The sequence below is a fragment of the Neopsephotus bourkii genome, unplaced genomic scaffold, assembly GCF_033783945.1.
Source record: "Neopsephotus bourkii isolate Nb327-2 ecotype Australia unplaced genomic scaffold, CSIRO-AGI_Nbou_v1 NB_479, whole genome shotgun sequence".
In the NCBI taxonomy this organism is placed as follows: domain Eukaryota; kingdom Metazoa; phylum Chordata; class Aves; order Psittaciformes; family Psittacidae; genus Neopsephotus; species Neopsephotus bourkii.
Genome location: NW_026900980.1, coordinates 74280 through 146368, shown reverse-complemented (window position 1 = coordinate 146368; position 72089 = coordinate 74280). Strand labels below are relative to the sequence as shown.

The following is a 72089-nucleotide window of genomic DNA, read 5'->3' as shown; positions in this document are numbered from 1 at the left end:
ATCAATTCCAGCTTGCACTGAAAGCCAATGGTTATAATTTAATTGTAGTTTTCCACTGTTCATGACAGTCCATGACATCAGCAGATTATTTAATTATAGCTTTCTTTCTCAAGCCAGGATTATAAGTTATTGCTCTCCGGAAAACTAGATGAAATTAATTAAGAAATAAGGTGTTAGACATTATCTCTAGATTAATAGGCCCATCTGAGAAAGTACTGAAATATTGATGAACATAAAAAATCTGATTAAAGCAAGAGGCACTGAGATGTTGAATAAGTTATGGTTTGTCCAGAGTGGAAGACTGTTTGAATAGTCCCCTATTTATTTTCAGTCTACTCCTATGGCTCACTTTCTCATGAAAGACCTTAGGATCCAGCTGATTTCTAATGAGTTTGTTCAGCCAGCTGCAAATCTATGATTTTGCTAAGACATTGAACTTTAGTGAATATTCACATCTCTGGCTGATCAGTAACAGACCCATGAAAAGCCTTAAAGATGTTGGTGTTTCAAAGCAAGAAGCAATAGCCACACTTTTTTGTTTGCTTTTAATACCCCCTTGTGATAGCCCCAGCAGTGATATAGTGGTTACCCTACTTAAAGAGCAGCACTGCAATTCTGGAGCAATTCTTCCAAGCAAATCATTTTCTTTTCTCCAGACTGAAGTTAATGTCAGTCTCCCACCACCCTGGCAAGTACATCCCTGCCATTTATAGAGCACAGACAAAACCTTTAAAAGCTGCTAGCTGAATAAAAGCCTCTCTGCACACTGGAGATAAAGGATTCATTAAAGAAAACATCCCTTCATGCAGTTTTTAATAGGAAGAAAACAAGGCATTTTTTAGCACTATTTTGTTCTTTCACTTACAGGTGAACAGTTGTCTTGCAGGTTTGTTCCCATTTTCAGGCTTCAGAGAACAGAACATTTCTGCTTTCATGTCTTCCAGCAGATGTTTAACAAGTGCAGTCAAGCTAAAGACTGTACTCTACCCTGAGCACAATGCTGGTTGTGATCAGAGACTGCTGGCAAGTGGGACATTACCTGATGCTGCAGGATCCTTCTAGCAAAGATCACAACAAGCTACCTGAGTGAAGGAGAGGGAAAGGGGTGGCAACTGGTGAAGAACCCATCAACCTTTGAAAATCTTGTCTGAACGAAGCATTTTCATCTGGGCTGGGGCCTTTGCAAATTCCAAACTGCCTGCTTTGGTAACCTGTCATCCTACCTCATTGTACACCATCTGTGTGTTTTACCCAAGCTGTGGTGGGGTCTGTACTGAGGCAGCAGGGGATTCTTGCATTTTAAGTAATTTCTAAATGATTCTTTTTTCCTGTATCAGGGCTGTATGCCTGGTATATGTAAAGAATCCAATAAAAGGATCCTGAAAAAGAATGTGGTAGGTTGACACTGGCCACCTGCCAGATGACCACCAGCTGCTCTCACTCCCCATCCCCTTAACCAGACAGGGGAAGAAAACAGGATAAAAAAAGCTTATGGCTGAGGTGAAGACAGGGAAATGACTTTTCATTTACCATCATGGGCAAACAGACTCAGCTCTGTGAGTGGTGCAGGGGGATGGGGATGGATGGTGGTGGCAAGTTCATAACACCACCTGTTTGCTACTCCTTCCCATAGTCTCCATGGACTGCAGTTCTTCAGAATAAATCTGCTCCATTCCCCTTCATGGGCTACATGGGAATCTGTTCTGGTGCCTGGAGCACCACCCTCTTTTCCCTCCCTTCTCTCACTTTGGTGTTCTCAGGGCTGTTTCTCACAGTTTTCTTTCTTCACTCCTCTCTCTGCAATGTGGTGTTTTTCCCTTTCTCAGATGTTTACCCAGAGATGCCACCAGCTGTGCCAATGATCTCAGGTGTGTCCTGCAGCGGGTGCATTGGAGCCATGAGGAGCATCAGCATGGGACAATCACCCTGCTACAAAAGGCTTGCTACCCATATCCAATATTAAGAGAAAGAGCAGGCACCTAGTAGGTGCTGGACCTAGGAATCACATTTTACCCATCTTCAGAAGCTGGGAGGAAGCCTCTGGAGCAACTTGTAAAGCAGCAGGAAGCACTGCCCCAGGCCAACAGATTGATGCTTCGACACATCCCCGTTAAGTCTGACACATCTGTGCAGTGCTGGCCTCTTCCACAGTGCTGGTTTGTCAGGAAATTTGGGCAATTACTGGTAGAAGCAACAGAGAAGTTGATCTGGCAGGTCTGAAATAGTAAACCGTTGCTGTATTGACCTTGCTGTATTATTGGTAAGGACAGAGATATCATGGTGTTCCTCTGATCCTTTCTTCCTTTCAGTCCAACTCTTTGAGCATTCAAAAATTCCCAACAGATATTCGAGGTTTAAAAGCACCACAGGAAGGGACTTGGGCTGCACCTGCACACAACAGAAAATCTCCCATCCCCAACAAGTGGCTGATGCTGATGATTGCTTCAGCAGGCACTCCAGGGATAGAGGAGCAAAAACTAACGTCACTAAATTCAGGGTATTTGTTTTCATGCCTTTCTGCACATAGCAGGGTTTCCAAGCCCTGTGGTGTTCCCAGAGATGTATTATCCTATCCAAATAAGAGAATTAAGGGTTCCAAAAAGCTAAACGTGGTCCTGGAAAAAAATCTTTTCCCTGTGACAAAAAGACTACCTTCTGGGCAGAGCCATAGTGTGGCTGGCACCAGAAATCTAGCCTGAGGAGAAACTTTACCAAAGTCAGAATTGCTGTGTTTGATATGCTGGAAAGAGGTAAGCAGATAGGCAAATACATGTCAATTATTTTTCTTTTCTAGACCTTTCTTTTTCCCAGTCCTGTTTTGAAGAGGAGCTTCCACAGACCTATCAATTCCTCTCCAGTCTGACAGACTCCCCGTCACCACAGTTTCCTAAAATAGCATTAAAAGTGGAAAAATTTTGAACCTTTTTTAGCAAAACTATACCACTGATGGGATTCCAAATGGTCTTTCCTACTTTCTTTCTCCCTTTTCCCTTGCATACATCTATCTCGTGGGCATCTTTTGGCATGCTAGAGCATCATACTTGTTTCTACTATTTGTTTTGGGCTCTGAGGTTCTTTTGTATGAGGCTGTTGACAGACACTCTCAGCTTTGTGGATATTCTGCTGTAATGTACCACTTCTCAATCTGAAGCTGACGCTTAGCTATGAAAAGTGCAGTGGTAACTGCACGTATAGGGATGTACTGGTTTAGGGGCTGAATGCAGAACCACCACCACCAGACTGGATTCAGGAGTGTCACTAACATCTCAAAAGAAGCCTGTCAACTTGAAGAGATGCAAGTTTAATTAAAGGCACTTTATCACCCAAAATTCTTCAAATAAAATTTGGTCTTCTTGAGGACAAAAGCTGTAATTGTTGGATTGTCCCTTAGCTTTTGTTAAAGGAAAAAAATCTGTTTGTTCCTTTAATACCTAACTAGAAGCCATGAGGCAGTCAGCGTCATTCTCTGATTCACATAACAGGAAATTGCTGAAGATAGGACTGTTCTGCTGGTACTGAAAATGGAATAGACTTGTGCTCAAAGACCTGTTCATAAAGCACATTCTGCAAATTAAGTAATTGTTGATAAAACAAACCTAATGAATATATACTCGCATACAACTACATGGGTTGTACTTTATGTGCCAGACACAGACCCCCACCCAGGTCTACTTCGGAACGCTGGCTGGGATCCTATCTAAGGCTCCAACTCTTTGTGAAAATATTTTCTGATAGTAATTCTGCATCTTCATGGGGCAAAACAAGCTCATATCTCATTGCTGTTTGATTCAGTTTTTTAAGTGGATGTGCTACACATGAAAAGCGCTCACAGACTGGTTTATTTCAGGGCCAGAAGGACTTGTTCAGGTAAGATGTTGTGATACTGCATTAGGAGCCTTGTGGAATGCATTGTACTCAAGGAGGGAGTGATATTGGGCAAGCCATATCAGCTGTACTGGGTCCTGTACTTAGGGCTTTAGAAACACGCATCTTAGTTAGCATAAGCAGCTGCTTTAAGGGAATATGCTGGAACATCTCATGATGGCCTGTGCTACACACTGGAGGGCATTATCAAAAACACTTGCTAGGAGAAGCCATGTGGTTTTGTGTCTTACAAACAATAAAAAGTACCTTCGTATGGGAGGGAGGAGGGATGTCTCCATGGATGGGATCTGCACAGCATCCCATGGGAAATTGCAACCAGGATGCTGCATAAAAATGAGATCCTCAGCATCTGAAGGAACATAAGTTTAGCTCATTATCTATATTCTTATCTATATTAGCTCATTATCTTTACTCTTTTTATTCTACTTAATTAAAACAGCTATTTTATTATGTCTGTAGATGTGTCTTTCTTACCAAAATCCAGAAAGAATCCTGCACCACCAGTCCCCGTCACCCTGATGCAGAACAGATACATGCAGGTATTCCTGCACAGTATTACATCATAATTTATTGAGACTCCTATCTATCTCAGTTATTCTCATCTTAAAATTCTCAAAAATGCTGTTATGTTTTGAAGACAAGTTCTAAGTCATCATTAGAGAGAAGTGCTATCTCCATTTAGGTTAATTTTACACGTAGAAACTCTGCAGGGATGAAAAAAGAATATATGCTTTTTTGGGACTGTGGTACTCTTCAAATGAGTGTGTGAAGCTCTGTAAACCACTCTGCATGCCCAGGGAGACTTAATCCTGCCTTCCTTTCTGCAGCCAGGGTTACTGATAGCCACATCTGCAGTGACTATCTGCTGCCCTGGAACATTTCTACCCCCTGGGATTCCCATAGGATTGCTTCCCTTGAGCCACAGGGTAGACACCTCATTGCCCTGCCCTGGGCAGCCTCTTGCCCAAATATCACGATGTTCCCTGAGAGTGATCCATTCTTTGCGGCATCCAGGAAATGGTCTGTGCATTCAGACCTGTTAGAAACAAATCATTTTTGTGAATGAGATTTCACAAAGTCCTTCAGAATAAGTCTAGAAATTAGAATTGTGAATGGCTTTTCCTATTGAAGTAGGTTTTATTTTGCTTATGGTCTGTAACTGTGCAGCCTTGTGCTCAACATACACACCCTTTCTGCAACATACCAACAAGCCACTCTAAACTCCCGGCATCAGTCAGCATTTTCTCTCTCAGTACAAGATACGCTTTTCCATCTAAAAGGTTTTCCCACATTATATCCATATACTCCCACATTTAATACATTTTATAATAATTATTAAACGATTCCTTAATACTAATAACGTACAAATATAATCTGAAATAGTAATTGTTCAACACAATAATACCTGGCATTATGAATGAAGCAGAGAGATTCCTACTGTTTCCTAGCATGTAATACACTCTGCATTTTAGAAGACTTTCATGGCATGTATTGGAAAGGCCAGTGGTCATTATGTTTGTAAGTGTATATGGGGGAAATAAATTGCACATTATACAAAAATAGCATACTTAATATAAACTAAAAATAAATACTTCTCTGCAGAGACTGACTTCTGTCTCTAAATAACATCTGTGCAATGAAGTTCTGTAGATTAAAAAACCCCTCTATACAGGATGTTGCTTCTGGGACACAAGTAATAAGTTGTGACAATTAAAATTATATTGGAAAATTATTCTAGACAAAGGACTAGATCTGACACAGAACTCTTCAGATATATAGGACCCAGCCTCTGTCTTCCTAGAGAGGTCATGGCCATGACTGAAGCACTTTGTACTCTTCTTGTTCTCTACATTAAACACAGGCTTATGACAATGAGAAAACAGGACATTGGGCTGGGAATCAGCTGAGCTAACTCATGATAAATATCCAGGAGAATGCCTGTGAGGCCCAGCTCTTTCCAAAACAAAGGTAGTAGAGAGGTATCACATGCCCCTGGGCAGCCAGTGCTCACAAAAGAGGTGCCAAACACTCTGTCTTACTCCACATCAACACTTCTCTGGTGCTCCTTCTTCTTTAGTGATCCCTTGGCTGTTGAAAGTCAAGTTTGTTCCCTCAGGGGCATCCAGATTCCCACATCTCTGCTGGTGATGAGAGGATACTCTGACCTAGGCTTAGCAGAATGCATGCTTATATTCTCACTGAGGCACCTAAATCAAATCAACAGTGAAGTTTCTTTGAGGGTCTAGACTCACATATCAACTAGCAAAAATTTAACACAGGGTGATTCTCTAGTCAAGAGAAAACCACAGACAGTGACCCATTGGACAGCTGATGCAAGCAATAATTGCAGATCTCACAGCCAAATTGCACCTTCTTATTGCTCCAGGTGGATTCAACCAACTAGTTTTTTAAATTCCTTCCATCTGCTTTTTCTTTGCACAAGGCCTGTAAGTGTACCACCAAAGACGGGTCAGTTACTTATATATTACAACATCTGTGTTTGCCACAGTGAAAATGCCCATATTATTAAAGGTTTCACAACTATTTAACTGCTGGGGAGCATGTTCAACATTTTGCAATAAGGCAGACTTCTGTCTTTTAAACTGAATAAACACTTTTGCTCTAAGCTTTTTACATAAGTTGAGCAAAAGAAGCTTTCCAGTCCTCTACCATTTAACAAACTACTGCACTTCATTGCACGGTATGGAAGTCATGCTATTTGGGGCATTGTCATTCCGTTAAGAATAGAGATATAATGCCAAAAAAAATGTCTCCAAAAGCCCTTAAAATGATTCTTATAAGGAAGCATTCAGAGTTTTCAAGCCTATTTGTCTTGAACAATTTCTTTTTAATTCTCTGTATTGAGTACAGCTGTAATCCATATATTCTCCATTCAATTGACTGTTTAACAGAACTAGTTGATTGAATTTGTAAATTTAGAGTAAATTCAAAGGTCTGTTTCTATCTTTTGGCAGCTGAAGTAAATGTTCCACTCAAGTTAAGGTTGTGCAAATGTGAATTGACATAAATTAGAGCCAGTACGTGTTTTCCTTTGTACAGATTAGTTTAACCAATTTTATTACACGGGTACATTCTAGCACTGACGTGTTAAAAGAGGTTTTGCTAATATAAAATCTGTGCCATTTAAATTATAAAACTAAAACCTCTGAGAATTTCAGCTAACAAACCTGCATTCATTTTCCAAAAACTCATTTCATCTGTTTTACATAATGAGCTCACAAAATTAAAATGAAAACACTTTTCCATCAATCTTGGCTTTCCTGGTTTCTTTGTCAAGTAACTCAGTAGCAGCTTTCCCTTCAAGGTGCTATCTCACTTGGTACCATAATGTTTTGATGACAACAGTGCAAAAAATTGCTTTTCAAAGGATGAAAACCAAGATATTTTCTGCCTCAATTTAGTAATATCGCCTCCAGAATGAGTAAGCAAAGCTCTCAGCTACCATGGTATGGCAAGAGTCTACTCTGACCTCCCCCATCATGAAACCATTTTTCATAGAAGAAAAAATGCTTTTAAAAAGTTCTTTGAGTTAAAGTTGCTGCAATCCTCCAAGCACTACTTCTTCTTCCCCAGTGGACAAGTGAAGAGTGAAGGCTTCATTATGCCTATGTTTACTGAATGTATCTTCTTTCCAGAAGAATGTATACTGCATGGAATATAGTAATTACAGAAATACTGAGCACTGTGTATCCTTAAAAAGGGGTGTGAAGACACCCAAGTGGAATGGAAAGCACACAGTGAAGATAAGCTGCTTCTTGTAAACAAAAGCTCGTAAGTCAGCCATGTGAGTTTTCTTCCCATGTCTTTGGGGTCCCAAGTTATCTGTAACAGAATTAGTCCAGGCCTCCATGATGAACATTGCCAGAAAGGGACTACAATCTTCTAGAGTGCTTAACACTCACCTACCACTAACTAGACCACTAAGATGGCACTATTATGGTCTGTAATGGTAGCCTCCATATCATGGGTGAAGATGTCCTCATGCCCACAGTCAGTGCTTTTCAGCTGCACTGCGTCCCTGGGTCTCAGAGCAGCACTGAGCAATACCCTGGGGAAGATACACCAAAGCTTTCTGTGATCCCAGAAGATTGTGAGGAAAGGGGCAAAACTCCTCTGGCCTCCAGTTTTGTAAACAAGACTTGGTTGAATACTTACCATTTATGTCATCAGAAAGACAAACTTCTGCTGGTCCAGAAAATTGATTGACAGGCATCCAGTGACAACCATGGTCCTAAAAGGTATGCCGCCAATAACTCTGGGGAACAAGACACTGGGACCATGTTTCCCTGGGGAAGAATAGCTCCACAGAGATTCAGCTGGATCTCTCAAAGTTGATGGGAGCTCTCCTTGCAGGAGTGAAAAAAGAAACAGAAAAACCAGTATAGGTAAGAGTTTCTGGCCTGAACCAGCTGGGAACAGTTGCTGTGGTATACAGATGCTTGTGTTACCCTCTTCTGATCAGGATGGACTCAGACCAAAAGTAAAGCAAGCTTTTGTCAGATATCTTGGCTCTGGATAACTGAATAAAACAAACATTTAATAGTAATACCTTAGCTGATATCCACTCCTTTTCCTGACATGGGTGTAATCACAGCAATCATGGTTTTATCTCCAGCCACAGCCCCAGTTTTCCCCCTCTGGAGAGACTGGTTTTGGCAGGATTTCTGTCCCAGTTTGTGTTTTGTCACTCTCCTCCATATCCTACCATGGTAATCTTTTCCCCTTCAGCAGGAAACAAGATACAAAGCAGATAACTTTTTCTCACCTAATGCTGAGATTTCTTGACAGCAGCTCTAAATTGCACAGTTAACAATGAATGGTGAGTCAAGGAGTCCAGGAGAAAGACCACTTTAGGGAAGAGATTTTAGTTGTGAGGGTTTCTCCATTTGCAACACATGCTGAGTGCACACCCTGTCTATTTTCTTGTTTTGGTTCCTAAAACCTTCCTAGGGCCAGCTTCGTTCCTTGCCAGCTGTTTCTGAAATGCAACAATTGTTCCCATCACTGCAGGTCTGCTTCTCTCTCCGCTGGAAAGAAAAAGCCAAATTAGGTCTGAAGACAATTTCTTCACAAATGGGCACAACTTCATGTACTGGTGAGTCATTTTAGGGCACATCCATGGATTTTAACCAATGAGGATCTGCCTTTCAGTCCTTGTCTCTCATCTTGAGAAGGAGACTCATGCTGAGCCGGTTCTTTTATGCTTGCCAATTTGCAAATATTTGCCAAATTTTGCTTTAAGTAGCATATCATGACATCATTTGATGTTAGTCCCTAGAAGGTCTGTACCAGTCTTAGTGTCAGGGACTGGGGTGGTACTATGAAAACTGAAGGACAATTTCGAGCCCATGCTATAAATCTACTCTCAGAGCTACAATAGATTTATACATGCAACTGCAGCATTCTATGCAAAAAGTATTTCTGACTCCTTGCTCTTTTCCCTTATTTCTACAGTGGGCAAAACTTCCTTTTTAATTTATGAAGCTACAGGAAGGAAGGAAATTCTCTGTGCAAGCCTCTGAGACTGTCTCTGTCAGCAGCAGAAGACCCCAAGCTATGGTAAGTGTACTGCTGGTAGAACAGAGAGCATCTTAGGAAGGGTAAGTGACAGCTGTAGTGGGGGGACTTCCCTGGCAGATACACACAGGCAGTACAAGATGCTACTGATGCTCGCTAAATCCTTCTGTGCAGAAGTTGCCCCCTGCATGGCTTATGCCAGAGGAGTGGTGGTGTCCCAGTACAATATGCATTGCAAGGGTCCTGCCAATACTGGGACCTGTGTTTCCAGCTCAGGACATGGGGCCAGGCCCATAGGACATGGAGGCAGAGTATGGACCTGTGGGCTTGCTTGAGGTGTCTTTAAGGACAGTTTGGAGGCTGCAAGTGTGGGCCAGTGGGGTACAGCTGGTGGACACACATTAGTCTGAGGCTGTAAGACTGTGATTTTTCTTCATTGAGATGGGTCTACAGAAGGGGCTGGGGTTGTGCACCAGTTTGGAAGGTGACATTGGAGAATCAGACCAAAATTATTGAACCTTCTGGGCAAAGAAGGTTTTTTTTTCACTTTATGTCTATACTATACTAGCTACACAGGATTTGGAGAAGGCTGAGGTTCTGAATGACTTCTCTGCCTCGGTCTTCTCTAGCAAAGGCTCTGAAAGCATCACCCAAGTCTTGGAAGGCAGACACAGGGACTGTGAGAATGAAGACCTTGGGCCCAGTGTAGGAGAGGATCCAGTTCAAGACCATCTTCAAAATCTGAACATGCACAAGTCCACGGGTCCTGATGAAATACAGCCACGGGTCCTGAAGGAGCTGGCAAATGAAGTTGCTAAGCCACTAGCCATCATATTTGAAAAATCATGGCAATCAGGTGAAATTCCTGACGACTGGAAAAAGGGAAATATAACCCCCATTTTCAAGAAACGGTAAAATGGATGACCCGGGGAATTACAGACCAGTCAGTCTCACCTCTGTGCCTGGCAAAATCTTGGAGCAGATTCTCAACATATAGTTGTGGTCAATGGCTCAGTGTTCAGCTGAAGACCTGTAACGAGTGGTGTCCCTCAGTGATCCATGTTGGCACCGGTCTTGTTCAACATCTTTGTCGCTGACATGGACAGTGGGATTGGGTGCGCCCTCAGCAAGTTTTCCAATGACACCAAGCTGTGTGGTTCGGTTGATACGCAGGAGGGAAGGAATGGCATCCAGAGGGACCTTGACATGCTTGTGAGGTGGGCTGATGCCAACCTCATGAAGTTTAACCATGCCAAGTGCAAGGTCCTACACCTGGGCCGGAGCAATCCCAGGCACAGCTACAGGCTGGGCAGAGAAGAGATTCAGCGCAGCCCTGTGGAGGACTTGGGGGTGTTGGCTGATGAGAAAATTAACATGAGCCGGCTTCAGTGTGCGCAAGCCCAGAAAGCCAACCGTATCCTGGGCTGCATCAAAAGGAGTGTGACCAGCAGGTCGAAGGAGGTGATCCTGCCCCTTTACTCTGCTCTTGTGAGACCTCACTTGAGTATTGTGCACAGTTCTGGTGTCCTCAGCATAAAAAGGACATGGAACTGTTGGAACAAGTCCAGAGGAGGGCCACGAGGATGATCAGGGGGCTGGAGCACCTCCCATATGACGATCGGCTGAGAAAGTTGGGGCTGTTCAGCCTGGAGAAGGCTGCATGGAGACATCATAGCAGCCTTCCAGTATCTGAAGGGGGCCTATAGGGATGCTGGAGAGGGACTCTTCATTAGGGACTGTAGTGATAGGACAAGGTGTAATGGGTTAAAATTTAAACAGGGGAAGTTTAGATTGGATATAAGGAGAAAATTCTTTGATGTTAGGGTGGCGAGGCACTGGAATGAGTTGCCCAAGGAGGTTGTGAATGCTCCATCCCTGGCAGTGTTCAAGGCCAGGTTGGACGAGGCCTTGGGTGACATGGTTTAGAGCAAGGTGTCCCTGCCCATGGCAGGGGGGTTGGAACTTGATGATCTTAAGGTTCTTTCCAACCTTAACTATTACATGATTCTATTCTATGATTCTGCTTCTTACACATCCTTAAGCTTTTATTGATGCCTTCATGCTATCTTTTAGTAAGAGTAAGGAGCAATAATAACAGTACATGTTTCAGCGTAATGATATATTTTGTTCTATTTTATTTATTTTCCCAGTTGATCAGCTGACTGTTTAATCAGATGAACCACAAGCCATTTTCCATAAACCATAACAATTTTATCTGCTCTGGAGCAATACAACCATCCAAAGGTTCTTTCTAATATATCACAACAGGAAACTGACTAAAATCATAGCTCACAATTAAACACAGAGAACAGAGCTAAATAAATGCATAAAGTTGCAGAACAGGATAATTCACAGGATTCTGCAAACTGGGGAATTATATGACTTTAAAAAAAATATGGTAACTAATGTTGCAATTTGGGCATTATTCTCTAAGAAGGGGTGTGTAGACTACCCAGCCACTGAAAGAGGTTTATTGTATTACCAGTATCATAGGTTGGGATGATAAATCAGCTCTTAGGCTGGAAATCTTTTTAAGAAACTTCCTTTTTTTATTTTTTGTCAAACTTTTTTTTTTTTTTTTCTGTCAAAGCACATTGCTGGCAACAGAATATTTTTTTAAACGTCAGGGCATCTGATCCCTGATTTTCTAAACTGTTCTTTCTGGAACAACTTTTTTAAAGGCAAACCTAGAGGTGGGCATGACTGTAGTCACAGTTCTGGAGGATAGGGAGATATGCATGTCAATATTTGTGAAACACCCAGGAGTTGCAGCTCTTTCCATGAATAAAGCAGCAAGTCATTAAGCCACTTACAAAAGAGAATAATATGTTACCAATAGTAGCTACATGGCTTTACCATTAATATTCATAAAACTATTAGTGCTTTATTTTTTATACTATTCCATTAATGCCAAATGAAACTATTCTGCAAACATGCAGCTTAGTAATCACATAAATATATCCTGGAAACATTGAGATGCGTTAAGCAACTAGTAAGATCAATATGTAAAATGTATTTTACAGGATCAGGACTAGGACTGTACTTGATTGGCTGGTCAAATGGTGAATACACCAAAGAATTTGAAAATGAAAGACAATGATTTTCATCTTGTGGCTGAAAACAAAGAACTGCCTCTACCTTCAGTAGTGTGACTCTCTTGGTCTCTCTTGATCATTTTGTATGAGATGTCTCTATGTCTCATATTATGAGATGCTATTGATAATTTTGAATGAGAGAGTAAGGAAATTGTCTTTAATTTCCACAGAATTCAAATCTTCTCATTCACTCTTCTTCCAGCTGTGTACGGTCTTGGGATTTCAGTATTATCAGCAGCTCATTAATAAGGAGTTGGCTGTCTACATAGACATGTGAACACGATCTTATTATTCAGTACTTACCTGGTCTCCCAGGAGGTTGCTGTCCGCTTCTGTGTGGTGATCAACCAGGTATTGAAGGATGTAGTGCCCCTAGAGACTGACTGATTAGCAGTGCTTCCACACAGCAAAACTGTTAGGTACCGCACTCCAAGCCACTGAAACACATTCCTTCCTATTCAGGTAATGAGAAGCAGCCCCACTTAGTGATGCAGAAAGACTTGGGATAGGGTGTGGTTTCAGCACAGAAAAACCCAAGAAGAAATTGCGCTGGGGTAGTCGTCTCACAGTGGTGGGCCAGGATCTACCTCTGGGAAACCCAAAATCTAGTATTCTCTGTAGGATGATATTTTAAGTATAACCAGAAAATAGGTGCAAGCCCATGGGACTGTCTGTGTCAGCAGGAGAAGACCCCAAGCTAGGCATCACATTCACCTTTGCCTACTCACAGATCAGTGATATGGCTAACAGCTACAGAGGGCTGCTTGAAAAAATCACAGCAAATAAATGATTCAGACCTATGAGGAAGTGAATATATCGCATCTGCTTAAAAGCCGAGCTAATGAGTGTGTTGCCTTTTTTTCTACACTGTTGGTTTTTCAGTGAGCATATATATTGCATGTTTGTCTCACTTTGCCATTCAGGAGTTGTATGTACATCTGCTGCACAGAACCAAGGGGACATCTGTGGAAAAGAGACTGGGAAAGTCGTAGACCTGTGAGGAACTGTAGAAAATACTGCTTATGTTAAAATCCCATAAATTATGGTTGCAGGTATTGATTTATCCTGTAGAAAAATACTGTCAGCAGAAGAGAGCCAACTTTAATATACCTGCATTGCCAAAACTGGCAGAAGTTGGGGCACCTGATCCCTGAAAATCATTTTATGCAGTCAATGATTTAAGACACACTGGCTTCATTAGAAGAGAGAAAACAAAGCAAATATTCAAATTAATTTTGTCTGGAGCAAACAAATTTCATTTACCTGCTCCCAAGAAACAGTATGGATGGACAGAATTTTCAGTGCAACAAGCTTAGAGAAGGCAAAAATTGCCAGATCATTAATTAAAAAGTAAATAAGGAAAATTAAGTGATGTACTGCAAATGAAGGCAAAAGTGAAGGGAGGCTTTAATTGAGGGACAAGTAGGAGGAAAGCAATTAAGACACCATTTGGAAGTAAACAGCAGAGGCGACAGAGGATAAATCATCCTCCAAGAAAACCACCCCAGCTCATTAAATATTTCAAAATTATTTATTAAAAGCAGTTCCCCTTTGTCTTCCCACGCTTTGTGCCATGTGCTCACAGCACTTAGAGTAGTAGGAGTTGGCCAAGCAACTGACGGGTTGCCCAGTTTTCCCCTGGCCGCAGCAAATGGTGACATGCCGAAGCACTAATCCGTGACTGCACTTTTCTAGTTGATGATATGCTCACAGTCCCTCTCATCTCCAGGCCCAAGCCAAATAGACACTTACTCTCTGAGATGCAAGGCAAAACAGAGGAACTGGAGGGGGGAGGGGAGGAACTCTGGCCTCGCTAGGAGTCTGGTGTTCATGTTAGCCGAGCCAATATGCCATTATACAGCTATCAAACTTCTGCTCTCCTGCTGCAACCTTCCCTGAGCGTGTAGTGTTGCATAATGGACAGACACAAGGCAATGTTAAGCTCAAGCAGAAGGTAAAGCCATTCAGAAGGGTTTTTTGAAGCATAGGCATCCCATTTGGAGATACCCTTCACAGCTGCAGCACAACACCAGTGCTTTGCTCCCAATCCTGACTCTTCACCTCATACCCAGTGGGGACAATCCAAGGAAGAGACCACAGTGCCAGCACTGTGTGGTGATGTGAGATGGCCCCTAAGTGCATGAGATATTCCTGATGCTTCATTTAATGGATGTAATTCCCCCAGCACTTAGAAGAGTTATAATTAATCATTAAATCCAAAAGCCTTCCTCTTGTGATATCAAGGGATGCGTTCTGCATTGTGCAACTTGTTTGCTCTTAGATTGAAGAATAATTCTTCCCTCTTGTCTCTAGTGCTTTCTGCTGCCTCTGAGCAGAGCCATTTAGCAGGTGTTACCAGAAATGTTAATTGTTCTCCCCTACTCCCTCCACACATTTTATACCTTTATTGACACTTGTAGCTGATGGTACTCGCTTTGGGAGAGTCTTCAAACAGTTCTCTCAGGAAAAAAATCTCCTTTCTCCCCATTTTTACTCCACTCTCATATATGTTCTATGCCCCTTCAAGTTCTTGCCTGTATAAAAGAGAAAGGCTAAATCAAACAAAACAGAGTTTGGGATAGATCCTCAGGCCAAGCAACACCTCCAAGAGAGACTAAAGTTGACTGAGCAGATAGATAGAGCTTCTTTTAGTGTAAATGTTAATTTATGGGACAGAACCATATAATTCTGAACATTCACTTGAGGTTTACATATGTGGTGTACACGTCTCTGTATCTAAGGCTGGGTAGGGATGCAGTACTGGATACCATAGTACTCCCTCCATGCTAAGATGATGGTGAGCCCCTACTGGCCAAGTGAGTAGAGAGGAGTCCTGAGCTGAGAAACCCAGTTTATGTCTCACATTTAAATCTTTACAGTTATTTGTCTACTCTCTCTATCCTAGTACCTTCTGTTTTCCCAGGTAAGCACTTGCAACAATACTTGTTCTACTATACGATTAGCTCATGCCCCAAAAATACCGTTTTTGAAAAGGAAATTGCTTTCTACACCCAGGGAGAAGGGTAGGTGGGAGTGAATTCTGTTACATTATCAGTTTGAAAGCAAAAGGGTCGAAAAAGTTGAACACTACTAGATTCTGCATCATTAGCTAATTTTATGCATACATAATATATCAGCAACATAAAATGCCTGGTAGTTTAAACATCATTATGCTAATGCAGGTTTTGATTATGCAATTTGTATCACATACCACAGAGAGCACTTGGCCAGATTCTGGGGATAAACACCACTGTAAGCATAGAGGACCATGCTGCAAATCTTTGTTTCTTGCAAGAACAGGGACATCATAGGTCTACCAGATGCCTTTTATGCCTTTACCAGCATCTCCAACCCCTTTTGAGCTTGTGCCAGCACACTTCAGCTCTAATTTGGAAAAGGCAAACTGTCCAGGCAGACTATCCATAAAAGGCTGCAGGTCTCTGTGTCATGTTATGAGAATTAAGACACTTGAACTGATTCTGAAATATGGCAACATTGATGCTGTGTCTTTACACATACTATAGGGCAATCAGTATCACTATAAAGGCTTTTTACATTCAGTTAATAGCTAAAACTTAAAAGCTTAACTCTTAGTTGGTTGTTCCTTGCAAAGAAAGATGGGTGAAATTGCTGAAGTGAAAAACCAGCAGGCACAGTACTACACTGGAGCCAAAATAGAATCATATTTTCTAAAAAATGCAAAGAGGAGATACCTCTTTCCACTCCTGAAAATTAAAAGATATTGGTGATATTAAAATGCAAGAGAAAAATCTGATGCTTAGAGCAAGAGAGACTGCACCAGCATGTTTTTTTTTCTGCTAGGTTTGTTCTGTGATCTGTGGCTTGCTTTAAAGTATCGAAAATAGATAAAATTTTTTGGGGTTTCTGTCTGTGTCTTTCAAAAGATTAAAAGGTGGGAACTGGAATCCTTTACACCAAGTTATACGATTTCAGGGTCTGAAAAATATTTTAAAATCATTTGAAATTGCTGGGGATCATGACTGAAGTCTGCCTGCATGCAGACCAAAGAGCAACTTTTTGGATGAAACGTAGAGACTGTGAATATGAAATGGAGCTCCACTGCTCACTTTGTTAGACAGAAATAATTAAGAACACATCTGCTTATTACCACATTGGTCTGCATGTAAGAGAATTGTAAACCACTTTTAGGAGACCAAGAATACATGTAGGCAAATATATAGCAGATATATATCACTTGGCCCTCCCATGAATCATGGCTGTTCTCAAATTCTCATGCCACATCCCACGCTGTCATTCTTACAGCTCATTCACACATTTGAGAAATAGAACTTTTAGTTTTTGACAAGAGAATTTGTGTTTGGAACTCTGGAAACTAGTTTAGACTAAATACCTGACTGTAAATAAAGATAAATCAGGTGACCTCACTAAATTTTGTATTAAATATTAACTAATCATAAGAAAAATTTATTACTGTATTATAACAACCCTGTCCTGTCTGTAGCATCTCCTAATTATGCCTGGACTCATAATGAAAGTGCTGATGATTTCTGGAAAAAGTCTTGCTACCATAGTTGGCCAGGGACTTTGCTTCAATTTTACTTTGCAAAGAATCTTTATGCTGCAGATGAAAAATCTTTATTCAATACAAGCTGAATTACAAGGCTGAATACTATGAGAATGGAAGTTATTACAGATAGTCACATTAATGCATATCAGAGCTTTTATTTTATGATCCTACTTAGCCTAAAAAGCCACAGTGTAAGTTAACCTTAATACCATGATTTACCACCAGGAACTTACTATATAAGTTAACTAAATCACCTATAGAGCTGTGAACATTAGTGAAGTATTGGGAATGGACACCAGCTATGAGTTCTGTTACTTGGCTTGCAACTATGAATACTAATGATGTCTGGTGAGCAGTTGCTTTGATTGTGAGTGGTGTTACTAAGTGTAAAACTATAAATATTAACAATGTGGAAAAGACAGTCTATTTGGTTGTGGCTTGTGCTCTTGTCTGAGCAAGTATACATATTTCATCCTTCAGTGTTTTGATACAATAGCCTCAGCTTCCACTCTTCCACAATAAAACAGTATTTTGACAAACATGTCCATCCAAAATGCACAAGGTGGTTCTATTTCTGACTTTTGAACACAGCTCTCCTTGCCAAAGGCTGTCTCAGTCCCACTGTCAGAGCTGCATTTCAGGGCTTTCAGAGGAGGATGTATCTGCTGAACCTTTGGCAGCCCCAGACATACATCTTGTACTTTATACTACAAGCAGTACATATGGCAGCACTTATGTTTAACTCTTCTTGCTACTTCCCACTGTAAACCTTTGTTTTCAGTTGCTTTAAAATTTCCCAGAGTTTTCTGGTGTGTCTGCCCCCAGGTCAGGTTTTCTGTTTATCTCTTTCTACTCAGTGCTGCAGGGGAAGGTGAGGACATGGGGCCTCCAGCAGCATCTTCTTCACCCTCATTCTCCTCTGAAGCCTGAAATATGCCTGGCCAGCCCTGATGCTGCTCCATCAGATCTGCCCTGGCAGTTCTATGCAATTACTGATGTATATCAGAGCAGAGCTCTTTCTGTGTAATTCGTGTGAAGGGCAGGTACAGTGCTAGAGTAGAGTGCAGCCTGGAAATCTACCTAACTGTGAGACAGATAGTGCTTTTGTGACCTGTCTGATTATTTAGTGTGTGTTAACATTTGCAAGAGAAAGATCCTTAGGCCAACTCATGCTATTGCTGTGTTAATGTGCTATCCAATGCTCTGCCTTTATACACAGACGTGATGACTTTCAGAAAAAAAGTCATGCCAGGGTCACTGGGGTAAGGAAGCTGAAGATGCTAAAAAGATTCAAAAGAAGGCTACTATCGTGAGCAATTAATGAGGACTAACTAATACTTCAAGGAAACTGAATTTCCTTTTTCTTGCTCACTGCCCATTGAGTTTCTACAACCAGATGAGGCACAGGGGCTTGCAAAATTTCTGGAAGAGGGCACAAAATGCTCACTATTGGACTTGATGTGTTTGAAGGGGGGTTTTAAGCAGGAACAAGTATTTCAGAATGAAGGTCCACCAGAAGAAATCATTTTGGGGAAGAGAACTGAAGTAGGGGAGAATGGATTGTAGGGCATTAAAAGGAGTACAGGAGCTGCAAACACTCACCTTTGTCAGAAATGAGAAACCAGTTCTTCAAGATTTCATTTCCCTCTTTAGACTTAAATGGGAAGTTGCATCAACACAATTGTTTCCAGATCTCCAGTAATGAATATGAGATGGAACTACATTTTCTTATAATTGTCCATGGCTTCTTGACATAGCTTTTGTCTTTACTTCAGTCCCAGTGAAGCCTACATTTTCTACAGCAGAAAATTACAGAATTAAAAATTACAAGACTAAAAATGTCTTTTCCCTGCCTTCCTTTCCCTTTTTGGTTTATGAAAAATTCTAGGAGTGTTTCTATTGAAAAAGAAATGGATTTGGACAATGACTGTAACCCAAACTGAGTTTTTAACAATAATACTTCCAACAACTTTAGATATATATATAGATAAAGCTCTTCCAACAGAAGAAAAGGAGCATGAAAAAAATGCAAGAGAAAGTCCTTAATGGACTTTCTTCCATAATGGTAATAGATTCATCAGTTTCCCAGAGCCTGTTAACAAAATCTGTGTTACTGAGGGTTTGTCTTTAAAGTAGAAGTATGAAATTGTGAGTGTCTTGTTTCAAGACTCTATGAAAACAGTCTGTATTAGTATCTTGATGTTGCTCAAGAACTGCTGATTTACCCAGACTAAACTGTCTGAAAAAGATTTTGAATTCTAGGAAGAATGTTTTTTAGGTTAGCTGATGTTGTATGAACTGGAGTTTCTAAACGAGATAAAGCCTGCTGGTTTGTAAATGACTTTCTGTCTCATTAGAGTAAAGCATGGGGTGTATCCTGATTAGCATCCAAATGGTCATTAGTGTTATGGCTCCCCATGCCTGCCAAAGATAATACTGTCTAGACCTTAGCTTCAATATATAGGATATAGATTAAATAGTTGCATGATATTAATACGATTAAAGTACTTTTTAGGCAGATGGAATTGTCTATCTTGTATCAACATGTATTAGTGCATTTAATTTGTCATATTCATCCATAGTATCACTATTATTCACATGTGTGTGTATCTATGTGTATGGGAGGGAAAAACTGACAATCTAGACATTGCTCTTTGATAGTCTCATGATTACTTTAATACCTTAAACTGAAAAAAGCTTCAACTGTGTATCTTTACATATTGCTAATATAAGGATCTCATTCCTAAAGCACTGTGTAATTCTCATTTACTTTTCCATCCAGGTTCAGTTGCTATTCAACCTTTTGGCTTATGACACTTTTCCACTCCAAATATTAATAGTCTTGTTTGTCTTGTCCTTTTGCTCATTTGTGATGATCTCCACACCAGGAAGTTCCTCCTCACAGTGAGGTCTCACAAATATATCTGCTTGTTCCACTCCCTACTGCTCAGCAACAGCTTTCAGGCTGTCTATCATCAAATTTATTGTGACACTGCATTGGATAAAATCAAGTCCAACAGGTATTAATGTTCTTTGGACAGTTTCACTTTCAGGATTCAAAAAAAATGCTTCTACACTTCATTTAACCTTTATTTTACTGCCTAATACAATTATGACTAACACAGCTCTCTGTATTATGACCATTAATCATTATTTGCACATGGCTCATTTCTGTGGAGGCACAATTTTCTGTATGAGAGAAATAAAGGACAAAAGTAGTCGTATTTTTTTAACGTCTATTTGCCAAAAGAAGAGATGATTTTTCTCTGCCTAACTAGCCCAGTAATCCACCTAGATAATATGCTTAAGAGTTTCCTACTGCTAACGTAAGTAGGCTAATTTAATTAGGATGAAACCTGATTTAGGGGATGTTATAATTTTATCTGGATGACTGAAATATTTTAGGATGGAAAACATGAATGGTAAATGATCAATATTTTTATTCTTGTGGAAGTACGAGCTTTTCAGATATTTAAGTACGCACATGCTTGCATATCTGTATGTATGCTCTGAAGTGCAAGTTTTTGAAGCTAGATGCAGAAGACACACAATAATTGCCAAAGACTACTTTCACAAATATAGACTACCTTGTTATTTACTCTTTTCTAACTGTCAGGACAACTACAATACCTCATAGTGGGACATTCACTAAGGGATTGCTTAAATGATCAGGTTCAAGCTTTGAGATATACTATGACACTCTACTTTAAATAGCATCAGTGAAAACTGCATTGTTTCCTTCTGATGGTTTGGTATTTTCTTGCGTCTTGATGCATGGATAATAGCTGTATTCCCAGTTGCAACTGGGCTACCAATGCTGTGATGAATTATCAGAAGAGCCCCTGAATTTCTCACATAATCCAAAGCTGTCACTCATATGCATCAATGGGGATGGCTCCCCAAATTAGTACTATGTATCCAGACCACAAAATCTGAAGGGCACCCACATAGGGTTAGATCATGAATTTGTTTTCCCTGGGTGAGGCTCATCCCTTGCACTCCTAGAGAGTTTATCTTTACTTTTCCCAAATGCCAGAAATCCAGCTACACCATTTGTGGTTAACTGGGCAGTTTTCACTCTCTTTCCATAAAGACTAGTACTAAAAATAAAGGTTAAAAAGGTAGGCCAGTATCCACCCACCAGCGGAAGGTGCTAAAGCTCCACAAGAAGTCACTGTAAAACCTCAGGTCCTGGCATGTCCTCAAAGAGACGCATCAGTTCCCTGTCTGCATCTGATGCCAGTCTGAGGAACATGGGAATGAGCAGTGCATGGTGAAAGCCGTGTAAATGCTCAAATCAGCAGACAAAGAGATAATCCATGTTTTCAGGTTTCCATCACCTTCTTTTCTCCTGGTGGCAGGTCTTACAAGAGGTACAAGTGGTATAGGCTCCCTGGATGATGCTTGGACCAAAGGCATCCTTCTGGGAAGGCAGCATACCCTGATTACCTACCCAGAATTGTGCCATGGACCATGTGTCACTTTGAAAAAAAGGAAAAGAGTTTGAGCAATTAGAAGAAGCTCATGGTACAAAAATAGATGTCGTGCCTCTAGCTTGTGAGGAATGTCAGCTGTGTTCTCTGGTGTGACACCCAGACCTCTCAGATGCCTTACGCAAAGTCACGAATTTGAGTGTAAACACATTAGTCTAAAGAGGTTTGTGGTTTGAAATCAGTAAAATTATCAGTAAACATATGCTACTGGAACTAATATAGAACAAGTCTAAATAACATAAATGGAAGGTATTTTTGTGGAAAATAATACCAATCCCCAAAACATAGAAGCATATAGCAAAGAGCACACAAATGGGGGCAACTGGTAGTAACACTTCTGAACACTTGCTCTCCCCCTAAACTTTAATCTCAAGGACTTCCTGAGCCAGGAACTTCCCAGTGGATTTTTAATCCCTTTTGAGTGTGGAGCATGGCTCATTGTCAATGAACTAAAAAGAATGTTTTTAGCCTCTGCAGCACCCCAGGGAAGAACCTCCACAACTTGTCCCAGTGTTATACACCTCCTTGTGAACCTTCTTCTTGATGGCTGCCCCATAATGCCTCCTGCTTCTTATACTGGAACAGGTTGTGAAAAAACACTCCATATCCATCTGTCTACAGAAGACCACTGTCATCTCCCTTTTGGTTAGCTCTTACATCCTGAAAATTTACTGCATCCTCTGCCTGCCACCCACCTGAGTTCCCCAAGCACCACATTTCATTATCAGCTCTGTGGCTTCAAAGCAGATGGCAAAGGCTCCCTGTATGTTTCTGTTGTATGTATAAATTAAGGGGAAGTCCGGGGCTCCAAAACCAAATATGGACAACTTCAAGTAGGCAAGCTGCCCAGTGAGCAGGCAAATACACAAATTTGGTTTTCTTAGGCTTTATCCTATTTTAGTTTTCCACAGCCATGTCCTGTGGCCTTCTCTTGAATGGAGAGCAATAGCTTCAGCCCTGTTGTTATAAGAGGCACTCTGTTTTCCTGAACTTTAAGAAAATCTTTTAGAGGTTAATATTTTAACCAGATATGGTTGGAATTGTGACTATCAGGTTGAAAAATGTTTATAGTGGGCTGAAGGACCACTGAAGAAACACAGAGATATCATGATGATATAAGCCTTAACTTCCTAGGAAGCTGAGCTAAAGCCTACATTGAACTAATAAATTATTGCTCATCCCAAATCACATTTTTCATATGATCTATTCTTTTATGAGCAGAAAGGAATATTAAGCATGTAAATCCTTCATCCACTGACAAGATAACAGACCTCTAACATAAAAGCATTTTTAATTTACATATGAAAAGTAGGCCTTTTAACCAATTTAATAAGAAGGCATTTATCTTCTTTTTGTTATTGTTTTAGTGATTCAAAAGCTGAGAAATCCTGAATTAATTACAGTGAGTAAGTTAATAATTTAATTATCCTGCATATTATTTTACTCTGAAATATCAATGCTGATCCAAAACTGGCAAAGAGAATGAAATTCTATAGATAAAATGTTAATATGGAGGGATATTTTAGTCAAAGCAGAAGACTGATTATTCGGTAGTGGTAGAGGTGGAGGAAGGTGGGGGGAAATACCTGACCACAAATTTAAATCCTCTTTAAATGAAACTGGGTCCACCATTGATGAAGCATCCTCATGGCACATTTCGCACATTGTAAATTATCACAGCAGTGTAACATCACTCTTACTCCCATTTCCGAATACTATTTGGTGTCTTCAATGCAAAATTACTTGCTTAATGTCTTTCAGCATCTTCTTTATGATGCAGATACTTTCCACACATTTGCTATGAGTTCCCATATCCTTCCTATTATTTCAGACACAGCGAAGCAGCTCCGGTGGTTTGGGGCCAATACAGAAGCTGCCAGTTTCTCTTGTCTTATGGCATCATTTCTGTTGAGCAGCTCCTGATCTTGGCTGCAGTATATGGTCTTGCAAGATTTGTTTGAGAGTCATGTTTCTACTTCTTTGCTCTAAAATGTTGAACAGTGATTGCACTTAGTTGAGACACGCTGATGACACCGACTACTTAGAAACTGAATACAGCTCATCACTGAGAGGAAGAAACTGCAACATGTTTTAGGAATAACAAATTACAGCTTTGAAGATCAGTTAACTTTCTTCACCAAGACAGACTGTTTAAGTGAAAAACTCCCTTGAACATATTTTTTGCTTCTATTTGTATTGGTTTACAATGCCCTACCAGAGCACATAAAACTGTGCAGTTTACCTAACATGGCAAGCTGCTTAAAATGTCAAGAGTTTCTTTTCTTTTTTTCTCTGTGTCTTACCTACTCTACTGAAATAAAACCTTTGCAGTGAGAATATCCATCACAACCTGCTTGCATCAATGATCAAGAGGGTGATCCATGTGTGCACTTTAGAGTAATGAATAAAAGCATCTCTAGTGAGAGTGTCACAGGTAAGGTTATTTTACAAGACACACTCTTCTTAGATCAAAACCAAGAACTCTGGCAGAATGATGTAAAATATGAATGTGCCGGAAAGCACTACTTTCTACCAGACCCAAATGGAATATATAATAATAGAATCATAGAGTAGTTCGGGTTGGACAAAAGTCATCTAATCCAACCCCACTTCTATGAGCAGGAACATCTTCAGCTAGATCAGGTTGCCCAGAACCACATACAGCCTGGCCTTGAATGGCCTTGGATGATGGAATTCATGAATAAAAAATGAATGGCCTTCTGATCATGGAATTCAATGGCCTTGAATATCTTGAAGGGATGGTGCATCCACCACTTCTCTGGGCAACGTGTTTCAATATTTTACCACCTTCACTGTAAAAGAGTTTTCACTCATGTCCAGCCTGAATCTCCCCTTGTTTAGCTTAAAACCATCACCCCTTCTCCTGTTGCAAGAGGCCCTGCTGAAAAGTCTCTCCCCATCTTTCTTATAGGCCCCTTTTAAGAACTATGATGGATAAAGATTTCAGAACAGGGTCAAATCCTCACTATTCCTGTTTACTCTGATTTAAATATAATTCTGAGCTTGCTTCTCCTTCCAGAAACCTGAAAATACCATTTTTCAGCCCTAAAGGCAAATTGGCCAAGCACTGGAGCATTCAGCAAAAATGGGAATTTGTAATTTTCTTATACTGAAAACTGAAGATGCAGTTACTCTCCAGTGTTTAAATGCCATAGGCAACATGATCTTGATTAAGATCACTATAGGATGCCTAAAGCACTTTTAGGGTTGGTTTAAAGCTGTATAACTGTATCCATATAATATTTAATTATGGCAAAATACCTTCACACATGCAATGTCTGTATTACATATAAGGGCTGGGAAGCAGGCAGATTCCTGAATTCAGGTGCAGAACATAGCCACAAACCAACTCTGTCTCACAGCAAAACGCAGATGCTCACCACCAGGATGTGGGAGAAGAATCAGAGAATGATGCAAACAGGTGCCCATTGTGGGTAACTGGTGATAGTCCTGTGGCACGTCACAGTGTGCATCAGAAGGTGACTCAAGACAGAAACTCTGGGCTCCTGTGGAAGGCAGCTCAACCCTACTGTCATAGGACAAATCACACCCTGGAGTGTCTCCTAAGCAAAAAGAGCCCTAAATGCTCAGCTGCAAAATACAGCCACTCAGAAAAGGATGAGAACAGAACAGGAAATTTGTATAATGGATCTTAAAGAAACAGGAAAAGTACTATTGCTCTATGCAATTATAAATATAATAGCTCCTTTTTGGAAAGGAATTTAAAAGAATCATGTGTCTGTTATTTTTATATTACCCCACTGCTATATTATGTTATATTCAGACCATCTACAACTTGAATGTAATTACCATATACTAGACAGTGATGAACTATCCAAATCATCTGTTTCCCCTTGTGAGTAGAAAGAGTCACCATAACTGCTTCTTTCTCTTGATTGTACTAGCAGCCCTGGACAAGCAACAGTTCTTTACTATTGAATAAATATACTACAGCAACCCTAATCACTAGTGACACAGTGGTGTGGCCTAAGTCATGAATCCAAATTGCAAAAATACTCACTGCCCTCCATCTCTCCCTCTGCCCAGAAAGTGGAGCACTTATTGAGTTCTTGTTTTATTCAAGCGTCATCTTTCTGTTTATCCCAAACAAAAATATCTTAATTTAAGGGGAAATTCTTGTTTCTGGAAATTTTAAAAACACTGATGCTCTGCTGATGTGCTAGAGTGTTAAGCCAAAATTAGCAGCAGATCTTTGCCACATTAGCAACCACAGCACCAGTTCTGCCCTGGGCTTGCAGCAAACAGGTCCTCGGTTAGACTGTGGCACTGGTGTCCAGGCTGAAAAGAGCATGAGCTTCACTCAGCAGCTACCATGCTGACAGGGACATGTGGGAAAATGATTGCAGGTAGGTAGTAGAAAAGAGGGATTAGAGACATGTTTCCCAAACCAGCTCCACCTTCTACTTACTGATTGAGAAATGGAATGTCCAAGTGCATCCCTCTCCACCAGAGAAGAACTTAGGCCGGAAGGCACGCCTGGAGGTCATCCAGTCCAGCCTCAGTGCTAGGATAACTTTACAGTCACATCAGGGGACAGCAAGCATGCTCTGCACTTCTGAGCCACGGATAGCCTGAGAATACATACTCTCATGCTTTTCAAGCAGTTATTTACATATCATTGCATGGAGGGGGATCATCTTCTACAGCAAAGATTCTTCCCAGCAGGCTGACTGGGACATGTAGCTTCTGATCATGGAATCAAAGCTGAAGCACCTCTCAAAACTTTTCTCCAAGTCCCAGACTTTTTTTCCTCCAAAAAAGTATCACCTTCTGCATGCAATCCTGAGTTACAGTTCTGCCATTAGCTTTTAACCTGCCTTGCTCTACTTGTTTACTCCTCCAATGCCTTTCAGATTCTCAGAAGGTGGGATTCTCTCTCCTACAGAGGCAGCTACAGAAACAATTACAAACTCACCTCTGTTTAAGAGAAGGCACCAAATAACTTAATGCATGTTTTCTTTTCAAGAGGATTAAAGTGGTGCTTATGCGTGCTCTGGACTGGGGATGCCCTCCTAATCACTGCTTTACTTCCTTGAAAAGTCACGCCAAAATTATTTTGTTCTCTAAAAAGACATAGAAGAGACAAAATGGCTTTAAAGTAGAAGTAACGATGATAGAAATGGCAAAATTAGTCTAAACCTTAGCTAATATGTTTATTGATGTTTTAAAGAAAAAAGGCTTTTATTCACCTGATGTTTGTTTTGCATGCTGTACTCTTGACTGTACGTTTAGACCTTGCCTGTATGTTAATAAAAAAGTTGCAATAAAATCACAGTCCGTCAGAGACAAAAATTTGTTTTCAGAAGTTAGTAAAAAAAATACAGTACAGACTTTGGCTCAGAAAGCAAATGCTGTCATGTTCCATTTTTCTTCAGCAAAATATCAAGGGAAAAGTACAAAAAGTGGAGAAAACCACTAATGTTTAATGAAATACTCGAGAACATATGAGAAACAGAATACGTAATGTGTCCTGAGGTAATAGACCTCAGATCTAAGAGTAATGTATATATCTTTGATGTGTCCAAACATATTTAACATGTTTCTCTTCATCTGCTGCACAAAAAGTGGGGTAAATTACACAGACTTTGAAATATCATAACTAGTATTTTTATGAATTATATATCAGCACATTCATAATGTGAACATTTTATGAGCTCAAACTATCTTCGTCCTAAGATAAGGAGGAAACTGTCCACCTCTCAGGTTTTCCTCTGGAGCATGTTTATTCAACATACTTCCTTACTGTAGACATCTTTAGTTTGGCATAAATCTTACATTATCCTAATATTATGAATGATTTTACTTGAAAATGGATTAGAAGTGCTGCAATAGGAGATATATCAGAGGTACCGATATATCTGCAAAGCTTACCAGCACATGTTAAGAGCATCGTCTTTCAGTCTAGTTTCACTAACTAGAGCTTTGCCTGAAGATTGGTGCCTTCATCCTTCCTTTCTAAACATAAGAATAAATTACTCAGCAATAGGCATAGCAGTTTATGCATTGCCCAGTGAATGCACACCAATTATGGCTGATCCAAACGTAACCAACCCCTCAAATTAGTCAAAGTGAGTGTCACCAATCCTGTTATTTTAAAAGATGACAGCTATTCCTATCAGCCCTCTGGCAGAGTGGTTGTGGATCTCTGCTTTCAGAGAAAAACAAACAGCTGATGAGATGCCTAACTTGAAAATGGGCAGTATAAGAGGTCCACGCTTTTTTACTGACTAACCCCAGATGGTCTCACTCTTTGAGTGCTGGATGTTTGAACTGCATTTTCAAACATCTGATTCTTCCTGGTGTTTGTCAGAAGTAGGAACCTGGATTTCATTCCTTTAGGTGCTCTACTGAGCAGCTAAAACTTAAATATTGGCATCCTTAGTTTTTATGTACCTAAATCCTCTCAAATATTAATAGAATTTAGTAATTGCATATGAAAATACAGGAAGACTTCTCTTCCGCAATTTAGAATACATCCAGTGTGTGTGATACGGTTCCATCCCTTGGAGGTAAGCACCATGCCACCTGAGTTGTGTTTAACTGAATAGCCATTCCTTCCTCACATTCCTAGCTGTGGACAAGCAGTGTTGCCTGCGCACTGCACAGCCAATGCACCCAGTTATGCGTGCAGCTGTGAGTGCAGAAAGCCAAGTGGACTTGCAGGTTGGCAGGTTCTGTGGGAGTTAGCACAGCTGGAGGTTTGCTCATCATTTCTGTCAGAATTCGTTACTCTAGATGTCCTGGGAAAATCAGCTGGCTGGGTAACCATTCAGGGTGCTCTTCATTAATCAACACAAACTACCAAGAATATTTGCATGCACATACTACAGTGCATCTGTGAGGGCACTAGCAAAGAAGCAGAGCACAGACCTTAATGGCTAGTGTGAGATAAGTCCTGATGTCTTCTGATCAGCTAAAATATGACAATTTTGCCTTGACCGGATAATGCTATGAACCTAGATGAGACCCATCTCTATTGCTGAAAGTGAGAAGAAGGGTGAGGACTTCAGCAGAAAGTGAGATGCCCGCTTGAGGGCTTGTGCCCTCTGTAAGCGTGGCTTGGCTGTGGTCCAAAACAGGTTTTAGACTTGGGAATGACCCAGTCCTCTGCTATGTGAAGCCTTGAAGTGATGAAAGCTTTTGTTTCTAGCCAAGTGATGAACCAGTGATGTTTTCTTACAGGTATACCTAGAAGACTCGATTTCTCACCTTGATTTCAGTACTTCTTATTTTATACCTCACACTTACAAATAATTAATTTTCCCTTTAAGACTGGCTGAATTACTCATTGGGCTGCAATTGGCAAGTGCCTCAGGACAGTCCAGTAATCTCATTTCAGAGGAACGCAAGCCCAGTAGAAGTGAGAACTCTCTCAAAGGCATAGGTGCTTCCAGCTTAACATCCCATTTACCCTTGTTCACTGGTCTCCATTGACCACAGGGAGAATCTGGGAGCAAGTCATTATAGTGGGTGAGAAATGAATGTATGGAAAGAGAGTTTGGGAAAGAGGCTTCTTACAGAGATCTGACTTTCAGGGCACCACAGGGCACAGCATCCGGGTCCCAAACTGAACAGAGTCCCTCCTCCTTAGCCCAACCCAAAGCTGTGTGATGCTCTTGCTCTGTCCTCCAGCCCTTCACAAACACTCTCCAGCTTTCATCATGCACATCAAAAGGAATTCTAGAAGAAACAGATGCAAATAATCTAAACATAAATCCCATCACCTCAGGGACTTCGTATTAGGCTGTGGGGGAAGAGAAGGCTTCTTCCTTGGGCATGGTGGTGATCCCCAAGACCTCTGTAAGAAGGTGTCTCCCCTCTTTCTGATTATGCAAGTGGGGCTCACAGCTAGTTACAGAATTTGTGTCAGATATGGCAAAGTTTCAAAATTGCTCAAAAGTCAGCATGGAGTGAGTGGGAAAGGATGACAGAGACAGCAGACAAAACAGCCCCGTATGAAAAGGCATCCACTTTCCAATTCTGGCACAAAAGGTCCTTCTTGGGGTAGGCAGCTACTTTTGTAAAGCTTCTGTGTAATAAATGATCCACATAAATTCACGTCTCATTTTATCTCTCCAGCTGAATGATTTGGCAGGAAGTGACCTATTTAAAAATGAATTTGTCACAGACATGAGTTTAGAGTTTAAGACATTAAAAAAAATACACATAAGATTAAAAAATAGAAGACAAATCAGCCACGCCATAGAGAGATATTCTACTTCAAATGATTATCAAAGCAGCACGAAAGGCTGTCCCTGCTACTTTCTCCCTTCCTCTGCTTTTTTTCTGCTTAATTTGAGGACCCTAACTTCTTAGGTCTCCCACTGATTTCATCCTCAGGCAATTTCTTTTTTCTTTACTTCACTTTCAATTCACAATATAAAATGCTGCATCCAACACTAAATTCATCGATGCTTGTTCAAAAAACGCCAACTTGTTTTTACAAGTCATTGTACAGGTTTCATCTATGGATTATGGATTTAGAATGAAGTCTCCTGAGAATTGTGGAAAGGAATAAGCAAAAATTTTGAGGACTTCAAGGACTTCTGGATGTGATGAGCTTTTGTTGAATGTATGTGAGGAAGGAGAGAGATGCACTTGAGATACAACAAGTGCAAATAATGAAGAAGATAGTGTCATGGATTTGTAAAAGCTGTTTAACGTAACTATTAAAAAACTGGTAGTTGTAGTAATAGAATTCATTTAAATTTTGCAGAGATTATACTCTTTTATCCTGCTGATTTCTGAATCTCTATTTATAATGTACTGTTACTGAAAAATATTAATATTCAATGAATATATAACCATATAAATTATCTAGTTTTTAAAACAGAGTAAAAAAGAGGATGATTCATCAGTGTTTGATCCCAAGTTAAGAAACTGTTTCATTTAAGTGCAGATCGTAGCAGCCATGAGTAGCATGGGGGTTTGGCAGGTGACCCAGTGTGAAATAAGCCTCATCCTCCCTGGAGGATTAGGTCTGGAAGTAGGTTCTGGAGGCAAGGCTGCCCAGCCTCTTCCCCAGGAACTGAAGGCTGCTGTTGCACGTCACAGGGATAAAAGAAGAAGAATAAAGAGTGAATGGAACTGTTGTGTGCCTGTTGCTTTCCCAGATAACCAAGAAGCGCTGCTTCCGTGGTGTGGGACTGAGGTTGTTCCTCCTCCAGCATGACCATCCTTCTCCACCACCACCTGTGACAGGAGCCAGCCAGTGCTCAGTGCAGTGAGGACAGGTTCTGGTGACAGGATAGGTAGAAGATACTTGGGTGTTGAAAATAGGCCAAAGGCCTGGCTTTGATGATCCATCTGCAAAATTTAATAAGACCAAGGCCAGTCTTTGAGGGGTCTCTGAGAAAATATTGCCCTTCCTACAGAAAAGCTTTAGAGAAGGTGTGCAAGGCCTAGATTAAAAGTCAGCTTTTTGCTTCAATCTGTTGGTAACTAAACTTAAACCATCCCTTTATCCTCACAGGTCACTGTGAGGTACTTTTCAAATACACTTGCACAGCTGAAGCAAAACGCCTTAGATAGTGAGCTCCAGATTCAGAAGCCTCAGTTTGAATCAAATCAACTCATTTATAAATATATTTGTAATCTAATAAGTATTCAGGAGACAAACAGGGTCTCTGTTTGCATCAGAACAAAGTGATGTCAGCAGTTTTCTTCCAAGAGTGATGAACTTAGTTAATCTGAGGCATCTGCTCCTTGGCTGCTTGGAAGTTGTTCACATTGCAGATTTTTTCTGGTCAGGCTCAAACCAGTGATGCTCATAGGCTGCTTCAGCTTCTGGAAATATTTTTTGCCGCATCTCGTGGCTGTCCCTGGCTGTTCAACTGGTGATGGCAAATATGGAAAAAAATGGGTTCATAGTTGAAAGAGACAGACACTATCTCTGCAAGGCTAATACTGTTCCATATTTGCTATCAAAATGTGTTGTTAGAATGTCATTCACTGATGGTTTCTTTGAATAAAAATGAGCAAATAGCGCATCTTTCATGTTTCTTGTGAAAACTACGTGGAGAATTATGGTAAGGCATCTCCAAGTAGCTGCAAGTCCAGATCTTCTCCCTTTTGTTTTGAATGAATACAGATCTAGAAATGCCACAGGGGCCCTTCTCCTCACCAGGCTCCCCCCAGCTCTTGCAGGCATAGCTTTGTGCAGCTTTGTTTCTGTCTCCCTGTGACCTCCAAATGGTTGAGAGTAAATGCCCTTTCTCCTCCAAGAACATGATCTCTCAAGTAGCTCAAGAAGCATTTACTCCTCTTGGAGCTGATTGCCTCTAGAGCTAGTAGGCTGGGAGGATAGCCTTGCCTGCACTATTTGTTTACATATGTTTACATTCAGTATCTGAATACCCTGACATTTATCTTCCTTTCAGCTCATCCCACATCTCATCCATATGCCTTAGTGTGGACAAAAGTGGTCCTCAGATCATGGTTAAAGAAGCATAGCCTAGGTAAGTGAGATGTAAGATGCCAGAACAGCAATGGGAGTGTAAAAGATGACAGGGATCAAAAGAGAGGGGAAACCCATTAACTTTACCAAATAAGAACCGAAGACCAACATTGCATTTCCAGCTCTTAGACCAGCCTTCCTTCTGCATATACCTGCCCAGGAAAGAACATTCCTGTGGCAACAAAGAAAGAACATCTCAATGCTCCCTTTCTTGCCTGCCTGCGAGCACAATACAATTGAATTGATAACATCTGATTTCAAAAGAAGAATAATCTCTCACTCTTTATGGATGGGGAGGAGAGAGGTATGCATATTTATCACATATGCGTCACATGCATTAATGTGTACAAGCATATGCTCTGAAGATATACACCTTCATTAAAGGAAAAATTACAATGAAAAACCTGTAGTGTAATAGTGTAAAATTCAAAATATAGGTGAAAATGATTCATTAACCTGGCCATTTTAATTAGAAAATCAGAATGGTGGTGTGAGTTTTGCTAATTTTTCCAATGCCAACTGGATGTTTTGCTAATAAATAATCTTACAATATCAAAATCAATCACAGTGTTACAAAGACTCCTCAAATTCATTCTCTTTCCCCTGGAGACATGTACCTATGAAAAATTTAAGAGGTCATCAATCACAGTCTCTCTTTCCAAACTTTGTAAAGTTGTATATTTCAAAAGAGCATTTCCAGTGTTCTTGTCACAATAAAAATCAGAGCTGAGGTCTGGCATGTTTACAGACAAAATCGCTGTGCTTATGGTAGGCTGCATCTCATCTTTAATGTTTGGAAGTTACATGAAATAACTAGTCTTTGACTGTCTTTGTTATTTGTAGATCCCTAGCAAAGTGATGAAAAAAGAGATCTCAATACACTAGAGAATGAGGGTCTAGGTTTAAGTATATAGCATGTTATTGCATAGCATAAAGCCACTGAAGAACAATGCCAGATGCATTCATACACATGAAGTTGTGTATACTTGAACAATTCAGATTTGCATTCTGCACAAAATCTTACCTGGTCACATGCAACTGGCTATTTTCCCATAGCACATTAGCTCTGTGTTGATGGTGTAAGAATCACTTGATAACAGTGTAGCACCCAATATATCCAATATTTTTACTGGAAAACAAAACATCATCATAAAATTCAAATAAGCACTTCACAAGGGTTATCATGCAGGATGTATCATATTAAACCCATCAAACCCACAATTCTCTCAGTTGTCTTTCATAGCCAATTTCTTCCCAAATAGTGTTCCACTACTGTTGAGATTCGGGCCACAATAAACGTCTTTAATCAGCTCCTAACCTTGATTAGGGAAATGTCTGGATAAGAACTGCAAAAGCACCTTTCTCTGTCACACCCACAGGAAATGTCAGCCCCTATTTGGGTTACTTTGGGTCTAATGATTTCTTTATTTATGAACAAATATCTTCATGGTCGTTGTTAGAAATCACACAGTCTGACTGTAATAGGAGGGCAGGATCTGTGCCCTGGGCGTGGATAGAGCAGGGATATTCAAAACAGACATCTTGCACCTGTGTGCTCTCTCACATATTTATTCACAAGGCAACTAGTGACTAGATAAAAAGCCGCTAATATCTTTTGTCTGAGTCAGGGGCAATGTTTTGCCAAAGTGAGGGGCTTGTTTTTTGTTTGTGCACAAAGTACATTTAACCTGTTCTAGCGCACCCCTAGGGCAGGGGCAGGGCAGCACTAAAGCAGGAGTTTGACCAGCTTGCAGGTCAAGATGTAGCTCTTGCTCCTTTATTTGAGTCTTCTATTTCCTCTTTATGTATATTAAAAAAGTGAACTAAAAAAGTCTTCCTAGGAATCAGTGTTGCTCATTAGCCAAGAAATCTCACTTCCAGAAAAGTTCATAGCCTAATGTCTGGATATTGCAGGTCAAAGAAAGATTAAGCAGTCGATTTATTTTAGAAACTGAGAAAGAGAAAAATAAGCTTGACCTATTAGTCATTTTTTCACTTCCACCCAAACTATTAGAACAGTCTGAGATGAAGTACTTGAATTCATTAAAATCTCTGATGAACAGAAAGGACCCCTTTTTAATTTTTCATCTCTTGGTCTCCCCAAAAAGAAAATCTCTGTGATTTTACAGGTCAGGCTATGATTACATTAATTTTGATAAAATGCTGAATTACAGAACAAATAGGGCTTTTCATTTCAAATTCATCATACTTATCACAGACTCCTGGATGACTGAAATTATCTTCACAGGAAGCTGGGAGTACTCAGGTTTTCTGTAAAATATAAGCTTCATCAACACTCACAGGTTCGGCAAGCCTGGAATGATGTATCTGACCTTCTACTCCATTGTCATTATGGTGAACAGAAATAGCATAATGAAAAAACCCCAACCCAAACCTACAAGAAAACAATTTTCCTTCAAGGGTCTTCAAAGTTCACATATCAAAGGGATTGCTGCAGAGCTGCAGAACAGAATGCTGATGGATTGGATTCCTAGGGTTGGCTGGCTTGTTGATGGAGAGTATGAGGAGTGTTCATGCTGTGCGAGGTCTCAGTAGAGGTGCCTACAGTGGGAGCTTGGGCTATATGAAGTCCCTCACCAGGCTTCTCCAAACCACAGTTTTTCTCCACCACTCTCTCATGCAGTCTGCATTGACTTCAGAGGGACCCTCGGGTCATAAGGCCAGAATCTTATGTGCACAGTGTCTATAGACCTCCCAGAGTAGGGAAGCAGCTCATGCCTGGCTGTTCTTTGGATAATGTTTCAGGTCCTGAGGAGTATTTCTGGTCAACAGGGAGTCCTGGTATTAATCGTGCCTTTATTTAGCAAAGAAGGTGCTGTCCCCTCCCTGTGTGCAGTTATATGCCAGTGAATGGTCCTTGGAGAGAAGGTTTACCACTGTCAGCAAGGCCACCTTAATAGCAACGTAAAGCAAGCAGGTACCAGGGAGATGATTCCAGCTCCCAAGCACTCCCTTCTTTCTCGAAGGAAGCGCTCTTAGCTCCTGTTGAACTGCTCAGTGTCTGATTTAGGCTGTGGTATCACACACCATGACAACACAGGTGCTGAGGGAGCACCAAAGTTAACTGAGATGACACGTGCACAATTGACATGAAAAAAATGTGAAATGGAAGATAACCTCAACAGTTATCTGAGCAGAATGCCAGCAGCCATGCAAGGCTGTCTTAGGGGAAGGATGAAGGCAGGCATGAAGGCAGGGATGTGCTGCTGGAGAGACTGGCTCACTTCCAGTGAAGGCATCAGCCCATCAGAGCAGCCATCCTGGCTGTGCCTGCCGGCTGCCTTGTGCCGACAGACCCTCACCAAGAGCACACACGATTGCTCCCCTGCTCCCCAGACCTGCACCCGCTGCTCCTCCCACAATCCCCGCTGACGGGGCTGGCAGGACCCCTCCCGGGCACGGCCGACAGTCCCACTGCCTGGTCCGCCGGTCACCGCTCCCTGCTTTGGGCTGTCCCCGCTCACCCGATCTCTACCCACAGCTCGCCGCGGGAACTAGCTGTCCCTTCGGTGCAGGGACGCGGGGAGAAGTGAAAAGCGGTATCTACATCCTTACATCCACATCTGCACCCTGTACCAGCACCCCGCAGCCGCAGCCGTCGCCCGGGCGCTCCTTGGCACCGGCCGGGACGGGGGGTTGGCGGGGGCCCGGAGCTGCAGCAGGAGGGGAAGGTGGGACGGGACGGGACGGGACGGGACGGGACGGGACGGGACGGGACGGGACGGGACGGGATCGGCCACCCCGTGCTCCCGGCCCCGAGCAGCACCGGAGGTGCCGCGGGAGAAGGGGCGGGGGCCGCTCTGCGGGGCGGGGTCTGTCACGGGGCTGGGACGATAAAACCGAGGGTAATTTCATTTAGGCAAATGAGGCGGCCTCGGCCCTCCCCGTCTCCAGGTATATAAAGTGGGGAGCGTACCCGCAGACGGCTAATGCGCACGGAGAGCAGCGCCCGCCCTCCCCGGTACAGACGGTGCGTGTGCCTCCGGGATCCTGTCCACCCCCGTGTACCTGTATACGTGAGGATGAGCTTGTCTACATGTTTGGAGTGTGTGTCTGCCTGTATGCATGTGTGTGGGGGTCTATATGTGTATGCATCATTGGGAGGGTGCCTGAACATGCTTGTGTGACCACACGGGTGTGTGTCTGTCCCGATCTGTGTATCTGAATGTGCAAAATGTACCTCTAGGTACGTGTGTCTGTGTGTGTTTAGAGAGCTGTATCTCTGGGCAGATGTGTTTATAACTAGATGTGTATGTCCCTGGGTATGTGTGTGAGTGGGGTGAATTTGTGTGTATGCGGGAAGGTGTGAGTACCTAAATGTGCATCTGTGTGTGAGGGTGTGTTTATGTATAATTCTAAGTGTGGAGGTGTACCTCTGGATGGATGTGTCTATCTGTATGTCTGTATCTAACTGCACATCTGTACCTGTGGGGTGTATGTATATCTGTGGGGTGTATGTAGCAGTCGGTGGGGTGTTGTGGGTGTGCAGCGAGGTGTGTGTATGTGCGAAGGAGTGTGCATAGTGGGGGAAAGGTGTGAGTGTGTGTGTGCAGGGCCATGTGTGTGGATGCCCCCAGGCTGGTGCAGGTGCTTCACCCCCTGCCTCCCGCAGGACGTCGAGGCGGCGATGAGACTCCCCCTGGCTTTCGCCGTGCTCCTCCTGGCCTCGGCGCGGGCGCTGGCCGAGGAGATGGCCGCCTCCGACGACCTCAGCTACTGGTCCGACTGGTCGGACGGTGACCAGGCGAAGGTGAGACCCGGCGGGCGCTGGGCGGCCCGGGTACCGGTGTCGGGAGCGGCCGGGGCTCCGCGGGCACTGGGGATTGAGGGGGGGGGGGGGGTTCCGCTCTGAGCGCCGGCCGCTGTCACCCCCCAGGAGGAGCTGCCGCTGCCGCTGGAGCACTTCCTTCAGAGGATGGCCCGGAGACCCCGGCCCCAGCAATTCTTCGGCCTCATGGGCAAGCGGGATGCTGGTGAGCAGCGCGGGGGGTGGGGGGGGCTCCCTCTCGTCTCCCAACATGTCCCTTCTCCTTGTGCCACCCCAGACCTTACAACGGTTACCACTCGGGTTCAGTGTGATAAACCTTTCCCCAAAGATGCCATGTAGGGTGTTTGGGTACGTTTTTGGTTTTTGCAAGTTTAATACCAGATAAACTCACTAATTGGGAAAGAGTAGGTTTCCCATCAAAGCGCTAGGTGAACACAATTATAGCATGTAAATACCAGTAAGGAGTATTGCAATAATTCATGGGTCAGGAATTGGTCATGCCACTGAATTGCCCAAATGTGGATATCTGTTGTGTATACAATTATTGCTGTGTTTTCCACATGTTTACCAGTACAAGAATTGATCTAAGAAACTGGAGCTAAACAGTTCTAAATTGTGTGAGTTTAGCTAAAACAGGTTTTTGTACTCATTGCAAAGAGAAATGCAGTTATAAATGATCACCTACATGGAATATGTGTACAGCAGTTTCTGTATTTCACTCTTCCAAGCATTGCAGTAGCATCATTTGTATATGTCAATCCTCTCTCAACAATTCTTTTTTCCTTTTTTTTTCTTTTTCCTCTTTCCTTTCCTCTTCCAATCAGGATATGGCCAGATCTCTCATAAAAGTAAGTTTTAAAAAAGCAAATACCTGAAGTATTTTTAAAAGTTTTCATATATTTAAATGAGGAGTAGGGTAGTTGGGGGATTAGTTAGAAGGTGATTGGGTTCAGCTAAGGACTGGCAGCACCAGTGGTGGAGAAATACTCTGTTAAAGGATTCATGCACACACACACGTTCCCGTACAGCCATGAGCCTATACATCATCTGAGCTGCCACAAGCTTTGAGATTTCAATCCACATAATGTGTGGATGCTGCAGCTCTCTTATTTCCCCAGGGGGGGATTCTGTGAGCCTTTCTCGTTGGCAAGGCAGGCTTACTGCCAGACTTGGAGAGGAGCAATTAAGATAGCAAAATCTGGAAAATTAGAATAGCGAATTCCTAAATCCCCAGGAATGCTTCCATGGGAGAGCCCATGTCATCGCATATGAGATACTGTATCCATGCTCTCAGTGTTGTCTGGTTGGGAATCAGACCCCTACTAACAGCAGGGGTTGATTGATGATGTGCTGCCATATAAATAACACATCTTGCCCTGTTAATAAGTGTGCCTTGTTTTGCATCTGGATAACAGTAAGTGGGAGATGTTACCAGCAGAGTGGTGCTCCCTTGTTCTGCACAGGGATAATTTTAATCTCTGAATTTGTCTGAAGGTGCTCAGACAGGTGCTGGAAGACTTAATAAGAAAAACTGATACCATATTCTGTGAGACCTCTGCCCACAGGGGTCAGTAACTGTCCCCGTGTTCTGTTAGGCACAATGTCTTACCACTAGGATTACGTACTGGAAGACCAGTTAAAGAGTCTGAAATAAAGCTCATGTCAGATAACCTGCTGCCTATAGTAAAAAATCATAGTTTTCTGAAATTACTTCAGCTTGAATTAATACCTGTGAAGTCTGAGGGTCATTTGTCTTAGCCAAGCAAAATTCTTTCCAAAGAGAAACTTCTAAGTTTGCCTCAAAAGTCAGCTTAGAGAAAGAATGTTTTTTTTTTTCTTCTTCTTCTTTATCTGAAACTATGGCTAGCCCTATACCTGATACATCCTGTAGACCAAAACTTGAAGTAATTAATCCTCTACACATCCAGTGCCTCTAGGAGTACTAATGGGACAGGGAGGTAATATCTGAACTCATAAATATTCCAAAAATAGAGCCAGACTGTCTAGCTCAGACATGTCCAGACAGAGTCCTGTTTGCCTCCCCTTCAGTAAGGGCTCTGCCTGACCTGTGAGGAAGATTTTTCTTCCACATTAGAGAAAAAAACACCAACAGGTAGAAGAGATGCATCACGCAGATGCAGGCTAAACCAAGACACTGCCTTTGTGTGCCTTTGCTCAAATCAATAGGAATTGCTCTACGAGAGGAATGAGAAACAGTTTTTGGCTGCTGTTTTTTTCCATTCTAATTAAAAAATAAAATAAAACCACAAACCAAAACAAAGTCTAATTTAGTGAGAAGGTGTCCACCAACTGGCCTGTGCCTTGGTCTAACCTGTTTCGTCTGATTAATCAGACTGATGTTCATCCTCTGTTGTTCAAGTGGTGTGAGCAACTAGTCTGAGAGATGAACAGTTTTGGAACCTGTGTCTTTCTTCCCATAAGAACACGTTATCTAAAAGCCTGCTTATTTAAAATGTATTTAAACATGCCCAAATATATTTTTCAGGGCATAAAACAGACTCCTTTGTTGGACTTATGGGCAAAAGATCTTTAAATTCTGGTATGTATATGACTAAATCTGGTACTTGATGATATACAGCCTCTTCATTCTGTTGCCTGTTTGTTCTCTCCCAGCAGATGGAAGAAGCAGACTTTATATAGTGTAGACCTAGGGTTCTCTGAGAAAGGATCAGGATTTCCTTGGTTAACAAGGATGTTTCAGAGTCTGCTTCAGTGCAGTGCTCGAGGTGATCAGGCTGGTCTGAGCAGCGAGCAAGGTAGAAGTCCCCAGGGCGTTTCCCTTATTGCCCTGTCCTTGCCAACGTCATGTTTGCCTGAAAATGTAAGGCTAATTTAAGGTGGTGATCCCAAACCAGGGATGTCCCTAGGTAAAGCGATAACCTTTTCATCTCTGAAGATGATTATTCCTCAAACTTGGAGCAGAATGTGGATCTGCCATTAATACTGCCTCATTCTGCAGGTCAAGCTGTTAAGCCTTCCCAGCCTCTTCTAGCTTTTCACTTTACCTAATACCTCCCTCCTCCCCCCCCCCCCCCCCCGCCCAGGGAACAAGCGCTTTAAGCTTTGAACTGATACTGTGGTTTTCTGTTATTTTCCTGTAGTATTCATATAGGGCAGAATCCTTCCTCGTGTACACAACCCCTGTGGTACCATCATATTTCCAAATACTGGGGGGGGGGGGGGAAGCTATAGGGCTGTACAGAGGGAAACTCTCACTGTGAGACATAAAGTGTCAGTTAATTCCCCAGAATAGAAATTACAAAAAATTAAAACCCCCTAATATGTATTTCACATCTCTGAAACAGTTCTCACAATTCTGTTAAATGGATGATAAAAGTTAAATTACTAGCTGACACCTTTATATTATGTGGATACACACTGTGATCTATATTCTGCAATTATGGTTGTCAGTAACTTTTATTTTCAATTAAACCCTGTTCAGACTAGTAATATTGCTCTCTGCATCATCTTGCAAATTGCTATGTATCATGAATAATTTTGTACAATCTTATCTGTGGTGGCAATAGCTATTAAATGCATAATACCTGTAAATATATCTGCTATTACAAAAGTAAATAGCCTGGAAGTAATAAATTGGGTTTGGTTTCCACTGGGATTACATCTACATTAATATGAGAATGTAAAATACAGCAGATGTTTAAAAAAGGCAAAGATTTTATTGCCCTGATTTCAAAATTGCTGGTATAGTCAGGATACTGTTGTGTGGTTTGTATAACAAAGGGGAATAATGAAGTTTTACCCTGCTGGGCTATGTAATACCTGCCTGACAGGTGAAACTAGAATTCACTGCTTTTCTGCCCAATTCCCCGAGAGGAAAATAGTAACAATTTTATTGTGCTCCTCTGGAGGAGAAAATAGGTCCTAAGGACTGCGTAATCAAAGCAAGATCAGGAGTACATGCAAGGACTGTCACCGCTTCTCCCTACTGGAAGACTTTTAACTGGACAAGACCTTTTCTTGGTGCCATGATTTTCTTCTGCAGAAAGCCCCCGAGTGCTCTGGCAGTGTGTAGGAGCTTATGGCACCCTGCTGCTGGTGTGAGCATGGTGCTGATTTAAAGCCTTGTGTGACAGAGCAGGGCACCGGGATGCTGGTGTCTCAGTCCTTGGGTCTGACACTGACTGTCTCCCAGGCTGTGAAGTCTGTTGTATGAATGCTCCAGGTAGAAGCTAGGAAACAGTCACATGTACAGTGAATATACTGTATCAATCCATATGGGGGAAGCTCAACTCATTTTGCATTTATCGTGGTGAAAACTGAAGCATTAGTAGTTTAAAAGTGTCACTGATCCGAAATTCTGGCTCCCTGCAGAATGCAGTGCTGGATCCCCCCAAAATTAGCTACGTGTTTGCATGTGATGGCTAGGAAGACATAAGTTCCATGAAAATAATTCTCCCTTTGGGTGGAGGCAAAGATGATTCCAGTGATCAGCTACATCACCTGATGGTCAGGCTCTGCCCAAGAAAGGCTGTCTGGGTTTCCCTCTCATTTTAAAAGAGCAAAAAGGAGAGATATACTGCTACTAAAATGTTAAACATGTTACTGAAGCCTATTTTAGACTGCGGTAAGTCCACTGCAGGGTATTCTGAGGTTTGCTTAGCTCCTGCTGCAAAGTTTAGTAAAAGGTATCCCTATGTGCAGGGATTGTGGACAGGGAGGGTTTAAACCTGGCAAAGAGCTGACTGTGCAGGACAGAAGGTGGACGTGCCAATGAAGAAAGGTTCTACCCACAAGCTTACCTGAGTGCTCAGATCCATTCAGTTAGATGGTTTCCTGGGAGGTAAAGAGGCTGGGAGTTAATAGGCTGCACCATTTGCTTCATTCTGCTTCATTTTTTTTCACAGGACCCTCTGAAAGGAGCATAGCACAGAATTACGAACGGAGGCGTAAATGAGACATCCCCGTGTATTATTTATTAAACTTCGTTTGTTCTAATGGCCAATGCAGTGTAATATAAACTAACCACTGTATGGAATAATTATTTATTTAATAATAACTGATGGGTTGGTTTCTGTTTTGTTTTGGGGTGGTTTTTTGAGTTGTACATTCAATAAAATGATTATTTTTCACATTGTGGCAGTGACACGTTGTGTAGGTGAGTTGTGGTTCCAAAAGGACCGGCAGCCCTGGTGACATCTCACAATAAAGCACATCATTTGATATGACCCGTAAAGTTATGTTCACTAAACGAAGAAAGTATTATTTTGTTCATTGAAAGTGAGTCTTATCAGCTTCACAGCCAGTGCAGAACCGAGCGGATGTACAGTCTAGTGCCTCAATTTGTTTTCATGGTTTATAATGTACTGTAATTTCCATATCAAAAAATATATTTGTATCATTGCAGCATGCTTTATGTTTGTGACTACGTATCTATATATTTTAAAAAGGGGGTGGGTAAGGTCAAATGGGAATCCAAGGTCTTCATTTCATAGTCTGGAATTTTATGATAGTAACATTTTAAATAAAAACTACTCTGGGGCTTTTGCAACATACTTTCTCTGGTGACAGTGATGGAGTTATTTCCCACCTTGGTCTGGAATGAGACTTGGATCCAGGTAACAGTGGTCTGAGGCCGGAAAGAAATAACAAATTACTGACTTCCTTTTGCAGGGAGGCTGTACGCATCCTAGTGTGGGTTTGGCAAATATCTGAGAGATTTGCTACTGGAGGCAAACATTCCTGGCATTGCTCCAGGTCACACAAGGTGCCATCCATCCCAGACATGATGGAAATCAAGAAATGTGTTGTCTGAATGAAAAGGGCACAATGTAACCCCCCCGCTCCAAGTGGAATAATTGGCTATGGAATGCATCCACTATTGCAGGTTCGTTACTTGAAAGCCAACCTTTCAAGAAATTCTAAAGCTCAGGTTTGCAATAAAAGTACCTATTGGCTCAAATCCACACCATATAAGAGAAAAAATGTGAGTGGAATTATCTTTTTAATTAAAAACTCGGGTTACTGCATATCCAGGACCATCCCAAAATGCTGTGTACCTCTTGCCAGATGCCAAGGCATCTGGAGATCTGTATTCTTTCCACCTGCTAAAAGCTATTCTCTGATGCTATTATATAAGCTTTCATCACAGATGAATCAGCAGTGAAAACAGCATGTACAAATCAAATTCCAAACTAAGTAGTACAAAGCACTTAACTTGTTGTTTTCCATTTTGGAAGTGAACTCAGCAGCCTCTGTTTTCAAGTTCACCTGGACCATCCCACAACTAAACCTGTTAAGAGCAGGTGGGCATCAGCCCTCCCTCCTGCTAGCTTAGGATCAGTGCCTAAGCCTGCACATGGTTAAAACAGACCCCACTTCCACACAAATAGGACTGGCTCTAGCGGGGTGAGGGGCTGAGGCAGAGTAGCGATAGGGCTTATGTCTGACATACAGTGGTTGTACAAGAGCTCTGCCAGCTCTACATTGTGCCAAGGCTAATTTTCAAACTAATTAACTTCTGTGTGAGCTCCCACTGATCTGAACGAGGGGGGAACATTGCTGGGCTAACAGCATGGCAAAAGGACTGTGGAAATGCACATTGAATAACACTCAGTGGAGGGTGATGAGAAAGAAAAAGCTTTAACATGCTGTTTCTCAAGCCCAGAAGCCCATGATGCTCTCAGAGCTCACAGCCTGTGTGCGCTGAATTGCTAGACACAGAGAAGAAAGAAAAAGCCCACTGCTCACTCCCTGCAGTCTACAACCCTCACTAACCTCCCTGCAGAAGCAACCACTGCAAATGTTCACATCCAGAGTAAGCTACACATGACAGAGTGGGCTTTAAGTGTTTGGAGGGCAGCACAAGTACTAGTTAGCAGCACCCAGCAAAGAGCTGGGACTGGATTTTCTGGCAAAATCAGGGAATCTCCAAATGGTTTGGGTTGGATCTTTAAAGATCATCCAGTTCAACCCCACTGCAATCAGCAGGGACAACTTTCACTACATCAGTTTCTTCAAAGCCCCTTCCAGCCTGGCCTTGAACACTGCCAGGGATGGGGCATCCACAATGTCTCTGGGCAACCTGTTCCAATGACTCACCACCATCATCATAAAGAATTGCTTCCTCATATCCAGCCTAAATCTACCTTCTTTCAGTTCAAACACAGTGTTCCTTCTCCTGTTTCTACAGGCCCTGGTGAAAAGTCTCTCAGTCTGTTTTACAACCCCCCTTTATATATTAAAAGGACACAATAAGGTTTCTCCAGAGCCTTCCCTTCTCCAGGCTGAACAAGCCCAGCTCTCTCAGCCTGTCTCTATAGCAGAGGTGCTCCAGCCAGCGGATCGTATTCCTGGCCTTCTGGACTCACTCAAGCTGGTTCATGTCTCTCTTGTGTTGGGGGGCCCCAGAGCTGAACGCATTACTGTAGGTGAGGTCTCATGAGAGCAAAGGGAGAGAATTGCCTCCCTCAACCTGCTGGTCACGTCCCTTTTGATGCAGCCCAGCATACGGTTGGTTTCTGGACTGCGAGCACACACTGAAGCCAGTTCATGTGGAGCTTCTCATCAACCAACACCTCACGTCCTTCTCCTCAGGGCTGCTCTCAAAACAGTCTGCCAAACCTGTAGCTGTGCCTGGAATTGCACTGACCCAGGTGCAGGACCTTGCACTTGGATTGCTGAACTTTATGAGGTCTGCGCTGGCCCACCTCCCAAGCATGTCCAGGGCCCCCTGGATGGCATCCCTTCCCTCCAGCGTATCAACCGAACCACTATCATTTTCTCTAGAAGGAAAGGCTAACCCTCCGGGCATCAAAATATTCTCCTGTCATGTGGCTGTATGACAAGTGGTTTTAATTTGGTATTTGAAACAACTCATTGTAATTTCTGGTGGCAAAATAATGAGATTTGCACTGATTTAGCTTTTAATCAATAAAATTATAATTGGCATATGTTTGTATGGACGTACATTCCTGTGCTAAAAGTAAACCAAACACACACCAGAAGGCATAGCCTGAAATGTTCCAAGTGACTCTACCAACAATACCAAAAAACGCTCATCGTATTTCAGCACTGGTAGGGGCTGTTCATCCAACCTGTGCTGCACTGGGCATGTGGGTCTATGCCTGTCCAGCGGGTCTGGGCAGATGTAGAGATGCATGAATCGCACACATCTGCAGGCATGTCCGTTCTCACTGCAGGCACACTCCCACTAACCTCCTAGCCCAAACACTTCCCCTTACAGCCATCCTGGAGCCTCAAGCAGGTATGATTTCTGTTTTCAGTCTGTAGTAGTGAGTGATATAGTCTGTATGTTACTGAGTACTTCAAAGAGACTTTTTAATAATTTATGTGGGTTTTAACCTCCCTCCTGAGGCTCCTCCAGCTTTTAAACACTTTTGTGTTGGACAGCATTGCCTGCAGCCCCTGGTGACTTGTGCCTTGGATGGCTGGGCAATGCCAGCTCTCCAGCTCCACTGCAGGCTTTGGACAGGCTCCCACTAAATCCCCTGCCATCTTTGCAACAGCCAGCCTTGATCATGACACAACCTCAGCTCTCTTTTGATGGCAATGGTCTGACATCCCTCAAGCTGCATAAGCGAACCAATAACACTGCAGCAAGGGCATCTGTCAGCAAAATGCAAGTGAGCTTTAAATGAAGCAACAAAAATCTTTCTAGGAAATCAGCACAGAGTAAATCCAGGGTGGTGCTGGTTATTGTCCCCACTGGGGAGATGCTATAGGCAGTTTGATATCACAGCCTGCCTCCAGCATGCTCTGCCCCCTTTTTGCTTCTCTTCTCCCCTCAAAATACGTCTTTCATGTGCATCAAGACAGGCAGCTCCTCTTCTGATAGGCACCATCTCCCCTACACACGTGCTCCCCTTCCCCCAGACAGGGGATGCTGAAGTCAGGTCTCAGCAATCTGCCTGGCCCAAAATGTGGCCCAGAGGACCATCTCCATCTCTCTGCTGTTGCATGGAGACTGGTCCTCCATAGTGCAGATGCAGCTAAACATATCCTAGGGAGCCAGAGCCATTGCACACATGGCCTCCCCACAGACTGGGGAGCTGGGAGAGGAGTCTGATCCGATGTATGCACCTCACCAGGCAAGCCTGGGCTCTGCAGCGCTTATTTGCCATGAGAAAGTGCTTCGCTGTGCTCATGACAGGAGGATGTATCTTTCAGCATGGTCCTAACCAAAAGAAAAGGAAGAATCTGGAAATCTTTAAGGGGAACCCAGCCCTCGGCCATTAGCTAGAGCAGAATAACATCAAAAGGGTTTTTTAAATTATTAAAGTGACTCTTAAAAATGTTGTTTATTCAGAGTATGCCAGTAGCAGCTCCGTCAGTTACCAAGAGCCATTATTTCAATGCAGACTTTGTCCCTCTACCTTCTTAAACTACAGCTAGGATAACTGCTTTAACATAAAGAAATACTGAGCAAGTCCCAGTGCAAACTTTGCTAATGACCAAATTTCTTCCTGATGAGTCTGAACAGTTCCCTTAGCCACAATATCACAGACTGCATTAATGAACATCTCCCACAGTGCAGGGATGAGAGCACACTGTGTTGTACTGTCAGGATGCAGCCGCCTGCAATTCCAGATACACCTCCATGTCCTCACACTACCTCCAAAATGGCTTGCTTCCCTTCACAGGAAATAGTCATTACTGGAAGAGTAGGGATTTTTAATCCCCTCCTCCCTTGGCTGCTTGCAAGTGTACAAACATCCTCAAATCTATCTACATCTTTCAGGGGAGAGAAGCAGGCTCTCCTCGTATTAGTCTCTCAGTTTTTGAGAGAGCACAGACTGAAACATTTGTCAACAGGAGGGGCTGTATGAAATCAGTGATGATATCCATTCATTAAAAATTATCACTGCCTCATCTCTGATAGACACCTGGCTTCTGTCTGAATAAAACAGCAACTCATCAGCCCAGAAACTCCTTTCTGAAGAGATGTATGCAGAGCACATGCAACAAACAGCACCTCTTGTTTCCTGTGCCCATCCCCAAATTAAACAGTATCACCACTTACTGCATATACAAGAAATGAAATGTGAGCAGACTGCTGGAAAACCAAACACTGTGTGTCATGGTGCTTCACACTCTCCCAGAAGCTTGGAGGGAGGAAGCCCAGCAGGGTGAGGGAGCTTGGCAGGGGTAACAACAGTGGTTGAGCTAGAAATGCAATGCAGAGCTTGTACCCGAACAGCCACTTCTGCAAAGCGCTACCTACGCGCAAAGGAACTTAGGAAATGGTAAAGGATAAGGTTGAACGTCAAGAAAATCTCTGACAAACAGCAGTAGCAACACTAATATTACTACTAATATTTTTCCTATCTAAACCATTTCTTATGCTTGTTCTTTCAGAAGCATAGCTGTAATAGAGTTCTAAGACCTACCTGTACCAACATATGTCAATATACTTTTAATATTGTTTTCTACATGAAGTAGTTTGTATTCAAAACACTTAACCAAGAAGAACACCTTTGATCACACACATTCAATTTTGGCACACAGAAATGCCTTTTATTTTCCCTGTTATAATACTCAGAAAACAATAGGCACGTTGTAATTCTGTGGACAAAACATTAAAATTGAAGCAATACCCTCTGCAAGCAAGTCTTGCTTGGAGAAGATACACATTAATTACTGGAGGAACATACAGTGTGGCTACATGAAGAGTGTATTTAAAAAATGTTTATAATTCAGCAAATTTAAGGCAATGAATGTTTCTAATTCACAAAAGACATCATAGCTGGTTTGTGAGATCTGAGCATTTGCAGCTTGGATTCTGGTGGTGCCAACTCACCCCAGGCAAAGCCTGCACTTAGTGGGCATGAGCATGACCAGCCCATGGCACCAACAAACCAACACCAAAATGGTACACTGGCAGAAGACAGCCCTTCAGAACACATTCTTGAAACATATGAATTCTGATGTCTGCAGATGGCAAACTGTTTACGCACAGCACATCTTTCCCATGCTTCCTTACCAACCCAATTTCAGCTTGAGGAAACAATCAAACCTTCCTGCCCTGCCCTCCCAGGCAGCCATAGGAATTCCAATTAGTGTCAATTGGGATAATAGCTCTATTTGCATTTTTAAGCTATTATTAGCAAGTTGTCAGTCAGCCAGTAATTTGTATCACTTTGGTATAATGAGTATTAAAATATTTAAAAAGAGAACGTTCCTTTCTACCACCCCCTTCTTTTTTGTGCTAAAATAATAATGGTTTTAATCAAAAGTAATTTGTATTAATATACATTTTGCCCCAGGTGTTAAGAGCAGTCTTCTAGAGCAATGGTGAGAGACGTTAAGTAATTCAGTTTATTAATATAGGCAACTATTTCTGCCCTCAATAGTAGCAGAAATGGAGGCTGCTCTTGCAACCAGATCATTCTTACTCTCCTCTTGGCCTCTGAGATGATTATGGTGTAGGAATTGAAGTAATTACAATAATTTTACATACCTGGAATTATAATTTTCTAAGGGAATAAATCGGGCCAAATTATCATCTATTTAGTGAAAATTCCTCATTTAAGCACTCTGTAACACACACACACAGGAAATCCAGAAGGCCTCTCTCCAGTGTGAGCCTAGAGCGGATGAAAGGTTGTGTCTGCCAAAGCGGACATTGCTATTATGCCACTGACGGTCACTGGAGGATGTTGTTTCCTGACAGTCTAGGTGCTCAGGTATACACAGTCTGCTCCTGTTCGCCATCAGCACACAGGGCTCATAAAACAACTGGACTAGCCAGTTACATAATTTTTCCAAATTTCTATGATGTACTTCATTTCATAATGCATGTATATATGCATTTTTAGGAATAATTCTTTTGAGAAACAAGCCGAGGTATGGCCCTAAATTTTCCTGATGTGTATCTGTAAAATTCCCCAGTAGGACTCACACTGTTCTCTCTTTTTGACTAACTGAAATCCTGCGATCCACATGTTAACCATGACAAAAATAGGAAAAAAAACCCAAACCCTTAACGTATTCAGAGGTAAAGTTAACATTCCTCATTCCACAGCCTGGTATTATCTCCCGTTTTCCTTAGAACTGGCATTTTATATCTGTTCTAACTGAACTTTCTGATTTGTAATATCATAACTGTTTTTTACTTACTTTCAAACTGAATACTGAACACCTTCAATACTAATGCATTCAGCTATTAGCTGTACTCTCACCTGCAGCACCAGTATGAGAAGCTCTGCACTGTTCTCTTTTGAGCAAGACCGATTAATCAATATTTGTCTGCTTGGCTTTATCCCTTTTCTAATCTAGCACTTATTAAATTCCCTTCCACAAAGCTCAAACACAAATACCAGTGGCAAGTGTGTGTGAAGGAACTGGCTAAACGCAGGAGGGAGGGTGCCTTCCTTGGGAATGAGGAGCTCGTTTGTGCAGACCCGCTAACAGCGACTGCCATCTGCTGGCTAGGAAATAAAAGATATATTGAAAAGTCATGCCTTGAAGCAACCTCTCGATAAGAATTTAAACTTTTACATGCTCCTTTTGGACCACTAGGAAAAACATGTCTGCCTGTCGGGTTCCTTGGACCAGCACAAGGGGGAAAGCAGTGAGGCTGCAGAGCCGAGCCATCTGACCTGCTTGCGTGGGAGAAATCCCAGTGTTGGGTGGACTCTTAAAGGACTGTCAATGTCCTTTGTGCAGCTCATTCAAAGATACAGTGCAGGAAAAACTAGCTGCCCATCTAGTTTTCTCTTGCTGGAAGAGTTTCCAGGCAACTAATAGATGGGAAGTGGAAGAGAGGACTGGGTGAAAAACCACAAACAGATCTTGGAAAGCAGTGGGCACCAACATTTATGTGTTGCCGCCCCAGCTATTACCCCTACCAACTTTCAAGAAACCACTGCCATATAAACCACTTCTTTCCTTTGTCTTCTGTCCTTTCTCAAGCTTTTTAAATAAAAAATTACTCACTTGTTTATTTTAATTAATTCTATATTTAAGTAAATAAAAATGTTGTGCATTGCCTGCACTCAAAGCAAGGCTCATTTAAAAGTTTCTAAGACTTTCCAAATCACAGTCATTACATCAACTATAATGTCTATGTAGATATGCAAATATCTCATATGTAAATAGAAAACTACAGCCCCTGAAATTCCAAATGAGGAACATAAGCGATAGGCATGGCGCAAGTGATGGATGTGCTTTGGCTATCCCTAGGAAAGTCACTGAGGAACACACAGCTTACCTTGCTACATAACTAAACATCCTCTCACGTACTTCAGTCCCTCCCTCCTTTCAACAGCCAGCTCGAAGACTGGCTTACCTTGTATTAAATCCTGCTTCAACAACAACTTATTAATGGAATCAGACATTAGATGTGTCAGAACAAGAGCCCTCAAGACCCTCAGTGTAATTGTTTTATATTCTACTTCTAACCACAATTTCCCCTATTTTACCTCAGTTCTGAGGACAGAAAAGCAACAACCTTGACTGATACTAACTCTTCTATATAAAACTATAACAGTCATTGAGGAATTAGATTTATACCTTTAACAAGGTAGCAAACACTGTAATTTTCCTCTGCACATCGGTAAAAAGCTAAAATAATTAGGGTTACCAGTCTAGCATCAAACCTCACCATGTCAATGCCCAGTATATAAGGAGTTTAAAACATTAAGATAGATTTCCTTGAACACCTGACAACATTGCAGCAGAAAGCACATTCGAGTAATGACCTTAAAACATGTTGAGCTTATTTTTACTTCAGGCAAATGTTATTTTCTTAACATCTCAGCCTTGGGAAATTTACAGTGAGTAGTAAATCCTGTCTTTACACATCAGTACCTAATCAACATGCTCTGTACTCCTAAGTCAAAATATACTTCACTGCTTCAAAGAAATCCAGAAAGACAGCTACATGGACCTCATGTAAAGAAGGCTGTAGGAACACACCTTACCCATCTTATATTCATAACTAAATAGTTTGTGTAAGTTTATGTCAAAATATGGCCACTACTGGCCATAGCTGGAGAGTTCATGGGCTCTATGGTACTACTAAGAGGTTCAGTAAGGTTTCTAGAAGGGAGATCCAAATGCAGGATTAGGAGGGAGTAATAAGTAGACAGTCATTTTATGAAGATTTTAAACCAGAATTGTTTATATTTTTATCTTTTAAATAACAATTTTTTTTTGTTTCCCATTTGAGAGGGACACTAAACTACACTTGTATTCGTAAACGGCATAATGGCAATCAAGTCAATCTGCAGTACACAGGCATATTTCTTGACAAAGCTTATGTTTAAGTTACCTTTAAAAAAAGCAGCTCCCATGCCTAAGTAGTCAATAAAGTTGTCCTGGGTAAAAAGTCACATGTTGTTCAGTAGGGTATTAGAAATTCTTGTGGTTTCTGAAGAAAACTTTTTTTTCCATTTTTCCAAGCAAGATGTCCGATCCCATTGTCTTCAGCAATGCTTCGTCTGACCAGAATCTATGGTTAACGAGGTTGGTTCACCACACATTTGGTCCCATGCAGTTGAGCAGAAAGCCAATCTACCTTTCATCTCACAGGTGGAAAAACTCTCATAATAAGTGAAAAAAATTCTTAAAATACTTAGTCATGTAACTTCCATCAGATTGACACAAATCACTCCGTTAACATTCTATTTTTAATAATAAATAAATTTAAGAATTGAAATCCTTGAGTTAGAAACAAAGGCATAACTTGGCTTCTCTTGTCTCTTCTGCTCTTTGGTAACAGTTACAATGTCTTTAGACTGCTGATATATTTAAAAGATTCAAACCAACTAAGTGGCAGCTTTACAATAACAAAGAAAATTCCCGTTAGTTTGAGTAACACCCAGCACCACCACTATGATACTAGTAAGCATCTCTGCATAGCTATGAATATTTAAATACCTTTTGAAAACTAGATCAAGGTTCTCAGGAATGCTTAAAAAGACATTCAGAATAGAGTAATATAGACAGACTATCCAAATCCCACAGCCAGGAACACCAACCACTAAATAGTCAAATTCCCCTTGGCTCAGAGGGCCGCCAGCAGTTTGCAACACTTATTCAAGTCCTCAAAACAGAGTTCACATTAGCATATATTAAATGACTGCAAGGCAAACTAATACAATCAAGGTCACATAAGGAATATAGCTGCCAAATAAGGTAGCTCCTTGTAATAAGGTTTTTTCCCATGAATTACAAAGTTTTGCTACAGCAGGGTGAATTTTTAATAGTACACTAACCACAGAAAGCTCTTATTTCCAACAGCATTGTCAAAATGCATCTTAAAGACCATTTAAGCTTTAGGTTTGCAATGTTTGTTTGTTTGTTTTTAAAGCAGAGTGCATGCAAATTGCTCACAGCACTTCTGTTTGGGGGCTTGTTTCAACAGGCTACTCTTGAGTAGCTGACTTGTAATGTTTCAATGTGCGAGCAGAAGGATCAGTAGCTTTAACCCATCTTGGCATCCAGTAGTGGGGCAGCCAGTTGCTTTGCCCTGGGTAGTGCTTTTCAAAGATCTGCCGGTAGTAATAACTTTCTTTTGTTTTCGGAGGATTGAAAGGATATTTCTCCACTGCCTTTTCTAGCAGAAGGTCATCAACCTGTAGACATAAGCAAAACTCCAGTTAAGCTGCAAATACATTTAACTCTTTACAAGTCAATTTGCTGCAAGATAAAAGACATACAAAGATTTACCAATGACTGAATGCCCAAAGTTTAAAAAAAAATAATAAAAAAGTAAACTTTGTTCTAGAAGCAGAGGCTTCTGACAGATAAATCTCTGTCTCTCTTGATCTTTATGAATACATAACTGTATTTCTGTTTCTCTTTGGGTTACATTCACCTTTGTTAGTAAGCTCACAAGAGCTTCCTTCCTATCCTTCTCTTTGTTGTGAATCGACCAGAGCAACAGTCTGACATGTAAGTGGCTACTTGGGAGGTTTTTTTCAGCTCACAGATAGCTGTTGACTATGCTTTTATAACCAAGCTCTTAGCAACAAAAGACCTGGGACAAAGAGGCAAAGACATCTGCAGATGCTAAGCTGACAAAGAAAGGGAGGATGAAAAGTTGCACCAATTGAGGTCATTTCTAAAGCAGCATCAACTGCCAACATGTTGACCAACTCCTCACAGACATGAAATAAATTTGGCCCAGTACTCCAATGCAGGCTCAGTGCAGGCAGCACAACACTGTGGCCCAACTACTTTCTTGGATACAGAGAAAGAAAAAGGGAAATAAGCAGTTGGTGATAGGACAACAAGCACCCATCTACAGGCTTGACTACACATATTTTTATGGAACAGTGCTCTGGTGTAAACTGGGATGTTATTCCCTCCTCTGGATGATTAAACTGCCTCTGTACATCAGAGATTATTATCTTTTGTCCAAAGTCAAAATGCTGTAGGTCTTTATTGGTTAGCAATGCAAGCAGAGGCTTTAAAAAGCAAAAGGGCTTAGGCAGGCATGGCTGGGAAAAATAAATGAAGTAAACAAGCAAGGACATTATGAAATCATTATGCTGTTACTCAGCAGAGTAAGTTCATGTAAGTGCTTTCAGCTGAAGCAACTGCTTTGTGTGTAGCCCAGAAATTGTTTGCCGATACAATCTAATTTGCAACCCAGATGCTTAAATGCTGTTCATTTCCTTACCTTTCGGTCAGGCTCTAACATTTCTTTCTATCTAGGATTTCAAATGCCTTTAATCAGAAGACCATTAGAAGACAGAAGACCGGTCATTAAAGTTTATCTTGCTGCTCTACCACAAAGCTCAAGTTTCTATCATACCCAGATTTATTCTCCCAACTAAGCATGTGAACTGCCTCCCCTTGGCAGCCATATCTAATACACCTAAATGTGAAAGACAAAAAAAAAGTAGTATTGTACCTGTTGATCAATATAGTCCTGAAGAATAGAAAACCACGATTTCTTTACTGACGCTATACCATCACTGAAAGCTTCTTTGGGTCTCCAGAGTATTTCTTTGGGAAGCAAATTGGAATCTTCAAAGGCCTGTCTTAGAAGGTACTTTTCAATTCCATTCTGTTTGCAGAAGAATAAACAATGCTGCGAGTCTTACCAATGGCAGTATAAATATTTGGCTTTAAACACTGAAGAAACAGTTTTCTTTCAGAAGGTCTGATCAGAAAAGGGTTTCAGTAGTCCAACAATCCAGCAAAATATTTAAAAGTATACTTAACTTTGGGTAGAGAACATAACCACTGAATTCAGCAATTTGGTCATGCTTTAAATACAAACCAGTGAATATATAAGAACACACTGGGTTCACCATAGTTTTACATACCTTTGGGATTCGCAGTTCTGCTGGTAGAGATAAATAATAAGACGTAAACCGGTGATCCAAAAATGGGACTCTCAGTTCAAGACTAAACAGGGAAAATAAACACAAAAAGATACTGTATTAAACCAACAAGCCATATACTTACAGAATTCTTTACTGTTAAGCATTCCCTGTACTCCATATAAACAAGCTTTTCTGCTTTTACTTTGAAGAAATTTCACTTGCATATTCATGACTATCTGCATTTAATTCATCAAATTGGAAAGTTATGATTTAATACAGATATCAATGATTTATGATGCCATCTGCTGGGCAGCTTCTAGCACAATGAATTTAAAGACTACAGTCCTGCAGGATTTGCAACAGCCATTGGACCATGTAAGCAAAAATACACTGGAAAACAAAAAAATCCTGTTGCCCCCAGAGGACTACTAAGCTGCTAACCCGAGATCTGCAGCTCAGCATTTGTAAAGATGTCAAAGAATCAAGCAAAGCTTTTTGCTCTATCATTTTTGAAATCCACATTTGTTTGTGTTCTCAAGAAGCAAACTAAAAGGAGCCGCATGGACACCATTAAGTTATTTACTACTGATTCCGCACCATTTACACACTTTCTCTCCTATACCAGTGGCAGTTATACATGTACAAAGTCTTCTTCCTTATATTCCTACACATACCATGACTTCTAATGATACTGAAGGCAACAGATAGAATTACAGTAATTGTGTCTTCAGTAAGAAGACCCCCTCTCAGTGTGTTTCTTCGGGAGACATTAAGCTGCCCAAGTTTCAAAGTCAAATAGAGACGTTATGCTGCATACTAGTAATTTCATTGTTTCTGTACCTTTTCCTCTGCTAAAGAGCTTCAAGTACTTCAGGTAATACCCGACATGCCAAAAAACCTCAGGAAAACGCAACTCTCCAAAAAGCAGCCAGAGTGAGATATTAAACAGCCTTGGATATGTGGCCAAATTTTTCAGCCCAAATCAAATTATGAGGCAAATGGCGGGACTACTGCTTGTCCATCTTTTATACAGGAAGGAGAAATGTAAGAAAGTAGAAAAACTGGGCAAGTCATTTTGTGGCAGGATCAATATACTACACAAGTTTTCCAATAGGCAAGTTATTTGCTTTGCCAAAGGTACCGTCTTTTTCTAATTTACAGCCATTTCCCAACAATACTTATTACAGTCATCTAACAGACTCAATGTACACACTTTCCTCTTTAAGTTCTTTTAATTCTTCGTATGCGTGCTGATTACCCGATTCAAGATTCCTCTTTATCTAAACCTCAGAAGAAAACAAAGTCAAATATGACTTTGCCTTCTCTCCTTAACTCTACATATTTGTATTTCTAATTCACTGTTTCTATGAAGACTAGTACAATCCCAGACAAAAGATATTTCCTGTACCAGCTGGCAACACAGTGGGCCCTATAGTCACAGAAGAATGGATTAAATTTTGTGGTGTGTGGTTTGCTGTTGCTTAAACGCCTTCAGGCTACAAACTGCTCTGCCAAAGTGGGTGGTGTCTCGAGTTACATTAAGATACACAGCTCAAACACAGTCTGGGGTGCACCCCATCTGCTATTACTACTCTGAAGACTAATGATCATCTTCAATGATTTTAAACTCAGACAGTAGGAATAAAATTATCCTGCACCACAATATTCTGAATCACTTAGTTATTCAAACAGTAACAGCAAGTCAACAATTAACTGTTGTATTTTCCTCAACAGCAACAAAACTTTTATAATCTTCTTAGGCTTTTAAATCACAGAAGTCCTCAGCATCCAAGACAGTATGTTTTACCCATGTGCTGCAGTAGTTCTGTCCGCACGAAGCACATCAAACAGGTACAGCTCCTTCAGAAGCCTCTCGCTCTCTTCTGCAGCCTCTTCAGGAGATGGTGCCTGTAATCAGACATGCATGTAGCACACATAGAATCATATAATAGTTAGGGATGGAAAGGACCTTAAGATCATCAAGTTCCAAACCCCCTGCCATGGGCAGGGACACCTCGCTCTAAACTATATCACCCAAGGCCTCATCCAACCTGGCCTTGAACACTGCCAGGGATGGAGCATTCACAACCCCCTTGGGCAACCTATTCCAGTGCCTCACCACCCTAACAGGAAAGAATTTCCTCCTTATATCCAATCTAAACTTCCCCTGTTTAAGTTTTAACCCATTACCACTTGTCCTATCACTACAGTCCCTAATGAAGAGTCCATCCCCAGCATGCCTACAGCCCCCCTTCAGATATTGGAAGGCTGCTATGGGGTCTCCACGCAGCCTTCTCTTCTCCAGGCTGAACAGCCCCAACTTTCTCAGCCGATCTTCATATGGGAGGTGCTCCAGTCCCCTGATCATTCTCGTGGACCTCCTCTGGACTTGTTCCAACAGATCCATGTCCTTTTTATGTTGAGGACACCAGAACTGCACACAATACTCCAAGTGAGGTCTCACGAGAGCAGAATAAAGGGACAGGAAGCAGAATAAAGGGGCAGGATAATATATTATTTATATATATATATATATACACATAATATAGCTGCACTGAGGAAACCATTACTTGCTGTCCTGTGTTTGAGTTGTTGCGATCACCAAGTGCTGTCAGAACTAGCAAAGACTGCACACAAGAAAGAACAGTCTCAAGATTTTTTTTTTAATTTTGCATTTTTTTTTTCTGGTTTGGTTTTTTATTATGTGATTAAATTAAATCCCTTGGACTTTGTGCCACCTGAGGAGAAAGTCTCAACAAATACACAGCTGTGACAACTCTCAAGCATCACACCTTGGAATCTCGGAGATTTATCCACTGAAGGGGAGAACAAGCAGTTCAAGGGATTTCTGCATAGGGAATATATCTTACCTTATGGAAATATATATATCCTTGTGTCAGCTCATCTGATCCTTCTCCTGAGAAAATGACCACACTATCCGTTTTCTTCCGTATATATTTGGAGACAAGATACATACCTTAAAAACAAAAAAGTATAAAGTTATCATACATGTAGCTGTATTTTAATGCTATACACAGAAAACAAGTTTTAAATTAACATTTTATAAGTTTCTCTCCTACACTACCTTCTTTTGTGGCAAACAACTGCAATATGCAAAAATAACATCTCATTGTTATTCAAAGCCATGAACAGCCACACTAGGTACTGCAGATACATCTAAACTGTGTACCTACACTTAGCCTTCAAAATATTAGAAAGAAATGTCTGTGATCCTGGAAACGCTGGAGGATTCTCATGGGAGCACATAGGGGTGTTATTCTGATTCAGTTTGAAATGAAGCACATGATTAATTCCAGCACAGTCCTGAAGAAACCTTTCCATTTTGGATAAGAAAACTACCAACAAAAGTTGCTCTCTGCCATTGTGGGTTGAACTGTATAAAGCCCTTTTTTTTTTTTTTTTCAAGAATTATTTATTAATCAGAATTAATGCCTTCTCCTCACTGAATCTTTCCAAACAATATGCTTTCATAACACAAGTATTAGAGATCTAAGGAAAAGGATCCAGTTCATACTAAGCAGCAATCACAAAGAAAGATGACAGCTGAAAAGTTTATTTTTTAAATAAATGCTTTCAATATTTCACATTATAAAGTCATAACTTCATGTCCCAGATTCCACACAGGGAACTTGGGTTTTCAAAACTGTGTTGCCTTTTTGGCTTTATTTTTTTGCTTTAGGATGACACAAGACTAACTGGGTAAAATGTCAAAGCCTGCATTGCACAGCAAGTCACACTGGATTAGGGTTTTTCATTCTATCAGGCTGGCAACCTTTTCCAAGAAGCTGCTGGTGACTTCCTTCATTTCTCAGAATCAAACATACATTATAAGAAGTCTACCTGGTTTGAGTGAACATGTTACTAAAGGGTGGCAAGAAATACTTCACTTTACCCTTTCCTTGAATAATTTTTATACTAATCATAATTGGTTTGTTATCCTAACATTCAGTACCTCAGATAACCTGTACATTTTCCCTCTTCCTTCAAGGAAAACCTAGATCTGTAGATCTAACGTTTCTCCATACAACTTCTGGTTTTCATCCCAAAGCTTCAGGAACAGCTCTTGACAATTGTTTTGTACAGTTGGTGACTTTGAAATTACTAACAGTTTTGTGTCAGTGTGGCATCACAGACAAGACTGGGGGGCAGAATATGGGATTTCCAGCTCTCAGGTTCTGTGAATTCTAAAGGATCTAGTAGATGACTATGTGATTTTGCACAAAATTTTATTTGGACAATACAAAGCAAAGGCTGCTGTTAGAAAAAAAAAAAAAAAAAAAATGTCTTACCAATAGAAGCTCTTATAGTTGTTATATCATAGGTTTCCAAGGAGAAGATAACGTCCTCTATCGCCTGAATTCCCTCTTCAGAGTTAAATATTACTTCATGATGTTCACTGCCTATATGTGCTGCCACCTGTTTGCAAAAGCTCACAGTAATGTATTGCTTTTCAATTAAAACATTTTTTAAACATACATTGTTCTTAAAAAACACACACATTGCATGAAAGTACCAGCTCCATTCTGTCACAATGAGAATTACAGGACACTAGGCCAAGAAAAGACGATATTGTAGCAGCCTCTGACTTGCAGTGGTACATTCACCAGAAGAAACATAGTCTCCTTAATTACAATGTTCAATCATGATTACAACAGCCATCCAGCTGCTTGCCCAAAGCATAACAGCATTTCTAAAGGCTCTAAATACTCCAGATACTTGTCCTGAAGAGAAAAAACAGCTCAAAAGCCAGGACAGCCTGCATAACTAAAGAGTACCCCAGATGGCAAACAGTCTGTCCAAGGCTCTTAATTCAATAAACTAATTATTAACTTAAAACATTTAGCGTATATACAAATGCCACCGGATAAGAGCCACAACATGGAGATATATCCTAAAACAGAGGCAGAACTGAGACAGCTCCACAGCACCATGCTTTCGGTAACAACACAGTGAGAGTCTGTCATGAAAGTCTTCCAAATACAAGAGAAAACAGGTAAAGCTAAATTATCTCTCTCATAAGATTTAACTAAGCAGCAATGTTGTACTAAATGATTTACTGCAAACTGATGTACATCACAGCAATACTTAAATATTCAGTGTTACTATTAATACCATAGCATGAAGTTAGCACCATTAATATACACTGTTTAGCACTCAGCAGCTCCGAACAAATGGAAAGCAACACTTACTATACCTTTCTGGCAGCCAGCAAGTCAGGACTGTTTTCCATTCCAATTGCAAAGGTTTGTAATGAATAACTGATGTTGATTTCTTTCATGAGTTTCAGAAGAACAGCTGCAACCAAGCTGGAATCTAAGCCCCCTGCCAACAAACCAAATTATTTTGTTAGGTGTTTGCCTGGTTTTTGCTTCCCCTTGAGGACACTGAATCTAGATAGTGGAATCTCATGTGTGGGCTTCATTTTTAAGCCATGTGAATCCAAGGTACTTCTTGTACAAGTGCAGTTTAACTCTGCTTAACAAGAGAATTAGACAGCTTTAGTGGAACATCTTCAGTAACAGTTGTTAGTACTTTTGGTGTCAAAAGCATCAGTAGAAAGCCTTCTTTAAGATAGACAGAAAGTATTCTGAAAACACTGTATCACTGCAAAACATGCCTCTTCTCAACTCTTCTGTAATGAGATTCATTTCTCTATCCTCTTCCTACCTACACATTTCATGCTTCACTGACAGAACTATGTGATTTATTTTTTGGTTTGCTGTTTGAAGAAAGAGGATAAAGTAAATGAATGTTTAGTGTAAGGATTCTACTCTTTCCCAATCATTTTAAAAGTGAGTTTTGAGTGCCATTATTTTTATAAACATTACTTCAAAGTGAAAAGGTTCACTAGTGACATTCTTTTTTCCCCTCCTTTCTTTCTTGAACAGTGAGGGATTTGAACAGTTTGGCAAACAAACAACAAACCCAAGAGATACACAAGCTGCCTAGATGTACCCCAAGACTCCACCTTCTTATTCTCATGAGGTAGTTCTGCTAAACCTTGACTAGTTCTACTTGCTGTTTTCCTTTGAAATACTGAGCAAAACAGTACCTGTTCTCCCACACCTGCCTGCAGTTCTAACAAGCATAACACAAAATCCTCTTCTCTCAGTTTCCTACAGTCTGCATGTGGTTTTTTCAGCTGACTGCATTAGTATCCATTCCCACCCCGATCCCCTCTGTGGACATGACAGACACCTTGCAAATAAAATGTAGAAATTACATGAGAGTCTGAGAAAAGTGGAACACAGAAATAAAACTGAGTGCTTAGGATGTGGAAATCAGGGAAATCAAAACCTGAGTTTCCACTGCAAAGTTGCAGAACTGCCTATATGATTGTAAACAAAAGCATTTCTCCAACTGTGATGTTCCAAGCATAGTCAAAATTGTGAAGCACTGAGACACTCTGGTACTGTACCAGCAATGGCACTTAGTTTTGCTACTAATACATTCTGCATGCACATCTGAGGAGCTGCTGACTGCCTTCTAATTTGATATGTGAAATTTGAGGTTTGAACAGGCTTTTTACTGAGGCTGGGATCTTTAAACTCCATGTATCTCCCCATTTCATTTATCTCCATCCTACTTTTTATGATGCCACAGTATGGAAATGGTCCAACCCTATCTCCTAGCCAGTTCTCTCATATTCAAATGCACATGTAATAGGGCTCATTACATATGAGTGCAATTACTGATGTTCAGTGAATGCATCAACAGCATTTCAGAACTCTAACCACAAGTACAAAGTGATACAAAACTAAATAAGATGTGAATCTCAAGGCTACAAAAGCTTTACCTCTAAAAGTACCTCTATAACACTGAACCACCAGATCACATCACAGATGACCTAAGTCAGTGAACAACTTCCTGTACCTCACCTGAAAAAGACTGTAGCAATCAATTTTGGTCCAGATGGTCCCCTGTAATTTGGTAAATCAAGGGCAATCTAGGATGGAGGCTAAATCAAAGAAGGTGACAAGTAAGAACTTCACTTCCTCCTGCTATCTGAAACATGCCAAAGATTTTTTTCTATGCTCAATCCATGCAAAGTAAATGTAATTACATTTTCTTTTTAGACATTGACCTAAACCATGAATCTATGAATTTAAGTGTACATAGGGTTATTTTTCAATATAGTTTTTTCATCTTCATTAAAAATAGTCAATGTCTCCACAAACCAACATCCCACACCAGAGTATGCTTTAAAAGTGTAAGATTTTCAAGATACTTGTAAACTGGAAAACTTTATTACAAACTAACAAGTTCTCTGTTATCTGCTCTATGAAGCAAACGAAGATTTGTATCACTTCAGGTACATTACAGCATAACAACCAGTATACTTTTGTCTTAACTAACAGAGATGGGTGAAAGACAGTCAAAGAATCACTGTGATTCTTGCTACTTACCTGACAGAAGACAACCAATCCTTCTGTGAGCCATCAAACGTTTTCTAACAGCATTTTCAAACAGAATACGGATGTTGCTCTTCACTGTTTCAACATCAAAGCCTATCCAGAACAGAAAAGGAAAGAAAACAAAGAAACGCCACTTAGACTTTGATAGATCATGCTGTTAGGAAACAAAGATATTTGTCTAAATTTTCCTTTGATAATGAGGGCATGCAAGTTTATCTTTGTACATGAGCGTCTACAAAAACAATTCTTAAGTCCTTACATTATAAAGGTTCCTCCAGTTGGCACTTTTTTAAACCACTCAATTTCTCTTTAAATCAGAAACAGCAGGAAATGCTTTGCTGTACTACCTGAAGGCAGAGTTTCCACTGTATCACATGCAACATGGAGTGGTTCATCTTTATAGCTATGAAATTTTACTAATTCCACCGATGCAACTTTGCCAGAGGGCTTTAAATCCAACACTTCATAATGACCGGGGAGAAATGGCTCCACTTTAGAACATAAGGATGATGAATGCTTCAAGTTGATAAGTCCTACAGATAAAATAGGGGGGGGGGGGGGGGAAAGGTCAGAGTTTTTACCTGAATGGTTACACCTCACACAACAGCATCCGTACTGTTTACTATCTGTGGGTTTTGTTCTAACAATATGTAGCCCTTAGATTTCTAAATATAGTTCATTTATTACTGAACTTACAGTTCACTTTCTTGTCACGCTTAGAAGAAAAGCCTAACAAAGTAGTTTGTCTCTGACAACAATATCTAAGATTATTTAGGCACTAAACACAACTGGTCTTACCTTTTGCCTCAGAACAGACACCCAAAAATCCGTCATCAGTCAGAACCTTAAACAGTGGTCTGACTCCATAGGTATCCCTCGCCAGAAACACTTTTCTATTTGCAGTGTCCAGAAGTATGAAAGCAAATACACCATCTAGCATGGATGCCGTTTGTTCTATTCCTCCTCGGTTGTAAAGATGAAGGATAACCTCACCATCCACTAATGTTTGATATTCAAACCCAAACTGCTTCTGTAACTAAAAAAAAAATATAAAGAAAACATAAGAATTTGCAAACACTGACTGCTTCTTAATTGGGAAAAAAACCCACCCAACACCATTCATGTAATTGTTTAGTAAGAAAAAATATTTTTCTTTTGTAAAATCACAGTTCAAAACTTCCATAAGCATTTTTGCCAAAGAAGGCAATTATACTTCTGCGTTAAAAATATTAGCCAGGATCATCTCTCAGACAATGTAAATTGACTCTGTGGTCTTAAGCAATTCCCATTATGGCATGTTTTAAGGGATACATTTCTATCTGAGGATGTCAAACTGCAAACCCATGACCCTGATCTTCAGAAGCACTAGGCTCCCCATCTCCCACAGACAAATGGCAGACACAGGTAGTCTCTGCTTCTAAAAACCCAACCCAAAACAGGACCATCAAAGACACTATTTATTATAGTCTGAAATCACCCAGTGGTACTTTCTCATCAGATAACAACACTTACAGAAGCCCCCCCTGCTCCAAAACACAGACACTGGTAACATCTCTGCAGAGTAGTTAAAAATTAAACTCCGGTTTACTTATGCAGTCACTGCAATTCCTCAGGGATTTTTTCTTTACGAGCCATTTCCTTCTGCCTAATCTTCCTCCATTCCTCAAACTAACCTTTTCACTCTGCCTATGAAGATGCAGTGAGGAAGAAATTAGCTGTCGGACTCAAGCCAGACCAAATATTCTTCATCTTCTTGTGGTCTGCCTACTCTTAGAGTCCTTTCATTATCTACCAGACAGGGGGAAAGAGGGTTTCAGTAAAACACTAACAAGCCAAGAACCTCCACAGAACCAGTGCTCTGCATTTTGAGTTCTTCAGTTTTAATTGTTGTTTATAGGGCAAAGTGTTGGATCAAATTGGGCCAATATTAATATAACTAAGTAATTTCCCTCAACAAATGCCTGTTTCACCAAAGGTCCTTTCCTAGGTAGTTTTCAGCCACAAGGCTGAAAGAAAAGTCTCTTTATACCCCTATATAAAGAGCGTACACTATGTAATGAGAACAACTGAACAAACTCCTAAAGATGGCAAAGGGAGCTTTGCACAATTCAAGTCCCCTTAGGACTGTGTGCAGCACGACTGAGAGTAATTCTTACAGGGTTCAACAGCAGAAAGACTACAATGCAAAACACACCAAGTATTACAGACTGTTGGTACAATGCATTTCACGTGTACCACAGGGCAAAGTTTATCTCACCTTTTGAACAGATACTTGAAGATGGGGTAAAAAATTATCTCCTGCCTATTCAAATTCTCAGTGACGTTACTGATGTCACTGACATTCCCTCTCTCTAACTTCAAAACTGTAGTAAGTACTAAGACATCTCAGATTAGTCCTATATTTCTGATACTACCACACTCAGTTAATGATTAATTTTAAGCATTCAGTTTCAGCATGAGTCAGAAAGAGTCACGACTGTAAGCTGCTTTATACACCAAATTTGGATGACCTGAATCACTTCCCTTTACAAGTAACATAGGGGGCACGGATGTCTCAGCACAGGGACTAAGGCACACAAAGTGATGTTCACCTGCAGCATCACACCCACCAGGGTCATTCAGGTACTTTAGGAAGTTAAGTACAGAGTTGCTGCTTGTTTTGCACCCAAGGGACTGACTTAGGTGGCTCTTAAAAGCTCCACACATCTGCAGACACCTAAGGACTTTGGAGGCATAATGGAAACATCTGCCTTGTGCTTGCTGTTTTACTTAAATACCTAAGCATGCATGCTATACATATATTAAAGTGACATATTGCAGCTGAATTGATATGCAGAAAATAAAAATGTAACACTGAAGAGCTTGAACAACCCAAAAGAAATTAAGAGCAAGACAGCCTAGAAGCATTTGATTATAAAGACAGAAAGGGAGAAAAGAGGCTTGGAATTTCCCTCCCCGAGAGATAAAGAAGAATGCATCTTTATTTTAAACTCATCATACCTGAAAATACAAATGCTTATTGATCCCTACAACATTTACCTGTTTGAAATTATATATTTCTCCATTGTAACACAGCCACAGGTATGGGAATTTCTTCACCCGAATAGGCTGCATACCATATAGCTGATCAACAACAGCAAGGCGGTGGAAACCGAAACAACAGTTGGTGAATCCATTGACGTTCTCAAAACGAAATGCATCAGGACCTCTGTGTGCTATCTTCATGGCACTTAGACACTGGACAGAAAGGCATTCATCGCTCCCAAACAGGGCCCAGATACCGCACATTGTGAGGCTGTGTATCTATCTGAAGTGGAGAACCTGTTCCACAAAGACATTATAAGCAAGTGCTGACACGCAGAAAACACAATCAACAAACACAGGGTATTAATCGCTTAAATGTCAGAAGGACCGACGAAGCAAACAGCAAACTTTGCGAACATGAGGTAAAACCTGCTTTGCACAGACTATGATAAACAAACTTTGGCCACCAAGAAATTAGGCTTAAGTTTACCTTTAGGTACACCAAGGTTGTCTATGACTTTTTTTATAGCGCACAAATAGAACAATTCATTACAAATCATGGGCATTGGGTATCATCTGGGGAAGTATCATCATTTCAGCAGAAATGCTGACAGTCCTTTCAGTCTGTGGCCTTTCAACACATAAAGAGGACTTATAAGAAAGATTAAGAGAGGCTTTCTACCAAGTCCTGCAGCAACAGGAAAAGGGGCAGTAGTTTCAAACTGAAAGAGGGCAGGTTTAGGCTGGACTTCCCTAGCACCATGGGCGGCTCAGGTAACAAACCTGTGGGAAGAGCAATGCTAGTGCAGTGCCATCCTCCCCTAGGCATACCTTCTGCAGCCCCAGTGTCCCTGGAGCTGTGGGCTTTGTGGCTCTCTGAACCCTAACCCTAACCTGAATGGCATCATGAGGCTGAGGTCCCCCGCACCACCACTTGGCCTGTAGGTTCCCAGAAGCAGCGCGCCTCTGGGACTGCAAAAGGCACGTGGAACTGGGCTTTCCCACCAGCTGTGGCGGGTCCCCGGTGCCCCACGGTCCCCGGGGTTCTCTAAAACCCGGGAGGACGTCCCCTCCGCGCCCGGCCGCTCCGCCTCCACGCGGCCACCCGTTCCCTTGGCGGCTGCAACACACCGCGGGCCCTCCGCCCATAGCCCACCGGCCGGGGAAGGCGCCGGGGCGAGGGCTCCGGGAGGAGCGGGGAAAGGCCGGGGACTGCGGCCGCTCCCCACGAAAGCCGCCTGCGCGGCTGCGCTCGGCCCATGACCCTGCTGGGTTCCCTCGGCCAGCCCTGCGCGGCACGGCCCGTAACCCTGAAGCTGCCGCCTGCTCTAGCGCCTTACCCCGTCCCAGCCGCCAGCGCAGGAATAGCCACTGTCCCCCGCGGCGGGTGATGAAGGAGGCAGCTCCCGGCGGTGCGGGCTCCTCCCCCCCGACGCCCGCTGCTGTTGAAACCCGCCGCGAAGTTTCATCATGCACCGCCCCGCTGGGCTGCGGCATGGCATTGCAGGGAGGGACGGGGAGGCCAGGTGGGGTCCGGCCCGCAGCCTGCCTGTACCCCAAAGCGGAGCAAGAGCTGGCTCGCAGGCCGAGGATTGCAGGGTCTGCCACCTCCCCTGGGCCGCTGTGGGGAAGGCGTGCAGCCCTGGGCATTGCTGGGCTTAGGAGCGTAGCTTGCGGCCGTCAGGAATTCTGTCCTTGCAAATCTGCCCCGAGTCGTACCTTGTATAAAGAGCTCTTGACACCTGCATGTGGTGCTTTATTTGGTTTGGGAGAGAGAGCGCTTGAAAAGCTGACACTTTTGGAAGCATTTACCGAGGAGCTGGGATTCTGCTGTGCAAACCTCACCTTTGAAAAATAGACGTTCTGGGTAAAAGGGATATTGACGCTTGCCTGAACTTCATTATTGGGCAGTGTTGCCTTTTTGCCTTTGAGGATACTGAAGTAAATGAAAGTAAGGCTAGGGTGTGAAGTGCTAAATATAAACCTTAATTCTCCACACGTACTTAAGGAGGGCCATTAGTTGTAATCTGCATAGCTTTAGTGGACTTAGCCTAAAACCACAATGCTATGCATAAAGTTCCTCAGGTCATGCAGACCATAAGCTGTGTGATCTGTGTGTAGAATTTTAAAAGGACCTGTGAGAAGCTGGTCCTTCCCTTTAAAATACCTTTTAAGGGTATTTTTTAGGCTTTAGAAAGAAGAATGTCCAGAGGAATCCTGTGAATGAGAAGTAGACGCCAGCAGTGATCAGGAATAGCTATAAAGAGGTTTCTGTTGAGCACAGCTGCACCTGAACACAGGACTGGCCTTGGCCTTGGCAAGGCTTTGGGAAGCCTGCAGATGCCATGTGTACGGTTCCCAGAGCAGTGCACCGCTTGGACAAGCGGAGTGAAAGCGCACACTTTGGCTCACTAGGTCACTGCTCGCAGAGGAGTAGTGCTTGTGCTTGTATGGGATTTATTTGCCAAATATCTAAATGTTACAAACTGAATTTTGAAAAAACACAAGAAATGGTTGTATTCTACTGTTAGCATTAACATCGTATTAATCTAGGTTGGTTTTGGGTTTGACACTGTTTTGGGATTTTTTGAGGTCAGAAAGTTTTGTAAACAGTATTTCTTTCAGTTTTACTTTTATTCGCACAGAGAAAAGATTTTTGGACAAGTCTGCATAGGCTTAAGTTATTGTCTGGATGTTTTCATTTTATGAGCAATTCCAGGTTCATAACTAGCTCTCATGTAGTGCTTTATGACAGTAAGTCAGAAATCGTTTGGTAAAATAAGAATCTTTTTATGTGGAAACTGAAGCAGGGAAGTTGCAAGGCAACTTGCAGGAATTGACCCAGTAAGGCTGGGCAAGCACAACCAGGGCAGAGTGAAACCTCCTAAGTCCTCAGTAATGTCCACATCCTTAGCACATACTGGGCAAGAGCCACATGGTTATCCTCCCTTTACTACCAGTTTTAAAAACTGGGGATAAGTGTTGCATTTTACTATGTCTTGCATGTTTAATCCACTATTTTAATGGAGTTGATGGTGTTATATGTGGGACTAATGGCAGAAACACCATACACAACCTGTTTTAAACACCGTAATGTTGCTGTTGGGCAGTCACAATAGTGCAGATAATAACTGTTCTATCCCTGTCCTTTTCTAGCCTTTTCTAGACTAGTGCCAAGTAACCCATTACAGTCCTTTTACGTTAAGTGTCATTCTTCAATATCCAGTCTTTCAGCATATCTACAGAGAGCCCTAGATGTAATTACACTCCACTCTGGCAGCTTTGTTCTTCTCAGTCACATCTTCCCTCTCAGTTTTCTCCTTCCTGCAGACATTACCATGTGTAATTGTTTCTCCAAAGCATTTTCTTCTCCACTATACTCCTTTAAAGATGATTTTTACTTCCATTTTTGTTGAGAGGAATTTAAGTTGATGCTAGCTGGGTTGAAAGAATAGGTCTGAATGTAAATATTGGGTGCCATGAGTAGCTAAGAGGCTTTCTACTTTGCTGGATTATCTATTGAGTAACCATCTGGCCACAGGCTAATACCATTTAAGAATGGCTGAAAACCATTGTAAGAAAGTTCCTGACTGATTAATGAAGAAGTACTTGGATTAGTTTTGTTTCTAATCAGCTGAAATCAGGCTAAGAGGTTTCTGTAAAGACAGCAGGTAAATGAGTAAATGAAAGGTCAGAGTGAACAGGTAAAGGAGTACAATGTGGAATGAGCTGTTGCAGCTGCATGACTGTTACACTAAGCTAATCACTGTCAGCTCAACTCTCAGTGGAGCACTGCTTGTACCTGAAGCTGGTGCTCATTTTTTTTCCCACTAAAGATGAATACCTTTGCTGCATCCATTGGATGTGGTGCATAAGCATGCCTGGAAGACTGGAAATGTGTGAGTTCTGTGAGAGACATGAAATGTGTTTGCTGTGCCATAGGTGACCTTTGCACCAGGCAATTGCTAGTGAGTAGCAATGGAACACAGGCATTTTGCACCCTGCCAGACCATCTACATAGTCAAAGACCATTAAAGATGATTCATCACCGACAATCTGAGGGATATTGAGAATAATGCTGAAATACTTTGTGCTTTTGAAAAATTGGAGATTTAGGCTTTGGGAAGGAGAAGGATGTATCTTGCCTACAGTCTCATAAGTGTAATCACACACTCTCTCCCTCTGCATCCCATAGCCATTTTTAATTTGGGCCAACTACTCTCCATCTAGCTTTGAACACATGCTGAATTGCAACAGCAGTACTCCTCCAATCCTAATGTGTAGTAATGGCATCATGGGATAGGCAACTAAAATTTTCCACATGCGTCAAACAATCCTTTTCTGAGCCTCAGTGACTGAACGTTTATGATGTAAGATGGGCATAGATCACCAAGAATCCTGTATTTTCCAGCTTGATTTTTTTCCTTGATGTATTTGATTCACAACATTTTGCCACACATTGTCACAGGCCCAATTGAATGGCATATGCTACTCCTGATTTGCATTTGTTAGCATCTACAAATTACTTTGGTGTTGAAGTACTTTATGCATTTACATATTCTGTTCCTGAATGCGCACTAATAAGAATTTAATGCCATTCTTGGGGCAGGGAGTCAATCAATGTACAGTTTTGTTTCCACCAGGAAAGAGTAGCTTTAGACAGACATTGCTCCATACTTAATCATTGCAGCAGTAACAGAAAAGATGTGGCAAATGGTGAACACTCTCTCTGGGAACAGCCTAGTGTATCTTCCAAGACAGGAAGTGAGCCTGACAGCAGAAGTTGTTTCTCCTAATGGACCCCCACAGAAACACCCATGTACCGTGGTGGCATTGGCAACTGTGGGCAGGACTCTGGGGAAGGTGGAGGTCAGTTTCTACTCCCCAGTCACATGGGTTGACATAAATGATGTTACCCCATACCCTGGCTATCCTTACAAGCAGAAATATCTCTTGGATACATGTATTCACAGGCAATAGTTGTGTTGTTCTGGTGACACATCTGACATCTGAAACTTATGCTTGTAAGTCAGAGATAGGCATATGCAGAGAGCAAAGGCCTTTTCCTAGTTTTGTTTTCCTTCCCCAGGAGAACAGTAACTTGATGTGTTCTAAAAGTTGGAGTGCTTGCACTCAACATCTCAGGCTGAACTGGCTTCAGTCTGGTTTGTTCCTGTTATCAGTCCAGTATAGCTTGCTGGTAACCCAGACTATTGCTAGTCCAGCTGGACTTTCCAGTCTGGTGTCCACCACAACCTCCTGGCTTGATCCATCCCATTTTTGGTTGCCTGATTGAGTCAGTATTAACATCTGTCCAGTAGACATATAGTCATCCTTTGAGCCCCAGTCTAGAGCCCCATATCTGAATGGGGAGAAAAAAGTGAAAAGATAAACTGTCAGATCTGTAGCTTGAAGAAAGGTAGGCCCCTGTTTGTGTTACTTAATCTGTATTTTACCCAGTGGGACTGAACCACATGTCAGCAAGCTTTGAGCTTGAAGCTTTCAAAGAACTTATTGACCTAACAGAGCTGTTTGTAAGTTTGAATATATTGCTTTTTTTTCTTCTCTTCCTTTTCCTTTGGACATGCAGACTACTTGTTTCTCCTCCAGACAAAATCATCTCACTCATGGTATGAAAAGTAGTTGTCTCTCTCACTGGGATTCCCTATTGCTATAGTCCCTCTTATTTAATGCTTTTTCTTTTATTTCTGCTTAATTATGTTAAGCTTCAAAACAAGTAAGACTTGCTCTGACTTTGGAGTTAGAGGTCACAGCACTGAAGTGTTAGAAGAAAATCTTTTCTAGAGCTTGGGCATTCAGAACTTCAGTAAAGTGTCAGGAAGGTACGTCTAGTGCATCGAGAGTGAACACAAAGGAAGGTGACTTGTTATTGCCTGCACAAAGACTGAGCATTTTGCATGACTGCTACATCCTTTAACATCCCAGGCCTTCCATTATCCCCCATGTTCCTTAACACAGACAAGAAAGGATTGTTGAAAGAGCTGTTGGCCATACAGTGCACATGGCAAGCATGGCATATGGCTTGCCAATGGCGCTATTGTCAGCAGGACCATCGAGGAATGACACACTGCTGACTTCCCCTGGATAGGGGTCTTGGCTAATTAGAAGGAATCCGGTGTAATTTATTCTGTTCCTGGGGAGGACGAGAAGGAAACAAACCACAAAACTGAAGAATATTACGCAAGCTTTTTTACCAATTCCAGAATAAGAAAGAAATCTTAGTTGTCTGATACTGATTCTGTAACAAAGTGGAATAACTCTCTGGAGTTTTTAGAGCCATAACGGTAGAACTAATATAAATTCTGGTTCTTTTTTTCATACAGTAAGAAAGATCAGGTGTCACCTGAATTAGCATTTAATCTGTTGTAGTCAATACAGCAGTATTCACTGCAAATTATAATCTTCAGTTCACTTTTTCATTGTAATTTGTCCATTGTGAGATTTTGCCCCATTCTTTAGGTGTTTTGTTTAATAAAACAAAAATCTTTTTCATCTAGGATACAGCTGAATTCCACTGTAAAACACGTGGTTAGCTGGTATAAAGCTGTAACAGCTAAATCCACGTTTGACCATATATGAGACTTAAAATACACTGGAATGTATTTTTCAGCTGGAATAATGGGCCATAATTATAATAAATTTATTTTGACAGAGATCAGTTGTGCTGCTGTTGTCTTTTAAAGCACTGGATTTAATTTTATGATTTGTGCCTGGGAGCCAGACTGTGCAGTGAAATGTGCTTAAATGCACATAATATGCTCTCCTAGAGGCAGTTAAGAACAATATGGAAGTGTTGTCTGGATTTGAGGTTTTTGGTTGGGTTGTTCCTCCCCCCCCCCCAGGTTAGATGGTCTTTGTTTATAAAAGCCTTAGAAACTATTCTGACTGCAGCTGCTCTTTCCCACCACTAGGTCGAGCTATTAGCTCAAAATGAGAAACCGACACCCTGCTACTGTTGTTAACCAGAAACAAGAGATGTAGAACAAATACAGGAAGAGTCTGCAATAAAATAACTGGACTGGCAAATGTAATGCTTTTAGTGTTGAAAATAAGCTATCACATATACTAAGCCATTTTTTTTATGTAAAACAAAAAAACCCAATAACGTAATTTTTCCCCATTTTGCCACAGAAGTACACACTAAAGTAGATCTCACCTCACAGTATTTACTGGCATCTTACTAATTCTGTTAAATCAAGTAGTACTGAACTCTTAAATGATTGCCTTGTTTCTTCAATATAGCTGCTTACTCTGCTTTTTTTCCTAGGAATTCATTCTGAATTCTGTACAGCGGTAAACTTCTGTTGCTACTGCTATCATATGAACAGTAAAATGGAGTGTTTCTCCTCCCTTTTCTTCCATAGCTAGAAACTCTAACAACAGACTTTGTAAAAATAGCTTTGTCTCTTTACACATAAGGAGAAAAAGAGAATTCTTCCTGATTAGAAAAAGAGAAGAAAACCCAAATGAGAAGCAACTCTA

At 41.4% G+C, this 72089-nt stretch overlaps 2 protein-coding genes across 5 annotated transcripts; one reads left to right on the top strand and one right to left on the bottom strand.

Annotated features, from left to right (window-relative positions):
• Positions 1-35378: 35378 nt before the first annotated feature.
• Positions 35379-42381, top strand: TAC1 (tachykinin precursor 1). 4 transcript variants are annotated; one of them, XM_061350032.1, is made up of 6 exons: positions 35379-35750; positions 36692-36829; positions 36956-37052; positions 37672-37695; positions 39354-39407; positions 41734-42381. In XM_061350032.1, exons 2-6 carry the CDS (start codon positions 36707-36709, stop codon positions 41781-41783), a joined length of 348 nt encoding a protein of 115 aa, XP_061206016.1. In that variant the 5' UTR covers positions 35379-35750; positions 36692-36706; the 3' UTR covers positions 41784-42381. The 4 variants fall into 4 exon arrangements, with proteins under 4 accessions (XP_061206016.1, XP_061206019.1, XP_061206018.1 ...); XM_061350035.1 differs by lacking the exon at positions 35379-35750 and adding an exon at positions 35939-36049; XM_061350033.1 differs by lacking the exon at positions 35379-35750 and adding an exon at positions 35951-35973.
• Positions 42382-51459: 9078 nt separating this feature from the next.
• ASNS (asparagine synthetase (glutamine-hydrolyzing)) lies at positions 51460-64919 on the bottom strand. Its single transcript, XM_061350029.1, has 11 exons — positions 64602-64919; positions 62361-62598; positions 61910-62095; positions 61554-61655; positions 59342-59469; positions 58437-58563; positions 56997-57103; positions 55934-56034; positions 54127-54208; positions 53709-53864; positions 51460-52425 (listed from the first exon to the last, which is right to left on the bottom strand). The coding sequence occupies exons 1-11, from the start codon at positions 64848-64850 to the stop codon at positions 52216-52218; spliced, it is 1686 nt and encodes a 561-aa protein (XP_061206013.1). The 5' UTR covers positions 64851-64919; the 3' UTR covers positions 51460-52215.
• Between the last annotated feature and the right edge of the window lie 7170 nt (positions 64920-72089).

What these genes read in the sequence shown, in the direction of transcription:
- TAC1 (XM_061350032.1), top strand. Translation starts at nt 36,707, where the DNA reads ATGAGACTCCCCCTGGCTTTCGCCGTGCTCCTCCTGGCCTCGGCGCGG. An exon ending in CGGACGGTGACCAGGCGAAG is followed by an intron (nt 36,830 to 36,955) that starts GTGAGACCCGGC and finishes GTCACCCCCCAG; the next exon opens with GAGGAGCTGCCGCTGCCGCT. An exon ending in TGGCCAGATCTCTCATAAAA is followed by an intron (nt 37,696 to 39,353) that starts GTAAGTTTTAAA and finishes TATATTTTTCAG; the next exon opens with GGCATAAAACAGACTCCTTT.
- ASNS (XM_061350029.1), bottom strand. Translation starts at nt 64,850, where the DNA reads ATGTGCGGTATCTGGGCCCTGTTTGGGAGCGATGAATGCCTTTCTGTC. An exon ending in ACTTGCTGGCTGCCAGAAAG is followed by an intron (nt 58,564 to 59,341) that starts GTATAGTAAGTG and finishes TTTTGCAAACAG; the next exon opens with GTGGCAGCACATATAGGCAG. An exon ending in CAGAACTGCGAATCCCAAAG is followed by an intron (nt 53,865 to 54,126) that starts GTATGTAAAACT and finishes TTCTGCAAACAG; the next exon opens with AATGGAATTGAAAAGTACCT.